Source organism: Lactuca serriola, chromosome 6 (assembly GCF_051521515.1).
Source record: "Lactuca serriola cultivar US96UC23 chromosome 6, Lser_US96UC23_V15, whole genome shotgun sequence".
Classification (NCBI taxonomy): Eukaryota; Viridiplantae; Streptophyta; class Magnoliopsida; order Asterales; family Asteraceae; genus Lactuca; species Lactuca serriola.
In genome coordinates, this window is record NC_136413.1 from 29659668 (window position 1) to 29731756 (window position 72089).

Here is a 72089-nt window from a genome sequence, read left to right on the forward strand (position 1 = left end):
TCATCGACCGGCCCAATACCTGCACCTGAGACTAAATCTGAACCCGAACCTCCTTCCCCCGTGATCATCACCAATCTGAAGAACAACCATATAACTGATCAGAACATATATAAGAATCCTTATCTCATAGGCTTCCTAGATTGTCCCAGACCCTCATCGATTCGAGTATGGATCCTGTGATTTCGATAGTACGGGTCCAATACTACCTCCACACTTATCCATACTTTCCTCGAGAACCATCCTGAATCCTCTAAGTCACCTTCTAAATCGATACTACAATGCTCGCTAAACAGCACAACTAAACCCACCGAAACACTTCCTAGGCTTTCCCAAGTTTCCGTCATCACCTTGCCATTAGCTGCTAAAGAACTCGTCATAATGTCAGTTACCTACCTCATGAATACAATCACATGCAACAAAGCTTAGATAATCCTTCGAGTAAAAGACTCATCCCTACAACGGTTAGACTCAACGAGGAAAACAACGATGGGGAAGACGAAGACAACTAGTATTTCTTGTTTTATGATATAGAGAATGTTATTTTGGATTTTGAAGATAGTTTATGTATGATATATATTAGATGTTCGTTTGAGATTTATTAGATATTTTATAATATATTGTATGTTTGATGTTTTTATATAATGTGGTATGTATTTATTTATGTATATTTATCAAAACTGTATTTTATAATATATATATAAATTAATATTATAAAAAATATGTTTTTTCTAAAAATAAAATTAAAAAAAAAATAAACAAAAAAAAACATTTGCAACAACGCCTTTTGGGACGACTACGATCAATTGCGACTACCCATACCTCCGCGGAGGTTTGCCGGAAAAACTCTGGCCGGTAGCCGGGATATTAACAGAGACGACATTATTTGCGACGACAATCGTGTATTAGGGACCATAGTATTAGAGACGACAACCGGCTATTAGCTACGAAACAATGCGGCGACCCTTAGCGACGACAGGTCGTCGCTAATACCTTTAGCGACGACAAGCGTGATCAATTGCGACGGATTTTGTCGCCGCTAAAGGTTAGTTTTTTTGTTGTGTTTAAAGCATCTTAACTAGTATTGGGTGGTTGTTTATCTCTTAGGTGGTAACGACGAACACCATATTCAAATCACAGTCAAACAATATATATATATATATATATATATATATATATATATATATATATATACTAGTTGTGAGACCCGTATATTATACGGGTTAATTAAAACAAAATACTAATATAAACGATTAAATGAAAATTTTATTTGAATTTGAAATTTAAAATAACTGAAAATTATGAAAAAAAATCATCCAAAAAATAAATAAATAAAATTATGTGTTTAGTTATCAGATTTGTGTACTAAACGGGTAAATTATAAAAAATGTTAAACATAAAGGTTTAAACTGTAATATTATTTGAAATTGAAATTAAAATTTAGAATTTTAAATTTGAAATTAATAGTCATTATGGTAGGTTTAATTTATAAAAACTAAATTAATGATATATTGGAAATGAAAAATAAAGTAACTGACAAGTAGAAAATAAATATATCTCAAAATTATGACAAAATAACATGTAACCAATTGAATGGAGAATGAGAACTGACAAAATCATTCTTATTTATTAGGGTATATATATATATATATATATATATATATATATATATATATATATATATATATATATATATATATATATATATATATATATTGCTCAAACATTTTTATGAAATGGTATCTCATATAAAATCTAATAGTTATTTGGAGACGCAAAAACTTATATTTCCTTACACAAAGATACTCCTGATGATAAATATATGTACATATAAATGATAATCAACTCGATCCATGCATTTATTTTGAAGTGGGAGAATCTGAATTTTCATACATATGAACTAGCTAATCCATCATTTTCTCACAGTATTTATAGGAAATAAATGGAGGGGGCATGGCAAGTGTAATCAAAACACAAGATCAGGTAACTCTGCTTCAGTTGATTTCAAAGAAATGGTAAGATAATTAACATATTCTCACTCAGATTGTCCATGCATGGATGCTTAAAAATGCAATACGATTCTTAAGTACTCCACCTTTTCTCGATCTGCAGGGTTTCTTCATGGTAGTCTTGTTGAGCATGTCTTGTTTATCATTTGGCTCGAAAATCACAAGTGTTGCCACCTACGATGTAACATCTTATGGTGCAAAAGGAGATGGAAATACAGATGACTCCAGTGTAATTAAATTAATAATATCTTCAAATTTTGAATCAAAAGAAATTGATGTATCATGCAAATTAAAGAACGCAAAAATCAGTTAACCTTTTTCTATGTACGTTCATTGTTGCAGGCTTTCCTTCGAGCATGGGACGATTTATGTGGAGATATCTCGCCAGAACCGACATTGATAATTCCATCAGACAAGACATTTTTGATAAACCCGGTGGCATTCAATGGTCCATGCAAATCCCCAACTGTAAATATTAAGGTAAAATGAACAGTTATCTATCTTTTCATTTGAGGCTATGATGTTAATTTATAAGAAAAATATTAATCTAATATTTTTTTAAATGATGGGTAGCTGTTGGGTAACATCACTGCACCGAAGACTCTCGATGGATGGAAAGGTTGCATTAACAATAACTTTTGGATACACTTCACATCCGTGCAAGGACTCAAGATCCAAGGACCTGGTCAAATTGATGGCCAGGGATCCATTTGGTGGAAAAATGAGGTCGAATTAATTTAATATTAAACGAAAAAAAAAGTAAAAATCATCCAATTAATTCATAGTTCCTTTTTATTTGCAGGGGCAAACTAAAACCAATGCATGCAATCGCCCAACTGTAAGCCGTCTTTTTTTTAAAAAAAATGTTAAGGACTTGAATGAATTTAAGTTTCGTGATAACTGACATGTATACATTTGTTTAGGCTTTACACTTTAATTCTTGTAACGGCCTTCAGTTGAGTGGTACAAAACATATCAACAGCCCGAAGATACATATGAGTATCAATGGTTGTGAAGGTGTAGATGTTGGAAATATTCTAATTTTTGCTCCTGGAGTCAGCCCCAATACTGATGGGATAGACATCAATTATTCTTCCCATGTTACTATACATGATTCTAACATTCAAATTGGTATGAGAATAATTACATCCTAATTATTTCTTAATGAGTTATTCTATAATGTATAAAAAACCATTTATAATTCACTTCTTTTTGTGGAAACTAAAACAGGTGATGATTGTGTCGCTATAAATGGTGGCACGTATGATATTAATGTAACAAGAGTGTTCTGTGGACCTGGTCATGGCATAAGGTACTAGAAAATGATATTTATATCTCGATAATCACTTTTACACAAATTTTCCTCCACTAAATGGATGTGATTTTGCAGTATCGGAAGCCTTGGGGAAAACGGTGGTCACGACACAGTTGAACAAGTTCGTGTAGAAAATTGTAACATCTCAGGAACAACAAATGGGTTACGAATCAAAACGGTGCCAGTAAAATTAGATATAATAACTTGATGAACATCCTTGGAGTTTTAACATAATATTCAATGGTTACTTGAAATCAATCAATTTCTTATATCTTATACAGTATGGAACGGGGTATGCTAGGGGGATTGTATTTCAGGACATTCATCTGGTAAACGTTGAAAATCCAATTATAATTGATCAACATTACTGCACTAATTCTGAAAATTCGGATTGCCCCGCACCGGTATGCTTATTATCCATAAAAATACTCTCATCTCACCAAATTAAGATGCAATTCCATATCTAACTTTTACTGATTTTTTTTAATGTATCAGACAGATGCATCGGCTGTAAAAGTGAGCGATGATGTTACGTATACGAATATATATGGGTCATCGGCAACAAAGCAAGCTATTACTTTCAATTGCAGTGGAAAGTACAATTGTACTGAAATTGTAACAAACGAAGTTGGAATAACGAGACTTAACGAAATTTCTTACTGCCAAAACACTCAAGGAAAATTTATTGATACCACCCCTCCTATTAATTGTTATTAGATTGTTACCAGCCCGATGTTGTGTTAAAATCCATGTATTTCAACATATTCTACTGATAACCAAGCTATATATATTACTTTCCATTTAAAACCTTAACTCTCCTCTCTCGGCTCATTAGCTAGTTACAAAATATATACAAACATACATGATAACATGAATTTACTTACGCCTAAATATTTACATGATCGATATCGAGCAATACTGGGAAAATATTCTCATGTCCTTCAAACAAGGAATACAAAAAATATATATACAATTACAACAATACATGGGCCTGGAATATACAATAGGTGGGCTAAGCTAATAATACAATATATTTATCCACTAACATCCACCCACAGTTTGATTGGGATGATTACATCGGACGTTTAAATTGGTTCAAAATTATGAGAAGAGCGAAGTAGGTAGACCCTCGGTGAAGATGTCAACATACTAATCATCTGAGGGAATACGGAGAACTCATATGTGGCTTATGGCAACTCTGTCTCGAACAAAATGAAGATCAATCTCTATGTGTTCGGTGCGTTAATTTTGCATAGGGTTCGAGGACATGTATATGGCGTTGATATTGTCACAATGAACAACGATGGCTTTAATTTTGAAGAGGAAAATGTAGTTCATGAAGAGGGTCACGGAGCCATCAAGTTTTAGCGACTGCATTGGCAGTACCACGATATTTGGCCTCTGCACTAGATCGAAAGATGACACCCTATCATTTTGATTACCATTAAATGAGGTTATCTCCCATGAAGACACAATATCCAGATGTAGATTGTCGTGTGGGCAGATAAGCACCCCAATCAACATCAGAATAAGTGGTGTCAGAAGTTGTTTTGGAGGCATGTATTTGAAGACCAAGGTCAATGGTACAACAAACATCTTTAAGGATCCTTTTGAGAGCATTCAGGTGTTGATCTCGGGTGTCATACATAAAAAGACAAATATGTTGTACTGTGAAGGATATATCTAGTCAGTTGAAGCTTAGGAACTGAAGAACTCCTGCAAGACTGCGATATAGAGTCAGGTCGACAACTGGTGGACCTAAAACATCTATTTCACAAACTAGTTTAGCTGGAGTACGACATGGATTGCAATTAAGCATATTAGCTCGCCGAAGAATGTATGTCGCATATTTTGGTTGAGATAAAAACAAGCCGGATCGAACAACAGAGAATCCCAAAAGATAAATTAGAGCACCTAAATCGGTCATGGAAAACTCATAACTGAGTCGAGATATGATGTGTTGTAGGAAACTAGTATTGGAAGTTGTGAGAATGATGTCGTCAACATATGAGAGAAGATAAGTCTTGATGTTACCTAGTGTGATTCTATTGAAATCCAGTGGTGGTAGCATGTTGAGCAAACCGATGATACCAAGATCATGGGGCTTGTTTGAGGCTAAAAAGGGAACTCTATAGAAAAAAACATGATCTGGGAAGTTATGATAACGAAAACCTGGTGGCCGATGCATCTAAACAGTCTCCTGAAGGTAGCCGTGGAGAAAATCATTCCTCACATCAAGTTGGTGGTTAAGCCACTTTTTGGATATAGCGATGCTAAGAATAGTGCGTATAGTGGTCGGTTTAACAACTAAGCTAAAAGTCTCATCACAATCAATTTCCTGCAGTTGGTTGCGACCATTAGCTAAAAGGCGAGCCTTGTAGCAAGAAAAGGATCATTCATCATGAAATTTGTGGCGAAAAGCCACGTAGATCTAACAATGTTGACCACATGAGGACGTCGTACAAATTTCTAAGTTTCATTTGATATTACAACATTATAATCGTCATGCATAGCCTGACGCCAGTCATGTAATATGATCGGGGGACAGGAGAATCGGATGAGACATGACGGTTGAGACGAGTGACAAGTTTGAAAATGCCACTGCACGCCCAAGTGGTCATGGGGTGTGTGGGTGCAATTAAGGATGGTATGATAGGGATCATGGCAGAATGGGTGGGTTTGTAATAGGGGTCCGAGAGAGAAGGAGATTATGTAGTTGATGATGGGACCGGTCCAGAGAGTGAGGTTAAGGTTGGGTATGAGGATGTCTCGGTAAAGGTGGTATGTTGTTGAGTGGGTGAAATTGTTGCATAAATAAAGCTTCATCCGAATAGGTAGGGGGAATGAGGTTTATAATATCCATGATTCTAACATTCAAACTGGTATGAGAATAATTACATCCTAATTATTTCTTAATGAGTTATTCTATAATGTATAAAAAACCGTTTATAATTCATTTCTTTTTGTGGAAACTAAAAGAGGTGATGATTGTGTTGCTATAAATGGTGGCACGTATGATATTAATGTAACAAGAGTGTTCTGTGGACCTAGTCATGGCATAAGGTACTAGAAAATGATATTTATATCTCGATAATCACTTTTACACAAATTTTCCTCTACTAAATGGATGTGATTTTGCAATATCGGAAGTCTTGGGGAAAACGGTGGTCACGACACAGTTGAACAAGTTCGTGTAGAAAATTGTAACATCTCAGGAACAACAAATGGGTTGCGAATCAAAACGGTGCCGGTAAAATTAGATAAAATAACTTGATGAACATCTTTGGAGTTTTTAACATAATATTCAATTGTTACTTGAAATCAATCAATTTCTTATATCTTATACAGTATGGAACGGGGTATGCTAGGGGGATTGTATTTCAGGACATTCATCTGGTAAACGTTGTAAATCCAATTATAATTGATCAACATTACTGCACTAATTCTGAAAATACGGATTGCCCCGCACCGGTATGCTTATTATCCATAAAAATACTCTCATCTCACCAAATTAAGATGCAATTCCATATCTAACATTTACATATTTTTTTTAATGTATCAACCAGATGCATCAGCTGTAAAAGTGAGCGATGTTACGTATACGAATATATATGGGTCATCGGCAACAAAGCAAGTTATTACTTTCAATTGCAGTGGAAAGTACAACTATACTGAAATTGTAACAAACAAAGTTGGAATAACGGGACTTGATGAAACTTCTTACTGCCAAAACACTCAAGGAAAATTTATTGATACCAACTCTCCTATTAATTGTTATTAGATTAGCCATCCCGATGATGGTGTTAAAATCCATGTATTTCAACATATTCTACTGATAACGAAGCTATATGTATTACTTTCCATTTGAAAGCTTAACTCTCCTCTCTCGGCTCATTAGCGAGTTACAAATTAAATATATACAAACATACATGATAACATGAATTTACTTACGCCTAAATATTTACATAATCGATATTGAGAAATATTTGGAAAATATTCTCATGTCCTTCAAACGAGGTATACAACAAATATATATTCAATTACAACAATACATGGGCTTGGAATATACATTAGGTGGGCTAAGCTAATAATACAATATATTGATACACTAACATCCCCCCATAGTTTGATCGGAATGATTATGTCGGACATTCAAACTAGTTCAAAATTATGAGAGGAGCGAAGTACTAGTAGGTAGACCCTTGGTGAAGAAGTCAACATACTGATCAGTTGAGGGAATATGGAGAACTCGTATGTGGCTCATGGCAACTCTGTCTCGAACAAAATGAAGATCAATCTCTATGTTTTTGGTGCGTTGATGTTGCATCGGGTTCGAGGACATGTATACGGCATAGATATTGTCGCAGTAAACAACAATGACTTTAATTTTGAAGAGGAAAATGTAGTTCATGAAGAGGGTCACGAAGCCAACAAGTTTCAGCGACTGCATTGGCAATACCACGATATTCGACCTTTGCACTGGATCGTGAGATGACACCCTGTCGTTTTTATTACCATAAACTGAGGTTATCTCCCATGAAGACTCAATATCCAAATTTCGATTGTCGTGAGGTCATATAACCACCCCAGTCAGCATCAGAATAATGATGAATAAGTGGTGTCAGAAGTTGTTTTGGAGGCATGTATTTGAAGACCAAGGTCAATGGTACAACAAACATCTTTGAGGATCCTTTTGAGAGCATTCAGGTGTTGATCTCGGGTGTCATACATAAAAAGACAAATATGTTGTACTGTGAAGGATATATCTAGTCGGGTGAAGCTTAGGAACTGAAGAACTCCTGCAAGACTGCGATATAGAATTAGGTCGACAACTGGTGGACCTAAAACATCTATTTCACAAACTAGTTTAGCTGGAGTATGACATGGATTGCAATTAAGCATATTAGCTCGCCGAAAAATGTATGTCGCATATTTTGGTTGAGATAAAAACAAGTCGGATCGAACAACAGAGAATCCCAAAAGATACATTAGAGCACCTAAATCGGTCATGGAAAACTCATAACTGAGTCGATATATGATGTGTTGTAGTAAACTAGTAGTGGAAGTTATGAGAATGATGTCGTCAACATATGAGAGAAGATAAGTCTTGATGTTACCTAGTGTGATTCTATTGAAATCCAGTGGTGGTAGCATGTTGAGCAAACCGATGATACCAAGATCGTGGGGCTTGTTTGAGGCCAAAAATGGAACTCTATAGAAAAAAACATGATCTGGGAAGTTATGATAACGAAAACCTAGTGGCGGATGCATCTAACAGTCTCCTGAAGGTAGCCGTGGAGAAAATCATTCCTCACATCAAGTTGGTGGATAAGCCACTTTCTGGATATAGCGATGCTATGAGTAGTACGTATAGTGGTCGGTTTAACAACTAAGCTAAAAGTCTCATCACAATCAATTTCCTGTAGTTGGTTGCGACCATTAGCTAAAAGGCGAGCCTTGTAGCGAGACAAAGATCAATCATCATGAAATTTGTGGCTAAAAAGCCATGTACATCTAACAATGTTGACCACATGAGGACGTCGTACAAATTTCATAGTGTCATTCTATATTACAATATTATAATCATCATGCGTAGCCTGACGCTAGTCAAGTAATGTGATCCTGGGACTGAAGAATCGGAAGAGACATGCCACTGCTCGCATGAGTGGTCATGGGGTGTATGGGTGCAATTGAGGATGGTATGAAAGGGACCGTGGCAGAACGGGTGGGTATGTAAGAGGGGTCCGAGAGAGAAGGAGATTATGTAGTTGATGAATGGTTCGGTCCAGAGAGTGGGGTTAAGGTTGGGTATGAGGATGTCTCGATAAAGGTGGTATGTTGTTGAGTTGGTGAAATTGTTGCATGTAGGTAGGAGCAAATTATTAGGGAAATTTCCTCTACGTTATCAAGAAATGAATATGAAGGTGGGTCATTGGTTGTAACAGATCGAAAAGGGAATGAGTTTTTGTCAAAAACGACATGACCAGGTGTGATAAAAAAATGCAAGGTGAGGTGTGAGGGGATAATTTATGACGTGCGAAAATATGTGGGAAACACACACACAACCGAATACTTGTAGGTGATTGTAGGTGGGATGAGCTTTATGGAGGCGATAGTGGGGTGTTTCAATTTTATGGATGTAGAGGGAATGAGGTTTAGTAGGTGGATGGTCATGTATAATGCTTCATCCCAATAGGTAGGGGGCATGTGAGCTTGAAGCAAAAGGGTACGAATGATGTTGTTGATGGTACGTATCATTCTTTCAGATTTGCGGTCTTGTTTTTGCGATGTGTGTGGGCATGAGTAATGAAATTAGGTTCCTTGTGTGGCAAAGTGGTCATGAAACTGTTTGTTATTGTATTCTCTCCTATTGTCACATTGTATAATTTTGATGGTTTTACCGAATTGAGTTTGAACAATTTTAGTGAATTCAAGATATTTTGTAACCCTAAAAGCTTTGGATCTATGTTTTCTCTAATTGTACATGCAATATTGTTTCCAAAGCTTTAAGCCTACAACTAACATACAATTGATAAAAACAACATAGAAATGAGTTATAGAGTTACCTCTTGGTTGTAGCTTGTAGAACTTCTTGAGTTTGGCCTTTAAGAACTTAGTGCCCCAAGTGTTGCACCTCAAACAGAATCACACAACACCACCAACAATGGAGGACTTGAGAGAGAATACATACACTCTAAGATCAGCTATAGCTATTCCAAGAACACTAGGGTGCCAATTTTAGGAGCTAATGGGTTTCTTATATAGTGTTGAAAAAGTAGGATTACACCATGTAAACCCTAATGTGCTTGACCCTCCATATTCCTTAGGCTCCGTGGGTTTAAACCTCCATGGATCATCCATAGGTTCTCACATGGGTTTATCCCAACCTAAGGGATCATGGATCATTGGCCTACACCATAAGAATGAATGATTTTACCAAATCAACCCCTTATATTTAATTACTCTCTTTTGATCACAAAATTAATTCTTGATCAATACTAATTAAATAATATGATTTCATATTAATATATTAGAACTTATAATATATATTAATAAATCATGAATATCCTCTTCTCAAAAGTCCATCCTTACAAATTGTTTTGGTGCCATGCAACCCAAATGGACCATGCTACTCTCTTTGGTCAAGTACATACCAATTATAGTTATGGGCTTAGAAACCTAATCCAAAACTACTGACCAGAAGGTCAGATGTGCCCTGAACCTGTGAGGTCTGGGGCAAAGGACTAGTGGAGATTGATGACTGGATCGTATTCTGATGATTAGAGAGCCGCAATTACTTGGGAGCGTTTCCGTGATATGATCCGCGCTCGCTACATTCCACGTGTCGAGTGGGAGCGACTAGCTCAAGAGTTTTTGGATTTGAGACAGGATGGTGAGACGGTGATGGAGATCATCCGCATGTTCACGAAGAGGCCGATGTTCTGCCCGAAGTTTGCTTCTGAGCAGGCTCAGATGATATGTTATTTGAGCATGCTCAAGACTGACATCTGTCAGTTTGTTGCTACTCAGCAATGTGATACTTTGTTGGAGTTACAGGAGGCCGCTAGGCGGCATGAGTTGGAGATTGAGTTGTAGTTGAGGGAGCAGGGACTCGCCTTCCAGCTTACAGCTGAGGAGGCCAGGGCAGCACCAGACATGGTTTTTGGTATGTTTATATCCCTTATCTTACTGATTATATATGTTTTATGCTTATATGGTTGTACCTGTGAATAGGTACATTTTTAGTGAACTCCTTACCTGCTTTGGTATTATTTGACTCGGGGTTGATTTGGTCGTTTGTCTCTCAGTCATTTAGTAGGGAGTTGGTTTGCCAGTAGGAGAGATAGAGTGTCCGTTGCGATTCTCTATCGTCAACGAACATGGGGTTTCTGCTTCTTCAATTTATCGAGGTTGTGTGTTAGATATCTTCGGGGTATCTTTTCTGATCGATTTGATTCCGATTCCCATAGGGGACGTGTGTGTGATCGTAGGTATGGATTGGCTTAGTCTCTTCGGTGTCATGATTGACTGCGAGGGTCAGCGAGTGGTAGTTCGAACCCCAAGTGGGGGAGAACTGATTGTCTATGGCGAGGGGACCAGATTGGGATCAGGGTTTTGTTCGGCTGTCAGGGCTCGTCGGTACATTCAGCACGGGTGTGCGGGTTATCTAGTGTATGTGGTGGATATGTGGGTCAAGGAACAGGGTTTAGTATTAGAGGTTCCAGTGGTAAGAGAGTTTGCTAGCGTGTTTCCGGAGGAGTTACACGGTGTGCCTCCGGAGAGGCAGGTCGATTTTAGAATCAACCTAGTGCCAGGTGCGGCCCCTATCGCCAAGGCGCCATACCGATTAGCACCACCAGAGATGCAGGAATTGTCATAACAGCTGCAGGAGCTGCTGGGAAAGCAGTTCATTCGTCCGAGCAGTTCTCCATGGGGAGCATCGATACTCTTCGTCAGGAAGAAAGATCGTTCGCACCGGATGTGCATTGACTACCGGGAGTTGAACAAGTTAACGGTGAAGAACTGTTATCCACTCCCGAGGATAGATGATCTTTTCGATCAGTTGCAGGGTGCGTCATGGTTTTCCAAGATAGACTTGAGGTCTGGATATCACCAGGTTAGAGTTAGGGAGGAGGATGTGGAGAAGACCGCGTTTCGGACGCGTTACAGACATTACGAGTTCGTGTTGATGTCGTTTGTGTTCACCAACGCGCCAGTAGTGTTTATGGACCTGATGAATCGGGTCTGTAGGCCGATACTCGATCGTTCGATTATTATGTTCATAGACGATATCTTGGTGTATTCCAACACCCGAGAGCATCACGAGGAACATCTATGGGAGTTACTGGGAGTTCTGAGAGGGGAACGGCTGTATGCTAAGTTCTTGAAGTGTGAATTTTGGTTACAAGAGGTCCAGTTCCTCGGACACCTCGTTAACCAGGAAGGGATTTTGGTCGATCCGGCCAAAATCGAGGCAATTATGCAATGGGAGGTTCCGAAATATCCCTCGGACATCAGGAGCTTTTTGGGATTAGCGAGATACTACCGGAGATTCATTCGGGATTTCTCCAAGATTGCGGTACCCCTCACCTGACGTGGAAGGGGGTAGATTTCCGGTGGGGACCTGAGCAGCAGAGGGCGTTTGAGATCCTCCGACAACGATTGTGCGAGTCCCCAGTCTTGACTCTGCCAGAAGGAGTCGAGGATTTTGTGGTGTTCTGTGATACGTCTATCACGAGACTAGGGGCAGTCCTCATGCAGAGGGTACAGGTGATAGCTTATGCATCGCGGCAATTGAAGTCACATGAGACGAGGTATCCTTCTCATGATCTGGAGTTGGGGCGGTGGTTTTCGCCCTCAAGATATGGAGACATTACCTATATGGGGTCCGTTGAACCATATACATGGACCAAAAGAGCTTGAGACATATCATGGATCAGCCGAACCTGAACATGAGGCAGCGCAGGTGGCTGGATGTAGTCAAGGACTACGATTGCGAGATCCTTTACCACCCTGGTAAAGCGAATGTGGTTGCGGATGCTTTGAGCCACAAGTCAGCTGGGTCTTCCACTCCAGCGGTATGTTTGAGGATAGCAGTGGACTCTCCGCTGGTGAGTCTAATCAGAGATGCCCAGGTTGAGGGCATGCGACCGGAGAATTGGAAGCTGCAAAGGATCAAGGATGAGAATACCCAGTTTGAGCAGGATAATCGGGGATTATTGACCCGATGTGGCCGATTTTGGGTTTCAATGTCTGGTGGGGTTAGGCAGATGGTTATGGAGGAGGCTCATAAGTCACACTTCTCTATTCACCCGGGGGCCACCAAGATGTACCAGGATTTGAGTTTGAGCTATTAGTCGCCGTGTATGAAGCGCGAGATCGCTTGGTATGTCGAGAGATGCTTGACCTATAGGATGGTCAAGGCTGAGCATCAGAGGCCGCATGGCAAGCTGCAGCCCTTGGAGATTCCCATGTGGAAATGGGAATAGATCAGGATGGACTTTATCACAAAGCTGCCAAGGACGGCGAAGGGGTTTGATTCCATTTGGCTCATCGTGGATCGATTGACCAAGAGTGCCCATTTCTTGGCCATACGGGAGAGTAAGAAGTTGGCCGACGTGTACGTCCGCGAGATCGTGGCTCGCCATGGGGTTCCGGTCTCCATTGTCTCCGACCGGGATGTTAGATTTACCTCCCGTTTCTGGAAAAAGTTCCATGAGGAGCTGGGCACGCGGTTGCACTTCAGCACAACATTTCATTCGCAGACTGATGGTCAGAGCGAGTGGACCATTCAGACCCTCGAGGATAAGTTGAGGGCATGTGTCATTGATTTTGGTGGGACCTGGGATTCCCACTTACCGCTTGCAGAGTTCGCCTATAACAACAACTATCATTCCAGCATTGGCGCCCCACTTGTCGAGCTGTTGTACGAGCGGAGATATCGCACCTTGGTTTGTTGGGGTGAGGTTGGCCACTGGGTGATGGGTCGGACGGAGGTAGTCTTGCAGACTACCGAGAAGATTCAGGAGATTAGGCAGCGGCTGCAAACCGCTCAGAGTCGGTAGAAAAGTTACGCCGATCGGCGCCGATCCGAGCTAGAGTTTCAGGTCGGTGACATGGTACTCCTGAAGGTCTCGCCCTGGAAGGGCGTGATCCGCTTCAGGAAGAGGGGAAAATTGGATCCCCGATATATTGGGTCGTTCAGGATCATTGCCAGGGTTGGAAAGGTGGCTTACAGGTTAGAGCTGCCGGAAGAGCTTAGTCGAATACACAACACTTTCCACGTTTCGGAGCTGCGAAAGTGCATCATGGATCAGAAGGTGGTGGTGTCGCTAGATGATATTAAGGTCGATGAGTGCTTGTATTACGTGGAGACAAAGGTGAAGATTCTGAGGATCAAGGAGGTACCAATGGTGAAGGTACAGTGGGAGCATCGGAGAGGGTCCGAGTGGACGTGGGAGCCAGAGGCGGAGATGCGGGAACACTACCTGGAGTTATTCGCTACAACAGACTTCGAGGACGAAGTTTAAGTTAAGTGGGGGAGAATTGTAACATCCCAACTGTCAGGTATCTTTATTATTCCTTTTAGATTTCATTTTTTTAACGTCTACTCGACGAGTTGACGCCGTGACTCGTCGACTAGCAGCGGGCCAAGACATGTCATTTAATGAGTGACTCGTCGAGTCGGCATGGGGGACTCAACGAGTAGGAGCTGGAAGTGGAAAACCCTAAATTTCAGGGTTTTTCACCTTATATATTGGACCATTAGCGCCTCCCACTATTCTCTATCACCCCTTGAGAGCCGGAAACCCTAATTTTCGTGAGTGTGAGCTTGCAGAGTGTTTTAAGCTTTGAGAAGTGAATTTTGTGAAGGAAACTTGTATATCAAGAGGCTAGCATCAATGATTTCGTGTGGATCCAGAATCCACTCTAGCTTGGGCACGTTTTGGGAGGTAATAAGCTGTTACCTTAACCTCTTTTCTTCTATAATCATTCATATGTGGAGGCTAGGGCTTTCTTTGTTTATTCATTAAGGGATTTTGTTATGGGAGCTAGATCTTAAGCTGAAACTTCAGATCTTTTGAGTCCTAAGTCCATAAAGTTTCCAGCTCTTGCAAGGATGAGACTCTCCTAAGGTGTAAAGCTACATTAAAAACTTAGATTGGTCATTTAGAGCCCCTAGGGCCTTGCAAGCACGTAAAGTTTGCAACTTTATGTGATATACATGCCCTAGAAACTTGGATCTGCAATATGGAGCCGCTGCATGGCTTAAAAAGCGTCTGTATGGATGATGGAATGAAGGGACTCAGCGAGTCGCAAGGTCGACTCGGCGACCCACATGAAGATGGCCATGTACTCGACGAGTTGGATGAACAACTCGGCGAGTCGGCTAGGGTTCCTCCCAATCCCTGGACACGTATGAATTCAGCGAGTTAAAGGGGAACTCGACGAGCCAATCAAGGATTTCACGACTTCTCGAGTTCAGGGAGGACTCGACTAGTCGGTAAGCTACACTCGACTAGTCGAGTCAACATGTACTGTTGACTTTGACAATGGACTTTAACTTTGACCTAGAGTTGACCAGTTGACTTATGAGGGTATTCTGGTAATTTAGAGATTTATGAAAAAGGGGTTTTATAGTAACTATAGGTGGTGAAGTTCGTGTTTGTGATCCGAGAGTTGAGCTTTCTAGTTCGGACGACAGTTGTGAGGTGAGTTATCCTCACTACACTAAGGGGTCTAAGGCACCAAGGTCGGCCCATTGGATATGTTATCCTATCAGTGTTAGATGTTGAATATGAGTTGTTGTTGCATGCTAGTGGTTATGCCAGTTAGGTAGACCTGTAGGACTACCTGTGATGTTATATGATTATTGCATGTTAAGTAGTTATGTTATATGTTATGTGGGTTGGGTTGAGGTTGTACTGCTCCATGCGGTAGCCAACAAACCCTAGAGTATTCCAGATATGAGCTGAGGACCCGGTAGGCATTCCAGACTCGTACTAAGAACTCGATGGCATTCCAGATACGAGCTAAGGGCCCGGTAAGCATTGCAGACTCGTACTGAGGGCCCAGGGGTAGTCCAGCTTGTAAAGGTGTGTACCATTACATGTTGTTTCAGGTTATTATGATATGTTATTGTTGATATGGTTATGTGGACTATATGTGTATCAGTATTTTGGGGGTAACTCACTAAGCTTTCGAGCTTACAGTTTTAGTTTATTGTTTTAGGTACATCAGGGGATCGCGGCAAGGCGAAGGCGTGATCGTACAGCTCCTCATATTATGGTTATGTTTCAAGGAAAACTCTGATAACTAATATTTTGAAAACAAAGTTGTAATGTTTTGATGAACTTGACATGTTTTTAAAAGTTTAAGTTGGTTTGAAATTTTGGGTGTTACACTACCAAGATGATTCAGCAAATCAGATAGCAGTTGCAAAATACACAGAGTCGCCAGAAGAGTTATGTCGACCGGCGCCGATCTTAGTTGGAATTCCAGGTTAGTGACATGGTACTCCTGAAGGTCTCACCGTGGAAGGGTGTGATTTGCTTCAGGAAAAGGGGGAAGATGGGTCCCTAATACATCAGACCATTTAGGATCATTTCCAGGGTTGGAAAGGTAGCATACATGCTATATCTTCCGAAGGAACTTAGTCAGGTCCACAACACTTTCCATGTGTCATAGTTGCGGAAGTACATTGTAGATGCAGGGGAAGTGGTATCATTTGACGATATTCGGGTCGATGAGCGTTTGAATTATGTGGAGAGGCCAGTGACCATTCTAAAGAGGAAGATAAATGTTCTACAGAACAAGGAGGTACCTTTGGTAAAGGTACAGTGGGAGCACAGCAGGTGATCCGAGTGGACATGGGAGTCGGAGGCAAAGATGTGGGAGCACTACCCACACTTGTTCGCCGCAGCAGACGTCGAGGATGAAGTCTAATTTAAGTGGGGGGAATTGTAACACCTCGACTCCTAGGTACAAGTTTTAAGCATATTATAACATAAATATGGACCTACTCGACGAGTTGCTTGCCCCCCAACTCATCGTGTAGAGGCGGGTTAGCCCGTGTAGATTATTGGATCTACTTGACGAGCCGGACGACCCGGACTCAACGAGTAGGAACTGGGAGATGAAACCCCAATTTTTAGGGTTTGCACCGTATTTAAAAGACCTTAAGTCCCTTCCTCCAATCCTTTACCACCCCCTTGATGGCTGAGAGAAACACTAATTGATATTACCTTGTTCTTGAGTGTTTGTGAGGTTTAAAGAGTGATTTTGGTGCATTTTGTGAAGGATGTGTGAAGTATAAGAAGCTTGGGGCAGAGAAGAGCTTGTGGATCTGACACTACTTCAGCTTGGCATCATTTTGAAGGTATCAAGTCGATACCTTGGCTTATCTTTAGCTAAATCTCTTCATGTTTGGGTTTAGTCTTTAGAACATTTGGGAGTCATTTCGAGTATTGGGGTAAGATTTGAAGTTGTAACTTCAGATCTGAACTCCCCTTGGTCCCTATACCTATAAAGTTATGAGATTTGGAAAACTAAGGCCCTTCCTTTTAGGTTAAACCTTCCCTTTCACTTGGTTTTGACATTTAGGGCCATGCATGTACTTAAAGTTTGTAACTTTACATGGAAAACATGCCCTAGGAGGTTGGATCTGCAATATAGAGCTTTGGGATGGCTTAAAAACATCTGTATAAGTAATGGATTGCATGAACTCAATGAGTCGCTTAGCCGACTCGGCAAGTCGGATGAAGGTTGCCCGTATTTGACTCTACATAAAATCGGCAAGTCAGTAAGAGGACTCGACAAGTCAGTTAGGGTTTTCCCTGACTTCTAGACACGTATAGACTCAACAAGTTGCTTGGAAACTCGGTGAGTCGGTTAGGGTTTTATGACTTTCCGAGTTTTTAAGGAACTCGACGAGTTGCTAGCTACACTCAATGAGTTCGGTCAACGTGGGTTGTTGACTCTGACCGTTGACTTTGACTATGATCATGGCTTGACCAAGTTTGACTTCTGGGGGATATTTTGGTAATTTGGGAATTTATGGAAGAGGATCATCGGTGGATGTAAGTGTTGGACTTGGAGCTACACTTGGTGGAGTTTGACTTTATCGCTTCGAGCAACTTGTGAGGTGAGTTCTCCTCACTATATCAACTAGGTCTAAGGCACCAATGCCCGCCCTTATCAGATTTGTATCCGGGTTCATTGCATGATATGCATATTGATTTACATCTTGGTAGTTAGGATGGTGATATGCTTAGTGACCTGGTTAGGTCAATATCCTGGTATATGAGATGATGCTATGTTAGTGACCGGTTAGGTCTGTATCCTGGTTATAGGATGTTGTTATGAGTGGTGATATGTTAGGTCGGTTTGATTGTTATATATGCTAACGTATGATATTTATGTGCACATGTTTGTTTGATTGGGGGTTGGGTTGAGGCAGTCTTGCTTTGTGCTGAAGCCCAACATACCTAGCGTGGTCCGGATAGATTGAAGGTCTTGCAAGGGGGTTCAGTCAAGACGAAGGCCCGGCGAGCGGTCTGGATAGGTTGTAGGACCTGCGAGGTGGTCTAGACATGCCGAAGGCTCGAAGAGCAGTCCAGATAGGCTGAAGGCTTGCGAGGATGTCCAGTCAGGCTGAAGGCTCATTATGCATGTTGTTTGTTTATATGTTTATATGATATGGTTATATCTGTATGGTGTTGGTATTTTGGGGGTAACTCACTAAGCCTTCGAAATTACATTTATAGATTATTGTTTCAGGTACTTCTGATGATCGCAGGAAGGCAAAGGCGTGATCGTACAGCTCCTCATATTTCATGATTTTATGATTTGATTATGGGATACTCTATTAATATACTATTTTGAAAACAAGTTTTGTAATAATGTTTGGTTTTGAAATGTTTTAAAAAGTTTAAATTTGGCATGATTTTTATGAACGTTACAATGTTGTCAAATACTGCCACCTCATATTTTAACATGAAGGGGGGGGGGGGGGGGGGGGGTCCCATGTTATAACATGATGTTAAGAGGAGACAGAGAAAGAGAGAAAAAGATACGGAAATAATTTTATTGGGTATTGCCTCTCGTGTTCATTAGCACATTTCATAACGTCACATCTCATAACTAGAGGCGGGAGCGGTACGTGTTCCAGCCATTGTAACGACATTAAGGAGCCTCCACGTAGGCAAAAACGTCCCACCACAGACGCATACCGAGTAGTCTTAAAGACATTATAACCCATAATAACATCCAATTATAATATTGAATAGTGGAAATAAAAGGGCATTTTTGTCCATTTATTATGAAACATTGTTATTTTGGTCTTTTTAAGTTTATATAACATTCCTTTGGTTGTGTATTATAAAGTATTGCATCTTTTTTGTTTAACTAAGTACTAGTTTTTTTTATGTCATTACTGTTATATTATTTATTACTTTATAATTTCCTGCACACACAACACATACAAGTACCATTTCTGTAAGTTTTTATGATGGGTACCAAATTTGTTTTATAGAAAAAATAGGACTATAACTCTATAAAGTCGATATTTTTTATTTTCTTGTAGTAAATGACTCTTTTACCCCTAAGCTTACAGCACTATTAAAAACATTTGAACCCATAATAACACTCCGACGTTTTTACTGTAGTTATTAATTTTTGTTGTCTATGTAAAAATTTTAATTGTACTACCCGTGGTTTCTACGAGTTATAATATAGTTTAATACGCATTCTAACTTTTTGTAAGCAATATTACTTCAAAGAAGAAAAAAAAAAAGCATCTTAACTAGTATTGGGTGGTTGTTTATTTCTTAGGTGGTAACGGCGAACACCATATTCAAATCACAGTCAAACAATATATATAGCAATATATATATTGGTCAAACATTTTTATGAAATCGTATCTTATATAAAATCTAAAAGTTATTTGGAGACGCAAAAACGACTTATATTTCCTTACACAAAGATACTCCTGATGATAAATATATGTACATATAAATGATAATCAACTCGATCCATGCATTAATTTTGAAGTGGGAGAATCTAAATTTTCATACATATGATCTAGCTAATCCATCATTTTCTCACAGTATTTATAGGAAATGAATGGAGGGGGCATGGCAAGTGTAATCAAAACACAAGATCAGAGTTACCTGCTTCAATTGATTTCAAAGAAATGGTAAGATAATTGATTGTCCATGAATGGATGCTTAAAAATGCAATACTATTCTTCAGTACTCCACCTTTTCTCGATCTGCAGGGTTTCTTGATGGTAGTCTTGTTGAGCATGTCTTGTTTATCATTTGGCTCGAAAATCACAAGTGTTGCCACCTACGATGTAACATCTTATGGTGCAAAAGGAGATGGAAATACAGATGACTCCAGTGTAATTAAATTAATAATATCTTCAAATTTTGAATCAAAAGAGATTGATGTATCATGCAAATTAAAGAACGCAAAAATCAGTTAACCTTTTTCTATGTACGTTCATTGTTGCAGGCTTTCCTTAGAGCATGGGACGATTTATGTGGAGATATGTCGCCAGAACCGACATTGATAATTCCATCAGACAAGACATTTTTGATAAACCCGGTGGCATTCAATGGTCCATGCAAATCCCCAACAGTAAATATTAAGGTAAAATGAACAGTTATCTATCTTTTCATTTGAGGCTATGATGTTAATTCATAAAAAAAATATTAATCTAATATTTTTTTTAAATGATGGGTAGCTGTTGGGAAACATCACTGCACCGAAGATTCTCGATGGATGGAAAGGTTGCATTAAGAATAACATTTGGATATACTTCACATCCGTGCAAGGACTCAAGATCCAAGGACCTGGTCAAATTGATGGCCAGGGATCCATTTGGTGGAAAAAGGAGGTCGAATTAATTTAATATTAAACGAAAAAAAAAAGTAAAAACCATCCAATTAATTCATAGTTCCTTTTTATTTGCAGGGGCAAACTAAAACCAATGCATGCAATCGCCCAACTGTAAGCCGTCTTTTTTTTTAAAAAAAATGTTAAGGACTTGAATGAATTTAAGTTTCGTGATAACTGACATGTATACATTTGTTTAGGCTTTACACTTTAATTCTTGTAACGGCCTTCAGTTGAGTGGTACAAAACATATCAACAGCCCGAAGATACATATGAGTATCAATGGTTGTGAAGGTGTAGATGTTGGAAATATTCAAATTTTTGCTCCTGGAGTCAGCCCCAATACTGATGGGATAGACATAGTTATTCTTCCCATGTTAATATCCATGATTCTAACATTCAAACTGGTATGAGAATAATTACATCCTAATTATTTCTTAATGAGTTATTCTATAATGTATAAAAAACCGTTTATAATTCACTTCTTTTTGTGGAAACTAAAACAGGTGATGATTGTGTTGCTATAAATGGCGGCACGTATGATATTAATGTAACAAGAGTGTTCTGTGGACCTGGTTATGGCATAAGGTACTAGAAAATGATATTTATATCTCGATAATCACTTTTACACAAATTTTCCTCTACTAAATGGATGTGATTTTGCAGTATCGGAAGCCTTGGGGAAAACGGTGGTCACGACACAGTTGAACAAGTTCGTGTAGAAAATTGTAACATCTCAGGAACAACAAATGGGTTACGAATCAAAACGGTGCTGGTAAAATTAGATATAATAACTTGATGAACATCTTTGGAGTTTTTAACATAATATTCAATGGTTACTTGAAATCAATCAATTTCTTATATCTTATACAGTATGGAACGGGGTATGCTAGGGGGATTGTATTTCAGGACATTCATCTGGTAAACGTTGAAAATCCAATTATAATTGATCAACATTACTGCACTAATTCTGAAAATTCGGATTGCCCCGCACCGGTATGCTTATTATCCATAAAAATACTCTCATCTCACCAAATTAAGATGCAATTCCATATCTAACTTTTACTGATTTTTTTTAATGTATCAGCCAGATGCATCGGCTGTAAAAGTGAGCGATGTTACGTATACGAATATATATGGGTCATCGGCAACAAAGCAAGCTATTACTTTCAATTGCAGTGGAAAGTACAATTGTACTGAAATTGTAACAAACGAAGTTGGAATAACGGGACTTAACGAAATTTCTTACTGCCAAAACACTCAAGGAAAATTTATTGATACCACCCCTCCTATTAATTGTTATTAGATTGTTACCAGCCCGATGCTGTGTTAAAATCCATGTATTTCAACATATTCTACTGATAACCAAGCTATATATATTACTTTCCATTTAAAACCTTAACTCTCCTCTCTCGGCTCATTAGCTAGTTACAAAATATATACAAATATACATGATAACATAAATTTACTTACGCCTAAATATTTACATGATCGATATCGAGCAATACTGGGAAAATATTCTCATGTCCTTCAAACAAGGAATACAAAAAATATATATACAATTACAACAATACATGGGCCTGGAATATACAATAGGTGGGCTAAGCTAATAATACAATATATTTATCCACTAACATCCACCCACAGTTTGATTGGGATGATTATGTTGGACATTTAAATTGGTTCAAAATTATGAGAAGAGCGAAGTAGGTAGACCCTCGGTGAAGATGTCAACATACTGATCAGTTGAGGGAATACGGAGAACTCGTATGTGGCTTATGGCAATTCTGTCTCGAACAAAGTGAAGATCAATCTCTATGTGTTTGGTGCCTTAATTTTGCATAGGGTTCGAGGACATGTATATGGCGTTGATATTGTCACAATGAACAACGATGGCTTTAATTTTGAAGAGGAAAATGTAGTTCATGAAGAGGATCACGGAGCCAGTAAGTTTTAGCGACTGCATTGGCAACACCACGATATTTGGCCTCTGCACTAGATCGAAAGATGACACCCTATCATTTTGATTACCATTAAATGAGGTTATCTCCCATGAAGACACAATATCCAGATGTAGATTGTCGTGTGGGCAGATAAGCACCCCAATCAACATCAGAATAAGTGGTGTCAGAAGTTGTTTTGGAGGCATGTATTTGAAGACCAAGGTCAATGGTACAACAAACATCTTTGAGGATCCTTTTGAGAGCATTCAGGTGTTGATCTCGGGTGTCATACATAAAAAGACAAATATGTTGTACTGTGAAGGATATATCTAGTCGGGTGAAGCTTAGGAACTGAAGAACTCCTGCAACACTGCGATATAGAGTCAGGTCGACAACTGGTGGACCTAAAACATCTATTTCACAAACTAGTTTAGCTAGAGTACGAAATGGATTGCAATTAAGCATATTAGCTCGCCGAAGAATGTATGTCGCATATTTTGGTTGAGATAAAAACAAGCCGTATCGAATAACAGAGAATCCCAAAAGATAAATTAGAGCACCTAAATCGGTCATGGAAAACTCATAACTGAGTCGAGATATGATGTGTTGTAGGAAACTAGTATTGGAAGTTGTGAGAATGATGTCGTCAACATATGAGAGAAGATAAGTCTTGATGTTACCTAGTGTGATTCTATTGAAATCCAGTGGTGGTAGCATGTTGAGCAAACCGATGATACCAAGATCGTGGGGCTTGTTTGAGGCCAAAAAGGGAACTCTAAAGAAAAAAACATGATCTGGGAAGTTATGATAACGAAAACCTAATGGCGGATGCATCTAACAGTCTCCTGAAGGTAGCCATGGAGAAAATCATTCCTCACATCAAGTTGGTGGATAAGCCACTTTCTGGATATAGTGATGCTAAGAATAGTACGTATAGTGGTCGGTTTAACAACTAATCTAAAAGTCTCATCACAATCAATTTCCTGCAGTTGGTTGCGACCATTAGCTAAAAGGCGAGCCTTGTAGCGAGAAAAGGATCATTCATCATGAAATTTGTGGTGAAAAGCCACGTAGATCTAACAACGTTAACCACATGAGGACGTCGTATAAATTTCTAAGTTTCATTCGATATTACAACATTATAATCGTCATGCATAGCCTGACGCCAGTCATGTAATATGATCTTGGGACAGGAGAATCGGAAGAGACATGACGGTTGAGACGAGTGACAAGTTTGAAAATGCCACTGCACGCCCAATTGGTCATGGGGTGTGTGGTTGCAATTAAGGATGGTATGATAGGGACCATGGCAGAATGGGTGGGTATGTAATAGGGGTCCGAGAGAGAAGGAGATTATGTAGTTGATGATGGGACCGGTCCAGAGAGTGAGGTTAAGGTTGGGTATGAGGATGTCTCGGTAAAGGTGGTATGTTGTTGAGTGGGTGAAATTGTTGCATAAATAAAGTTTCATCCGAATAGGTAGGGGGAATGAGGTTTAGTATGTGGATGGCCATGTATAAAGCCTCATCCCAATAGGTAGGGGGCATGTGAGCTTGAAGCAAAAGGGTACGAATGATGTTGATGGTACGTATCATTCTTTTAGATTTACGGTCTTTTTTTTGCATTATGTGTGGGAATGAGAAATGAAATTAGGTACCTTGTGTGGCAAAGTTGTCATGAAACTGTTTGTTATTGTATTCCCTCTTATTGGCACATTATATAATTTTGATGGTTTTATAGAATTGAGTTTAAACAATTTTAGTAAATTTAAGATATTTTGCAAAGACATCAGCTTTTTGTTTTACTAGATAAGGCTAGAGACTGTGTGTGTGTGTTTATGTGTGTTTGTGTATGTGCATGTGATGATCTAGAAAATAATGTAATATCGTAAACCACCAACATTATAAAAGGGAGAGGTCCAAAGATTAGAGTGCATAATATCAATAGCATTTGCCACAATTGAATCAGAATTAGTAAATGGAAATTTAATGCGTTTGCCAAGTTGACAAGCTTGACACTGTTCATGCAATTGATTGTTATTACAAGAAGTTGAATTTATTGAAATTAAGGAATCAAAAACTTTATTTTCGAGGTGACCGAGACGCTGGTGCCAAATAGTTGAAATGGAGGAGACATAGGCGTGAGGTAGGGATGGAAGAACTGAGTAAAGAGGGTTGTCACTATCACATCGTATTAGAGGTTGACAGGTCTTATAATCCTTGACTGTGATCGGTGGCGCCAGTGTCCATTATCCACTACCATGGTTGTGGATCTTGAAGAGACATGCTACAAAAAAATTTCCGAAGAGCAATAAGTTGATACGAATGGAACCAGTTCCAAGGAAGTAAGATAGAGCCACCACTAGGATGTCCAACAGATGAGCCCACATTCATATTTGCCAGAGGTTGTTGATTTCACTGTTGTGGAGCCAGACCAAGGAGGTCATTGGAGTATTGTTATAGGCGAGCTATTAAAGAGGCCCATTGTGGTCGTTATTGATTTGTTCCAGAATTCCAATGGATCTGAGGAGGGGTCGGTGGTGGAGGATTAATGGATAAAACCATACGACTGAGACGGAGGTCGACAAGAGGATGCAGTTGTTATCGACTGTCAGCAGCCCGCTGCCTGTCAAATCGCCAACTACACGCCGATAATTCCTCTGATCATGGCACTGAAAATTTTTGTTATTGGTTCGTTGATTTTCAACAGTCCTTATGTGAAGAATGGCTAGAGACGAAGTATGGCTAGTATGTGCTGAAAAATATTGAGGATGAGTAGTGACTAGGCGTTGTTCTTCTAGTGAGATCATAGAGCAACATTCCAAGAAGTTGTCCAAGGGAGATCTGTGACGTATGAGGGTTGCAAAATGTGCATACTAGGGAGATAACCTATTAATGGTATAAATTACTAGGTGTTTGTCTTGAACCTTGGATTAAGCATCAAGATTTTACAAGAGGTCAACAAGATGTTGAATCTTAGAATAGTAGGTTGTTACGGTGGAGTCCCTTATGGTGAAGTTGTGGAGTTCCGTATCGATTTGCATTGTTATATCTTCTTTTTTTGTCTCGAAATAGTCTTTCCAAGTGAAGCCATACATCCTTTGCGTAGGATTTTTTTAGAACCATTTAAATAAGAGTTTGGGACATTGTGGTGTATATCCACATCAACACAATAGCGTCGACATTCTTCCAAACATCATCCATAGGTTTGGCTATAGGAGCATCATGAGTAGCATCAACATGATCAATAGCATCATGTGCTTGATAGTGTGTGAGGAAGAGAGCCCTCCAAGAATCATAGTTTATGCGCTCTAAATCAAGTATGGGTGGGATATGAGACTTAATGTTTGTGGTTGTAAATACTTTGTGGGGGGGAAGAGGTGGAGTATTAGCAGGCATGTTGCCATGATAATATGAAGGAGATAGGTGGTGGGAGTAGGGTTCTAGTGATGCAAGGGAGGATATGTCCCTGTTCTGAATGGAAAGGATATGGAGTAGGAGAAAAAAGAGGAGAATTTACTTTGATACCATATTGAGCAAGACTAGGAAAATATTCTCGTGTCCTTATAGCGAGGTATACAATAGATACAAATACAATTACAATAATACATGGGCTTGGCGTATACACTAGGGGGCTAAGCTAATAATACAATATATTGATACACTAATAATGGATTAAATCTGAACAGTAGCTATGAGATACGAAATCAATTACGAATGTTAACCAACTGTGTTATCGGACTTAATCTAGAACCATTTAATCAATAAATTAATGATACATGTAGGAATTAGGAAAATGTTGTATTTTTATTAGTTTAGCAGCTGGTGATTCGTTTTATAATCAAGACCCTCTCATCCGTGATTTTTTCCATGATTTGTAAGTCCATGAGTTGTTTGCATATTTCTGTTGTTTATGGACTTCTTTTTTTTTGTTGCTGAACGCTTTATAAATTTATGCATTTGAAAAATGTTCAATTGCTTTTACCTAATTACCATGTGACATACCTTGGGGGTCGTGGTGGGGGTTAATGCTCTAGGGATATCTGCAAGCCCTCCGACCCTAATAAAATGATTACTCGTTGTAATTTTCCGGTATCTATAACATTTTTGTACATACGCATCAATGCCCTGCAACAACTTAGCACTCTGGGGATCCAAGCAAACCGGATCCCAATCAAAATTTCTCTACAAATACAAAAAAATTAGTTAATTAAATACCAATCACAATTAAACTTAAAATATTATCATATAAATAATTTACCTTTCGATGTGTGAATGTGTCTTTCCTTATACAGACATATACACTATACATTATGTAACTTCCCCCTTTGGCATGTACCACAATATTGTCCGCTTTAGGCTCCCATCACGAAAACTTCCTGAGGGGTCACCCATCCCTAAATTGTTTCCACCCGGGCTCGAAATGATCCTCCTTTATACTCATGACCAACCCGATGATATTCTACCTCAAATTGGTGAATGCTACGATCCCATCACAGACTTACAACACTTATATTCTATATGTCAATCTAGTGAATGCAATGGCCATCCAGCAGTCTTAAAACATGTCTAACCAGCCATGGTTACCACCCATGGTCTTACCACACCTATACCTTTGAGTCGAACCCGCATCCGACTGAATTCCAAGCAAGTATGCGGGTCATGCTTCGAACCCCAAAGCCTTCAATAAAAACAAAGAGGAAGTGAGGCTCTAACACAACCCTCAACCTGGATCCACCCACAAGCCTACTATACATCACAAAGAAGATATCGACCAGCTGTTGGAAGTTTCTTGAACTCCCGACTTACACAACTACAATCCAGATGGCCACTTGAGTCATATCTCCTCCTGACTGGGATGTGAAACTTATCCTAGTTCCACACCCGATCCATCTCCCGGAGTTCTGAATGATTCTCCCCCACTTGGATTTGTCAAAGACGATAACCCTTGCTTTGAACTGTCGAATATTCACCCCAACTCCCCATCCTCCCCAACATTTCTAAATTTTAGCCATCACCAACCCTTACGATAGTAAAATTCCCCTGGTACTTCCAATGGCCAAACAAGCTCATGTGGCTGCCACATTTATCTTCTTGTTACTGTTCCTTCCCTAGCAACGGTAGTGATTGGATCCTAAGGTCCTGCCGTAGATGAATGCCAATTCCACTTGAACGATGCTATCACACCCGCACTCTGACTTTGCTGAAAAACTAATCCTTTTGACTCCACTAAAGATCTCTCAATCAAAACCCCTGAACTGATCCCAACAAAGAACCAGAATGATCACCCAAAAAACAAAATCCCACTTAGCAAGATACGACCCACGAATGACTCTTGGCATACAAAATGGCACATAACAATCATTGATGGTACACCCAGACAAAAAACAAAAAACTAACCTAGAGATACTACTTACCCTACCCACAAGATACAAAAGTAATATAACTACTGATTATATTTAAGAGGAATGCAATGGATAACATACCCGTGATAGCATCTACATAAATCTCGACCTCCTCTTCCTGTCAAAATACCTGCGATGGAACCTGAGCTGCTCCAACCACTAAGCGTGGGCAATTCGCCCTTATATGACATGGCTAATGACACAATTCTACCTCCAGGGTGCATTCTTGGTGGTTGTGGCCCATCCATTCGCACCTGCCACACTTAGACTTTTTGTGCACATGCTCATGTTCCCCTTTATCCTTCATGCCACCATGACGACCCATGGGGTCTTTAATACTAGCCAAGGAAACGTCCAACTGCTTAGATTTATGAGTCGTACCTTGAGTCCGCTTCGTCTTCCCCAGTTTCCTATCCGAACCAATCTATTGCTCGTGGGTTACCCCGACTATCCCATCAACCGTCTGAACAGCCAAGGTCCTACCCTCAAACCTGGCGACCAATCTACCAATGACACACCCAATGATGTCGGGTAACTCTTCGTGTAAGGCTTGCGAAACTTATGTTACAATCCAATCATGTGATTGATCCCCCTGAAAATATGGTGCATAACTCACCTCTGATCCCAAATGAAAAGAACTAGCAATAGGATCCTCCTTCCTAAACGATTCTAGGGCTCCACAAGCTTTGGGCTCCAGATGAGCCCCCAACTGCCTCGCTACAATCTAGGTCTAAAAAGCCCTGAGATGACCATTCAAGAGCTTCAAAATCCCCTCCTTGACTAAACCAAAGATCACAAAAATCCATTCCAAAATACAGTGGGTAACCTCTGATAAGATGAACTCCCGCATGCGCTCATCAATCGGCCCAATACCTGCACCTAAGCCTGAATCTGAACCCGAACCTTCTTCCCCCGTGCTCATAACCAATATGAAGAACAACCATATAATTGATCAGAACATATCTAAGAATCCTTATCTCACAGGCTTCCTAGATTCTCCCAGACCCTACTCGATTCGAGTACGGATCATGTGATTCCAATAGTATGGGCCCAATACTACCTTCCACACCTACCCATACTTTCCTCCAAAATCATCCTGAATCCTCTAAGTCACCTTCTAAATCGATACTACAATGCTCTCAAAACAGCGCAACTAAACCCAACGAAACACTACCTAAGCTTTCCTAAGTTTCCGACTACACCCTGCCATCAGCTGCTGAAGAACTCCTCATAATGTCAGTTACCTACCTCATGAATACAATCACATGCAACAAAGCTTAGATAATCCTTCGAGTAAAAGACTCGTCCTTACAACGGTGAGACTCAAACGAGAGCTATGCAATAGGATCAAATCCATCACTCTGAGATTATCCAACTTTTGTCACATGTGACTTAACATATTCACTTAATAGCTAACTCATATCACTTATGAGTTCCACAAAGCACAAAACAAGAATCATTCGTGTAGTAACATTCCAATCCATAGAATAACCAAGAACATCCAATCCCATATACTACAACTCATGCTAGGAACTTCCACTCTCAAGGTCAGTTGCCTTATGCATGCAAATTATACACAATACAGGATCAAATAGATTGTCGAATAAAAGATTCTACCCTAGGAGTAGAACCAAATGAAGAACAGGAAATAAGTCCAAATCAATATTTTTTTGGGCTATACAATCCTAACCATACACTACTAGAAAAACATCCTTTTACGACACGCGAACCATGACACGCGTTGTTTTATGATACGCAATAGTGTGTGCCCTAAAAATAATGTCTACTCTCGGAAAATTAGAAGGATTTAGGGCACGCATTTTCACGCGTGCTAAAATAAGTGCCACATTGAAAAAAAAATAAAAACACAGAGGGCACATAACTTAAAATGCACGTCCTCTATGTATGTCGCTTTATATTTTTTTAATGAAACGTGGGGTCAGTTGTTTTGGGGGAAATAAAATTCCGAAAAGTTTGAAAGGCCCGCCATGAAGGGACGCTTCTACTTCTTTTTTCAAAAACCCTATTCAACATATGCTGACTCTCACACGCACAAACTTATCACTATCTCTATCTCTATCTTTCTCTCAAACACACACACAAAATTGAAGGGACGATTCTAGGGCTTTTTTCAAGAACCATTCAAAACGCAATGGAGTCCTCTCTACAATAGGTTGGCGACGTCGTCTCACCTCACTTCGTCGGCGACTGTGACTCCTCGAAGATTTAGGGTTGTGCTCGGTGTTGTACTCGATGATTCAGCAACTAACTGAGGTCTAAGGTTACATGGTTTTGTTTGGTACTAATGGAAATAGAGAATATATTGTTTTTACAATCAGATAAGCCTTCTTCTAACCGGTATGCCCCCTCTTCTCTCTTTAATTCGATCACAACTTCGTCCTTACCCTTGCTCTTCTTATTATTTTTTGGCTGATGTTTTACCTTGAGGAATATACTATGGAGGCGATGTCGGGGGCAAAGAAGGAATTTCAGCAGTGGAACTTATTCCATCTGATGGAGGAGATGCTTGAGGAGGGGCATTTTCAGGGGCATTTTCAGAAATATGAAGTTTTTCCCATATATCAGAACAGTTAGTCTTCCAAAAATTCATAGAGGTACTTCCATCTGGCATTCTTTTTGATGATCTTTTACCATTTATCAGGGTCCTCATGGATGTATATCGCATGGGCAATCTTGGTGTTGTTTTCGATGTGCCAAGGCAATGGGACTTTTGACACCAAAAAGCATTGGAAGATCTTGTGATGTCCCTCATTTTACCTGTGTATGTGTTGCTGTGCCCCTCATTTGAGCCCGACTACTTTGTAGGTTGGCTATCTGTTGTCTAAGCCTGATCAATTGGCGTGCTAAAATCTTTGTTGTTGCCTGATCAAACCACATGTTACTACTCATTAATAGTTAGACGTAATCAAAAAACTTAGGAATCCTAATTTAAGTAGATCTTTATTGCACACCAATTGTTTGATGATATGCCTTAGTGACAATGTGTATGATTTTTTCTTTTTATATGATAATTAGCAATCTTGCTGCTATAAGAGAGATGATCCGATGGCTAAAGGTAATTAAGAGACATGATTAATCATAGAATGTTGAAATAGGACAAGAAGAAGAAAATGTTCTGCATTCCTAATGCTTTATGTATGTTCTAGTTGATTCTCAATTTGGGATCCCATTAATGGATCTCAACTATAATTAGATAGTGGTCATTGCAAAATGTTTTTAGAATAAGAGGAATCGGAAAGCTTGATAATTATTATTCTCATGTTTGTGTGTATGTATACTTCATGAATCATGATTTATTATTTTTCCTATATTTCTTATGCATTAATTAACAAGTCTGACTTGTCAACATCTGTAGAATGCAAATGATCCTACAATAGGATTCTTGTTTGATAGAATGGACCATCTTTGCTAACTAGTATGAAAATACATTGCAGGTGAAGCTTTAAAGGTTTAACTACCTTTTTGCCCTTGACAATCGTTAGGTAATTATACTAAACAATCGTTGGGGAATTATAATCATCAATCGCCATGTGGTTAAACCAAAATTGATGACATTCATTATCTGAACATGTTTTAATCTAAATCTTTTCATGATATGCATTTGATAGAGGTTTATGTTTGATGCTTGTAGTGATACAACATTGATCATTTCAATGGTAGCTGTTGCTGCTTCTTTAGCACTTGGTATTAAAACAGAGGTTAGTGAATCAACAAGTTGATCAGAAACTAAAAACACAAGCATTGGTTATTGGAGAGGTAATAAAAATAAATGTTTCTTACATTTTTTTTCCAAAAATTTATATATGTAGTTCGTTCACTCATTGAGATGGGAATTCAACATAAATTCCTGAAACATGATTTCCTTCTCGATAAATTATCTCTTCAAACTCCAATTTATATCATAACTGAAGGAAGTGAGCCATAGTATTTCACACGTTTCTTCACATGGTATTCAACCAAATCTTAAGTAAGTTGTTTTATTATATATAGTTTTTAACGAGTTTAATCTGTTAAAGCCATAAATATGTAAATTTTTAACGAATTGTATCTGTTAATATGATTGCAGATGCACTGAAACTCGTTCCAAAGGAAACTGTCTATAATAAAAAAATGGAGGTTGTCCAACCTTGAATAATGTAAGACACAAATTCCGTATTTATTTCTTCAAGACTGTTTGTTAAAAATGATGAATATTAATGGAAGGATAAAATGGTGATTTGGTGTGATTAATAAGAAGATGTTTTATGTTTATAATTTTATGATTAGAAACCAAAAAGGCGAGCAATTGTGTCATCACATGGAGGAATGTCTGTAGCAACAGAAAAACCACAATGTTCTAGAAGCGTGTCATTTAGCACAGATCGATTTCGTGTGAGAGGCAGATCTCCAGCCTTTAATGCTCTTGCTTCCACATTTGAGAATGCAAATGCAAGAAATCTGTCAACTCCTCCACCCCTTGTGAGAAAACCGTATCCAAAATCCGGTGCTACCGATTCCCCTAATGTCGTCGTGCGATCCACCGCTATAACATCACTAACCGCTACTTTTGAACAACCGCCGCCACGAGAACCTCTCATGCCTCGTTCTGTGAAACGTAAGATTTCTTTCATTGTCTTAACTGGAGATGGGAACCTCAAGTAAATTACATTTTTGGTCCCAATAAGTTTTCTCTTTAAATTTTGGTCCTTGTGGTATTTACTAAATGATCATTTTAAACTGATTAAATAAATAAAGTTAGTGAAAGTTGTTATAATGCATGGCCCATGAGCCTATTCTTTTTGAAGATATTTTGTGTCAAATAGTCGACATGATTGGACCAAAGGCAATAAATAAACTACTGTTAATTTTGTTTGCATGAGTATTTTAATACTAATAGCATGGTTTGGTTTTTATTTGGTGTTGTAAGATGAAGGGTATTTTACACTAGGTGACATGAAAGGAAGCAAACTTGCAGGAAGTGTTTTCAATATCAGGGGCAAAATTGCAGGAACTTCATATAGAACTAGGACTAATTTTGGAAAATGAAGGAATTTCTATTGGTATTGTGACTGCTATTACAGCTCCTGCAAGCATTAGAGTTGATTTTTGAGGAAATGGAGGCCATGCGGGAGCTGCTTTAATGCCAAAAAGGTAATAAAATAAACAATTCTTTATAAATTTTTTTTATTATTATTATCTTTTTTGTATGACATATTTGAGTCTTATACATAATTTTGGAATAGAAATGATGCAGGTTTGGCTGCTGCTGAGCGGGCACTAACTGTGGAAAAACATGTTCTTGAATCTGGATCCATAGACACTGTTGGTAATCTTTTTTTTTCAAAATCACTTTCATTATCATTTATCCTTAAAATGTTGTTTTTGTTGAAGGTATATTGGAGTTGCATCCTGGAGCAATCAACAGCATCCCTAGAAAAGCACACATGGAAATATGTGCACTTATTATAATACACCACAAAAATTCAAAAACTAAAGGGTAGTTTTTCTTTTATCTCATTTCTTATGATTTACAAAAAAGTTTTGATTCAGAACAATTTCAAGATCATCATTCAGTTGAGGTAATAATATCATCCGTTTTACAATTTTACTTATTTAGTTTCATGTTTTTTTTTCTCTTTTATCTCATTTCTTATGACTTACAGGTAAGTTGGGTTGGCTGGATCTAACGATGATTGGAACATTAGGATGCTTGAAGAGTTGTCTGATAATCAGAATATATATCTATGCTTTCTGGACAAGTAAGTGATTATTATAAATATGTTGATGTATATGATATAATGATTTTCCCCCTTTCTTTTATGTTTGGTTTATGTGGAGCTGAGTGGGTATGAACACCAAGTGTTCGATGAATCAGGAACTTTGTGTCCATGTAGTCAATTACAGTTTCTTTCAATCGGTAAATGACATGATCCACAACTTATTTTCCTTAATGAGATTCAAAGGCCACGAAATTATGGTTTTCAGATTTACCCTAGTATCATTTCATTTACATGTGTAACTTGTTACAGGGAACGAAGTGCTCAAAGTTTCTCAATTGAATTAGTGACTTAATGAGATGCACTATACATAAAGGAACTCCACTGTAGTGCACAAAATTCAGAACATGTAAAGAAGAGTTAAACTTCTACTTTTATTTTTGTTTTTTTATATAGACCTGGTCATGTTTAGTTACATTTGGTAGAGTGTTAGCCACATAATTAAGAGTCATGTGGGAAGATGCTTTAAAAAATTGTAAACCACACTACACGTTAAGGTCCAATTACATCTCCATCATATGAGGTGTTAGCCACAGGTTGGTTTATGAAATCCTTCATTTATTTTCATGATATTATCCAAATAATTTAATTTCCAATTCCAAAAATTTATTTCTTGCTAACTTATTTACCAATTTTTCTTCCTCATTCTCAAGGAATTGGGCCCACACGAGGTTGGAGCACTTATATAGTAAGGTTAATTCATGTAAATTTTAAGTTTTTGTTTTATGATTTTCAAGGTTCTATTCGTTACATTTTTATTTTTGATTTAAATAGTGTGTCTGATATGGTGTTTGTTTGGTTTTGGGTTTTGGTCAGGGAAGTTTGAGCTCGGTAAGTTTGGGCAGCATCTATGGTGGCCCGGGCAGCATCTATTTCAATATTGATTGTGTGAAAGTCATCTACTAAAGCAAGGTTGGTGTAAGAGTTGATGATGAGAACATTGTTCCAAGACCTTCAGTGAGTTATGATGATGTCCCTTAATAGCAATGTAGTATTAGGTTATATAGTTAGCGATGATTATTTGTATTTGACATTTTAGTGCAACGAATTATCTTTCTTATTTATTGTATTTTATTATGTATTTTGTATGACATTAACTTTTGTGCAATGGATTGTATTTTTTGTATATGGTATTTTATTTTCTATTATGAGACAAGAAATGCAAATTTAATTTGAAAATTAGTAAATCTATAAATATTTTTTTTTTTTAAAAAAAATAAAAATTACGATACGCAAAAATGTGTGTCATCTTCATTTATGACATGGCCTTTCTTGACAGCGGCTTTAATGATACGCATTGCGTGTCATAAATGCGCGTCGTAAAAGCGCGTCGTCTCTCTTTATGACAGGGTCTTCCTTGACGCGCATTTGCGCGTCGTCTGAGCGTTTTATGACACGCAATGAGCGTCGTAAAAGGCCTTTTTTCTAGTAGTGGTATATAACTTTTAAAGCAAACACTTAGCAATCCCTGATACCAATACATATTCCCACTCTAGTATCCCATGCTTCCTAGGCTACAAGGCATCACATATCAAGCCAATCTACCACTGACTGATCAGAACTAGCATACAGTCTACAAGCTCATACAACATGCATACAAGGCATCTCTCCTAGCATTCTATCATCCAAACATTGAGCATATCTTTAGCCATAACTAGCATGCGATTCACAGATTCATTATGCAAAATCATATCAGATAACATTTATGGGTATTTTAGGAAAAACTTACTTGAGCCTGGTCGATTGCATGCACCACACCCTTTCTGGTATTATAAAAACCTTTTCCTTAAAAAACATTTCTTTTTGAAAATTTTTACCAAACCCTCCGTTTGAGTTCAGACACACCCGAGAGTTTGTCTGAATCCCTCAAACCAAGGCTCTGATACCAACGTGTAACATCCCCCTTTGGCACGTATCACAATATTGTACGCTTTGGGATCTTAGCACGAGAACTTCCTAGGGGCACCCATCCCTGAATTGTTCTCGCCCGGGCATGAGCTGATCCTTATTTATACTCACGACCACCCCAACGATAGTCTACCTCAAATTAGTGAATGCTACGATCCCATCGCAAACTTACAACACTTCCATCTTATCTACCAATACAGTGAATGCTACGGCCATCCCACAGTCTTACAACACATCTAACTAGCCATCGTTACCACCCATGGTCTTACCACACCTATACCAGCTCAACCCCAATCATCCCGAGTCGAACCCGCATCCGACTGAATTCTAATCAGGTATTCGGGTCATGCTTTGAACCTCAAAGCCTTCATCAAACAAGAACAGGAAGTTAGGCTCTAGCATAACACTCATCCTAGATCCATCCACAAGTCTGCTATACATCACGAAGAAGACACCGACCAGCTGTTGGAAGTTTTCTGAACTGCCAACTTACACAACTCCAATCCAGAAGGCCACTTGACTCATCTTTCCTCCTGATTGGGATGTGAAACTTATCCTAGTTCCAGACCCGATCCATCTCCCAGAATTCTGAATGATTCTCCCCCACTTGGATTCGTCGAAGCTCTCCCATCCCACAAAAAATTGATGGATTCCCAACCCACCTTACCTTTATATAACCTGAACCGACGATCACCTGTGCTTACCAATATTAGCATTCCATTACTAGCCAATCTTGATGATCGCCCAACTCTTGAAATCCAGATGAATACTCCCCGAACTCTTAGCAAGTCCGATAACCCCATGGACCTCCTATGATATCGCACCAAATCCTTAAGTCCTTTATGCTGGCGACAAAGACCATAACCCTTCCTCTGAACTGTTGAATCTTCACCCCAACTCCCCATCCTCTGCAGAATCTCCATTTCCATCTCCATCTCTCTCAATCTAACTGTATATCCCCATTTTCACAATTTTCTTTTTATTTTGCCTCAGAAACTCACATCCAAAATTATTGCATCCTACACCAACATCACCGAAAATAAACCCACTTTAGTGGTCTTCAAGAGAGAAGAAGCTAATTTTGATGAGACGCTGAAAGAAATAAACCTTTATCACTAATCAACGTCTTTATCTCTATGTCTGTCATATGGATGATGAGTTTGAGGATGTCACCATCTCAATCTTAACACAGCCTTTAACTATTCCCCATATATCGCCCATTCCCTCTCTTTTTACAGTGATAGTTGAATTGATCAACCCAATCAAGTGTATAACTAACTAATAATAAAACACCGATCCAATCACCAACATCCACAAAATCTAGCCATCAGTACCACAAACCTTTCCTGACCACCATGACATTCACTATCACCTTTCAACTCATCTGCCTGCAACTCTCAAGCCTAACAATTAGCAACTCCCATTATCCTCTATGTTTTTTCTATAAGAAGGTAAATTGTTATGATGAATAGTTTTTCATTTGCTTTTATTCCGTTTCTCATGTTGTCGGTAACTTTTACGACTTTCCCTCACCGTGCATCCCTATATCTTTCATGATTTCATGATTTCAGTTCTCTTCTTTCTGCGATCTTGATGATTCTATGATTTTCGTAGGTTTTCAAAATTTTGAATGTATTTTAGTTTGTTTCCTTTCATGAGGAATTCATCTAAGTGCCTAAATCGAAATAGAAAAGGGAGCATCAATCGACAATGGAAGGTATAATGCTGGAAAAACCATAAAAAGCCAAAATTTGTGGTTGACACAACTACCCATTGGCATATACTGATCTTGGTGATGGTTTTGCATCTATTTTAATCAAGAGAAGAAGATTGAGCAGAATTAGGTAGGTTAAAACAAAACCAAGAGAAAAAACCAAAATTAGTGTTTATATTGATCTATGGCTAATGATTTTGGTATCATTATTTAACAATCCTTGTGTTTATATTTGTAATTAATTTACCCTTGTGTTTCTCTTTCATGACTATATTATAGCAAATAAATCTATTCTTTTATCAGACCCACATTTTCTTCTTATGCACACATCATTTTCCTTCAAGTAGTTTTTATACTAAGTTAGCTTCCATATATCCATATTCTTTCACATGATTTGCTAGCAAGGTTTGTTAATGCCAAGGTTGTAGAACTCGTTACTCGGTACCTGTTCGGCCAACTACCGAGTAGCGAGTACTTAGGAGTACTCGAGAGTACTCGGGGAGTACTCGGATTTGGTAATTCATGCATAAATATTTTTAGGGAACTTATATATGTCAAAACCATAAGCTAAAATCTTGAGTTGGTTGAAATATATAACAAAATTAGATGCATGTAAATACATAAAAACTAAAAAACATATAATGGTCTCACTTCGTCAACAATTACTGAAAATTGAAGATATGTATGTAGTAATAATCGCATGTGTGTGTTAAATAATAAATGGTTAAGTATATTATACGTATTAATCACCGAGTTGACAGGTTTTACAACAATACTAACTTCAGTAAGGGGCCGATCAGGGAGTACTCGGGATTCTGTAACTTGCCTCGGTAAGGGGCCGAGTAGCGAGTACCCGGGGAAGTAATCGGCCAACTCAGGGAGTTTTACAACACTGGTTAATGCTTTTAGTTTGTAATGTTTTGGATATATATAATATCTCTCTTATGTTACTTTTTACTTTTTACAGCATTAGGCTGGTATGATTCACAATGGACTAGCTTGGGAAGTATGCAAATCATTTTGTTACCTCACGTCAATAAATCTTACCCAAATTCACTTTTTTCTCTTTTATTTTTAATTAGGGAATGTATGTTGATGCATTCTATTTTCGTTTTCAGGTTGCTGATCACTTAGGAAGTATATAGATCTAACTTTTCCAAAGGGAGATGATTTGTACACAACAAATTTTCTTCATACATAATAACTTGTGTTTTAAAATGTTGTATTGTACAACTCTATAAAGCATGAATTGTTAGAGAAAAATATTGGCAGCTTTTATATTATATTGATGATCATTAAGTTATGTTTTATCCTCCTATTATTAGTAACGTATCTTTTATTGTTAAATTGATGGCCATTAATTTTTGTTTTATCATGCCCATGTTTTACAAATTTATTGTGTTAATTTGTATTGTAGACTGATAATATAAACACATCAAATCCAAATTTCATTGGAACTTCTTTTATGGCCATTAATTTTTGTTTAATATGGAGCAAATGTATCTTCTATTATTCTTGTGATAGATAAATCTGTTAACATGTATTTTGTTTTATTATCATGTATTTGACAAGATTGTATGGACTTGATATGCTAAAAACCGTCATGAAGATAACCAATCTTTTAAAACAACTTAGTATTTAGCAGGTGATTTAGTATAAGTTTGATAATTTTGTTTTTAAATTTTTAGTTATATCATTGTTTATTTTCTATAATTGTTTTCACTTCTTTATAGAAATTTATGTTTGTTTTACGGATCTATTTGCATGAACTACCAGTTGGGATGGTTCTTTTGGCTAGTTCCTGAATGAGGGCAATATTGTTACAGTGCGGTCTGAACATATAAAACAACATTTCCTTACCTTATTATATTATTACATGATTTATTTATCAACTATTAACTGAAAAAGAAATAGCTTTATATTTCAATACGTTTTAAGTTTTGTCTATAGTTTGTCCATTTAGTTAGATAGAAAATAAAATAAATAAGATAAATAGATTTAAGTCATTGGACACCACATGTTTTTTTTAAGGAATGGATACATTGGAACTTTGGAAGAAATACATTGGAACAGTTTTATAATACAGGTTACCAAATAGCAATGAGTCGAATGCGATTTAAGGTAGTTAGGTTCCTCTATTTTTTTTCTTACTGGTCTCTGACAGACCTGTTACTATCTTTTCATAGTATAATTAATTAAGTTGCTACAAAAATGATTTTTTTAAAGTTTGATTGTATAAAATATAATTTTCATAAAAATCACAGTTGCTTTATACGTCTATTCTTTATACATCTATACACGTTACTGACTTTATAGAAGAAAATTTGACTGAAGTTCTGAGAGATATATTTTATTATTTGGCATATTTAAAATCTTAGTTAAAATGGTTTCTTATGGTAACCATTCACTTTATAAAGGAATTTGCACTATCCTATTAAATTAAATTATTTAATTTATAATGTATGTAGATGGAGGTTTAGGGCATTCAAGTATAGATATGGTTGTTGTTGCTAGTTTATACTGTTATTTACCTTATGTGAACCAGAAAAGAAAAAAATTATAAAATCTAAAAATATCATACATTTAGTATCTTAAGAAAACAAATTTCAAGAGTATGAATGTATAAAAGTAAAATAGTATGCCTCTATGTTTTTCGTGTTTTGTGAAAAATATATTAACGGTTAAAAGAATCAAAAAAATATTTATAGGAACAAAAGCATACTACTTTTATAAAACATATTTTGGTGTTTTATGAAACATATATTAGAATTTAAAGAAACTAATTTTAATAGTTGAAAATCATCTTAAACACACATCGGTTGGAATTAGTGGTAGGAGATGTTAGTTGCATGACTTTATGAAAAAATAAACTATTTGTCTTTTTCGTACGAAAATGACAAAATTATAATTTTTGTTGTCTAATATTTTTATTCATATATAGATTCATATTTTAACACAAAAACTATGTAAATATAAAATTTAATAAAGTATATTCATAGTTTAGTATACAATATTCACAATTCAAATACAATCATAATATCACTAATTCACCAATTTAAAAGAGTCAAACTCAAACTCTACCACTACCATCAACTACTACATGTCAGTACCAACCATCCATCTCAACGCCGCAACCATGGTTCATTTCAAACCAAATTTGTATACAAAATCATGCATTATTAGTTAAATATTATATTTACAGTTTAATAAACTTATTAATATATTAATTTAGAGTTTAATGCAACAGTTATAAAAACTAATACATTCTTACATATTTACTGCATAAAAAATACTCACAAGAAAATTAATATAAATATTCATATTTTAACATAAAATTCATTTAAAAAATCACAATTTAATACAATTAATTTACAGTTTAATACAGTCAATTTACAATTTAATACACAAAATTAACAGCTTAGTATATTAAATTCACAGTTTAATACACAAAAAACTATACATTCACGTCAATATTTTATACTTAAAACTTATATTTATACATTCAGATATGTAGGCTAGTGTTTCTTTCAAATTTTAATTTACATAATATTCACAATTTAACTTTAACATATTTTATTAAAAATTAGAGAAAAAAATCTATATATAATGCTTCTTTGATCTTATATTTTAGAAGCAAACATAAAATTCATAAAAAAATAAAAATAAAAAATTAACAGCTTAATATACTCAATTTACAACTTAGTACATTTAATTCAAAATTTAATACACAAATTCACAGTTTAATAAAATATATTTACAGGTTAAAAATTACATCTGATTATGTTTGGAGCCTTGGAAGTTGTATTAGATAGCAGTTCACACACTCATTACAATTCACAACTTAAAAAACCTAAATTCATATTATTTAAGAAAACACTAATATAATAAAAAAACATTTAAATTCAAATTAAAACTTATGAATATATATATATATATATATATATATATATATATATATATATATATATATATATATATATATTGCTTAAAATTTATAAAAATTCATTTATTCACAACTAAAACTGATGAAAAAAAATTCATGTATTCACAACTTAATACTTACAAAAAATGGTGCAATCATAACTTAATACTTATAAAAAATCATGCATTTATAGCTTAAAATTTTTTTTAATTGAAATAGTCATATATGTATAAAATCCATGCACTAATAACTTAGTAATGATTAAAAAAAAAAACAAAAAACAAAAAAAAAAACCACTTATTCACAACTTAAGAAACTAGTCTACACTTTCATTTACGACATGACAAACTAGTTTAGAAACTTATTCATATTATTCAAAGGACAAAACTGCAAATTCGGTCCTTGTGGTTTGCAAAAACCTTTGGATAGGATCCAAAAAGTTTTCAGCTTGCACTGAAGGTCCAAAATCAAGGTTTTTCATTGTTTTTGGTCCAAAAAAACTTGAAAAGTCGATTTTACCCTTTTACATTTCTTTTTTCTATTTTCTTTATTTATTTTGGTATTTAAATAATTAAAAAAAATAAAAAATAAAATCTCTCTCTCTCTCTCTCTCTCTACACCCAAAACACAGTCAATAACATATACATACATACTCCATTTTTTTTCTTGATGATGGTTCCTAAAATCGATTTGTGTGTGGGTTTTGTTTCTGCAAACCGATTTATGGGTGTATATTCATAATCACCCACCATCTTCTTAACAAAATAATCACCATTATCTTTCCCCTTTCATCATCTCATTCCAACAAAATTATCACCACACTTCGTCTTTACTTGATTTCGATACTCGTGTATCTTGGGTACTAGATTGTAATACACTTATGATCGATCTTCATCATCCAGGCACCCATCATACCTGATTCTTAATGAGTTGTGTTTATGTGCTCCCTGTTGATGCTGAAAAACGATCCAAACCTTCTTCTCCATCAATCCTCTCTTTCCTCCAAACCGACGTTGCCGCCTTTACTGTCCGGTGAAACTAGCATCGCCATAGTCGGCGCTGCTCTAAAGATCAGATCGTCGGCCCTCTGCCACGTTCCATCCACATTCGATTGGGTCGATTTTTTTGTTCAAATGTTTAAGAAATAGATCTATGACAATGTCTCCTGTATTAAATATCATTAACCTTAATATGTGTGTACTTCTCCTTTATTCTCCTCATCAGATCTGCATCTTCACACACATACACACACAAAGAGAGCAAGAGAGAGAGAGAGAGGGGGAGAGGAGAGAGAGAGAGAGAGTGGTTCGATTAAATCACAACCCCTAGTCAAACTTCTTATTTCTTAATATATATTTCTTCGAGTTGCAATTTGATCATAAGATTAATCGAAGAACAGCGAAGATGGGGATGCTGGGTCTCGATGGTGTTTATTTTCATGGATGAACCATTTTGGGGCTAAAGTTGTTTCTTTGGGTATGTTTTCTTGTGGATCGAGTTCTAGTAAGTAAACAGCATAGATAAAGTAGGTGATGACTGTTCTCTATGAAGCACATCGTCGAAAAATGAGTTTTAACCCATCCTTGAACAAAATCCAAGCAGGCAATCCATACCCTTATTTGAGGAAGAAGATGGATCGGGTGCTTTTTGACTTTTAGGAGAGAGAGAGAGAGAGAGAGAGAGAGAGAAGGAGAGGGAGAGGGAGAGGGAGAGGGAGAGAGAGAGTAATTATTTTCTTTTCTTTTTATTTTGAAAAATTAAAAAAATATATGAAAATGAAAGTAAAAGGGTATAACCGTCATTTCAAGTTTTTTTGGACCAAAATCACAGAAAAACTTTGATTTTGGACCTTCTATGCAAACGAAAAACTTTTTGGATCCTATCCAAAGTTTTTGGAATACCACAGGGACTAATTTTGTAGTTTTGTCTATTCAAAGTTTAAAAACTTAGCTTGTTTTGAGTGAAACATTTCATCAAACACATTTAATGCATGTACATTTGATATAATAGAAGATGAAAATGGATTCTTGTGTTATACTTTAATAAAAATGATTTTTAAATGGTTCTTAACCTTGAGTGGTTCTTATTTGATCTTTTCTCTCTTTCTCTCTCTCTCTCTCTCTCTCTCTATACATATATACATACATATATATATATATATATATATATATATATATATACTAGCCGTTTACCCACGCCAAGCGACGGGTGTGACAATAGTAGTTGAATGCTGAAAGATGAATTAAACCCTAGATATGGAAACGTCAGCGATATATATCTAAGATTTGTAAACAGAAATTACGAGATTTGAGGAAATACGGAGATAAAGAATAAACCGGGTCAAAATAGTCTAAGAATAGGGAATAAGAGATTTGACATTTTCAGTTGTTGACAATATGTACTCTACTCTTTTTGTAATGCACAAACTGATTGTACAAATGCATTGTATGTTTGTACGACTTAAAATTCAGCATTTGACCAAAAATGTTATATATATATATATATATATATATATATATATATATATATATATATATATATATATATATATATATATATATAAAGTTTGTTGAAAAATATAAATGAATTTGTATGTGTGAACATGAAGAATTAGGTTGGATTCTATACGTATATAAAATAAATGCCTTTGTTTAAAAGTAAATGAAATAAATGATGAAGGTACTATAAATGTTAACGTTATAAATATTTTTATACATACATATAAAATACATTTATTTATAAATGTATAAATATATTTAATTTGAAAAGAATAAAAAGTTGAGTTGCATTGAGAACCAAAAAAAATTTACAACATGAGTTTTTTTTATTAATATTTTCAAAAAATAAAATATAGAAAAACCTTAATAAATTTTGTAGAATGATCAGAATTAAACAAATTCTTTTTTTGTACATGAATATTGTTATTCTATATCTGATTTGTATCTAGTATTTTTACACGTAAAATTATTTCACTTGAAAGTGATTATTGTATGCATACTTTTTAATAATTCTTTATCATTCATATGTAAATTTGATAAAATTCACTTGTAATTTTAGTAAAATTTGTTTATGTATGATTAAAATGTTAAAACATTAAAAGAAAAAAAAATCAAATGAATTTACTCTGATTACTATTAGAAATCAGTCACATTCATATGTGAATTTGGCCGGATTGAAATGTATATGTGAATATATATCCAAATTCATGTCTAAATTCAGTATGTATAGATTTATCATTCAGATAATCACATATATTCTTAAAATTCATATTGGTCATTGAATGACAATTATCCAAACTAAGAAATAGATAGATATTGTATGATTTTTTATTCGGTACTGTTCAGATTGAATCTGAACCGAAATTTTTTAAGAGACCATATTGTTCTTTATATTTTCACGATAATGACAAAAGTTTGCAAGTTTTTTTTTGTTTTACCCTTTTGTGGATTTTAGGTTCATTAAAATTTAATATATGCAATTTTTTTCGATTTTACCCTCTACATTTTAACGTCCTCATGTTTGGCAAAAATATTCGTTTATACCATTTTGTCTAGTTCATAACATCCTTTAAGTTTAGTTTCTGGTTCATTAAAATTCTTAAATTTGTTAAAAAAAAAATGTTTTGTCGGATAAATTTGCAAAAATGATAAAATTGAAAAAAAAAAAATACAAATTTGAAAATATTAATGGACCTAACATTTGACTTTTTGTAAAACCGATAGAAACTTGCAAAAATAACGGTTTTTATGGGATTTTCTATGATATATATACATAAAAAATTATGAATTTCCTTATATTCCAGATTTTTGGATAAAATTAAACCTAAAAATAATAATAAAAAAAGTTTTTTTTTTATTTTTTTGTTTTGGTACACACCCATCCATAAGTAAAATAAATATATGGATGAAATTGGTTTTTTGGGTTCAATTTTTTTTTTTATTTTTTTTTTATTTATTTATTTTTTTTTTTTTGCTCTATTAAACTTTTGTCTATATAAATGTAGGAGACTGTGACTTGTAGGTTAAATCAAATTACAAGAGTCGAGAGGTGCAATCACTTTGAGTGCGATGGTAAGATTATATAACAAGATCTACATCTGAAGTGTCCATGGAGACAAGTTTATCAGTGGGTCAAATTTTGTTTGCTATGATATTAGATATGTTTTATATTTAAATGATCGAGTGAATAAAGTTTGATTTATTCAACCAACGAATTTCTACTGAGAAATTTTTTATTCTACATAAAACTATCATATGTATGATTTACCGTATATCGTCTCTCAGCCCTCCCGTAATTTGACGGCAATTTTTTTTAATAAATTAACTATATTATTACCTGACTACAAGTTTTTTTTTTTATACGGCATCCTTTCAACAAGAACAACTTTTACAAAAAATGATTAAGTTGAGACATTTATAAAATAATGTCAAATGTTGTAAAACCTGTCCATTATATTAAGATGTGGCAACAATATCTTTTCTATAAAAGTTTATTAACCTTTTATGGTATGAACCTTTGTACAAAATACAAATTTACTTCATGATCGACCACCAGTGCTTTACTAAACCCAAGTGTTTTACTCCAATTAATATGTAAATGTGCTTTGTTTTATGTAATGCATAGAAATTTCTAAAGATAAACGATGGAAAAACATCTTAAACAGCGAGTAGTTTTATAACCAAATTAATTTTAGAATGTGACTATTTCTTGACAACAAACCTTTTAAAGTATAAATTGTTCATTAATTACATATGTTCTTAAGTCCAAAGAGTAAAAAAAGTTAATGGATCCAAAAGGGTCTTGAAAAATCTTCTTCGATTAATCAGGTCATTGTCATATCATCAGATTATCAATGAATTCAGACCAAATCCCGACCCATTGACTATCTATACTTATATGAATATTTCAAACTTAATTAACAGATTCACTACACTTGGATTACTCAACCTTGCAGGATCTCTTGATGTTTGTCATGGTGAGCTTGTGTTGCTTCTCACTTTGCACAACAATGGCGAATGCCAGGATCTTTGATGTAACATCTTATGGTGCAATAGGAGATGGGGATACAGATGATTCTCAAGTAAGCCATGCATGATTACAACTTTTATTCTGAAAAAAAAAATATATGGTTCCATGCAAAGTTTTCTAATTATCTTCACCATTGCAGGCGTTTCTTCGAACCTGGGAAGATTTATGTGGAGATGATTCGCCAGATCCAACCATGATCATACCAAAGAAGACCTTTTTGATAGGACCCGTGTCATTCAGTGGTCCATGCAATTACCATGTGGTACATGTTCAGGTAAAATTAATCAGACTCAAACTAAATTTCATTAATCTTTCCAAAATTTTATAATTAATGTTGTTATAATTTGTATTTTGATGGGTAGCTTTTGGGCAACATCACTGCACCGAAGACATTCGATGGATGGAAAGGTTGTGTAGAAAAAAGAAATTGGATAGATTTCGCATCAGTGCACCGACTCAGCATTCATGGACCTGGTCAAATTGATGGTCAAGGCTCGCTCTGGTGGGGAAATGAGGTTAAGCTTCTTCATTAATCTTGAAATTAATTAATACCAAAAATGAAAAAACTTGGGACTCATATATCCTTTTCGCAGGTGGCAGCCAAAATTTGTTATGTCCCATCGGTAAGATATATATATATATATATATATATATATATATATAAAATATAAGAATTCATGTCAATTTTGTAAGTATTAAAAAAAAAGTAACATGTAAATATATTCATTTAGGCGTTACATTTTCATAAGTGTGATGGCCTTCGGCTGAGTGGCACAACGCATATTAATAGCCCAAACCATCATATTGGCATTAATGGTTGCAATAATGTAAATGTTGGAAATCTTCAAATTTATGCACCTGAACGCAGCCCAAATACTGATGGAATCGACATCAGTTCATCATCCCATGTTAACATCCATGATTCGACTATTCAAACTGGTATGAGATATTGATTGTATTTCTGATTTCATAGTAGTTTCTTTTATGATATGTAATTGTCAACCCTTTTGATATACTTATGTAGGTGATGATTGTGTGGCTATTAACGGTGGCACCATTAATATCAATATAACAAGAGTGATATGTGGACCTGGTCATGGCATAAGGTAAGACATATATATGATGATCATGATAATCTTCTAATGGCTTTTACTCAAAATTTCCATCACTCTTTGGGTTTGTTTTGAAGCATCGGAAGCCTTGGGAAAAATGGTGATTATCACACAGTGGAAGATGTACGTGTGGAAAATTGTAATCTCACAGGAACAACAAATGGATTACGAATCAAAACAGTACCGGTAGTCTTACATATAACTAAGTTGATAAGAATTTTTTTTAATGGTTTTAAAAGGTGTTTTGATTAATCGATTTCTTATAATGTAGAATGGGAGGGGGTATGCGAAGGGGATCTTATTTCAAGACATTCATCTCGTAGATGTTAAAAATCCAATTATAATCGATCAACATTACTGCAGCCAATCTCTAGATGCCTTTTGCCCAGCACCGGTGAGTTGTGTTCTTGATAACAACAATCTCATTCTTCATCTATAACCGAAGATCGATATATGTTCGAGTATTTAACATGTACTCTTTTCTTTTCTTTTGTTGGTTTAGCCATCAATGCAAGCAGTAAAAGTGAGTGACGTAACGTATATTAATGTACATGGGACTTCAACAAATAAGCAAGCAATTACTTTCAATTGCAGCGGGAGGTTTAAGTGCACTAAAATCACAACCAACGAAGTTAGAATCTCTGGAGAAAATGTTTTTGCTTACTGCAATAACGCTAAGGGTAAATTTTTGGCTACAGACCCAATGGTCAATTGCGAATAGATTGTAGCTTCCCAAATAAGGGATAATATCCATGGGTTGTTGCACTATTTCATTTCTTAATTAAAAAAAGATAATTACTATAATCAACTTAATTCTATCCCTTTCTTTTCATCCCTCCCAATTCATTAACAAGTTATAAAACTCACACTCACACACTAACACATATACATGTAAACATACATACATACATACATGTTGGCTAAAATATATGTGAATGTTAGCCTGATGCTATACAAGATTCTGGTCAATGACAATCACCACCCCAATTACCCAAAATCCATGGTCCCTAAATTTAAAGAAGAGTTAACCGAATAACCAAAAATCACACGACCCATGATTGTGAATCCACAAATTAAGAACCAACACCCTTGCCATCTGAAAATAAATAATTGTCCTGCAATATTTTTTACCAAATCTTGGCGATATCAATGTGAGATGATCAAACTATAACCAAGTGAAACACCACTCACTCAGGTCAATTTTAAACAACCTTATAAAATCATTGATTTTTAAATCCTAAAAGTTTTAAAGTTTAGGTTGAGAAATTACGGTCTCATAATTCAAAAGAAGTTTAAAATTTCAAATAGTGATAGTGTAACAATAAAAATATCATAACATAGTTTAATAAACCACACATGTTATGACCATCTCAAAAGTCTTTTCTAATTCTAATTTCGCCTCTATAGTCTTCCATCTGAGAATACGTCAAAATAAGTTAGGAAATGAAATGGCTAGTGAAAATATCCGAGACTGATTCAATTTATGTAAATAGATGGCAATCGACTTAGTCAAATCAAACATCCAAAAATCGTCAAAACATCATAAATCAAATTAGTGTTAATTTGACCCAAAACAACCAAAATGGGTATAGAGTTCTAAGACTCAAATAACCAAAGGTGAAAAGTATATGAACCTATATTCAAATCCAAGGTTGTAAAATTGCAAACCAAAATCAAGAGGAATAACTTAATAAGTGGGATTTAATGACCCAAAAAATAAAGGGGTTCTAATGACTCATAACTCCAAAAATAATAAAAGGCTAAGCATTGGGTAACAAATATCAACAAATCATCTCAAACATCAAAAAGGTAAATAAGGGATAAAGTATCAACTGATATACAATTAATGTATCTATTTCTAACCCTTTTCCATCTCATAAAGTCCAACTCAGCAAAGTACATGGGTAACATCGAGCTTATTAGATAATTTACTCTTTTTTTTTCTCTCGAGCTCATGAGATCATTTTCTACCTTTTGCTCAAGTATAGACTAGATATTAGTGAACCATCACACTAGGACAAGGGGTAGCTAACACTACATGTGCAGCGTAAGCATTATCTAGAAATCTCCTCGCACATCGACTTAACAACACCTAAATTATCAAACCCCTTCGGGTATCATAAGTGACACCTACAGTCTTCCATATTACATGTACATTTATAAGGATGCTCAAAAATAGTTTTCCAATCAATAATATCTCAAATGATCAATGTACTTTCCAAAAAAAATCATGATATGCACAATAATACATATAGTAACACGTTACACATAGTGAAAACATCATATAATTTCAACAGCTCAAAGCATATCTAGCATACAGTAGTATACAAAGCATATAAAATAAGAAATCATTATTGGGACTTGTACTCTTTGTAACTAACCTTGAATTCATTTAGTAATTTCTAGTACTTCTATTCTATTTCAAGACTGCTTCAAAGTTTAAACATCAGCTAAAAATATCATTAGATGTGCCTTGATCCCATTAAATCACATATTAAGATCTTAATCCTAAATCTGAAATTTTTCTAATTAAACGTCTTCCTTATGTTAAGAAACGAATGTAGGAAAAAAAAACATATACTAATTAGGAGGTCGAATGCAAAAGTTACAGTTGTTAAAAGTTCTGGTCCCAAAACACACATCCCATGCGGTTCGCATGGGCGTAAGATCTTGACCACATGAAACCATCAGAACCCTGATTAAGAACTGAGTCGGATGGTTCATATATCATGCAGACCGCATGAGATGTGATGATTGCTTCATTTTTTCCTTTTTAGACTATGTATTTCGGTTATTATTACACCCAAACCATCCAAACCTATATCTAACCTTTTTCAATGATTGACACTTGATTTAATACTCTCATGGATTCCCTAGCATTGATGGATTATGGACTAAACTAAGCTCTTTGATTTTAGCAGAATAATTCCATTAAAAGGGGTTTATGGACAATTTTTTGCACAATTACCTATGTTTGACTAATGTCTTAATGGTGAAGTCATTTAGACATCATAAGAGCTAAAGGAAAGCTTATCTAGACATCCAACATCTTATTACTATATAAGCTTTATACGACTTCCATTATTATCCACGAACCTTGGAATGTCGAATTCAGTTGGAATCATGGGTCGTAATGGGTGATTCTAGAGTGGATACAACTCAAAACTTGATTTACAACATCAGCTTCCAATTAATCCTCCAGTTACTTTCCATCAACCCATTCTTCTAATTTAACCGTTTACATGACCTAGTTCATCAAAGGTAGATAATTCCAACAAACTTTGAAAAAATCATTAAAATTATACCCTCAAGTTCATGAGTAACCACCGAAACTCGATTAAGCTCATACTCAACATATAAATCCTAGTGATGAATCTCATGGTGTTAAATGATTCTTTAGATTAAGAATTGATTATAAACTGTTGGAGTAGCAAATTTATTAATCCAAATCACTCAACTTTATTTTTAAGAGAATCCATCATAATAGAAGCTTTAAGGTCCAAGCCCTCATGTACCAAACTCAATGTTAATCATTTAGGGTTTGAGATCATAAAGTTTAACATAAAATTCAACCATAAATAAACACAATAACATATAATTTTTCGTATTTGGGTCTAGACCCAAAATCTAGATCGAATTTAGCAATGAAAAGGGGAGGATTTTTACCTTCCAAGCTCTAGTCTTAGATGATTAATAGCGTTCATATCAGTGCTTGTAATTTAATTGATTCATTCAAAAGATAATGAATTACTTAACAATCTTCAATGGCTTCCCTTCTTGTCCTATAGATCATGATTCTCTCCCAAATAGAGAGACCTCTTTAGTTTAAATAATAATTTTTTTTGCATAATCTTCCGATTCTTATCAGTTTGATCTTTGACTAAGTTAAATTAGTCTTTCAAGTTTTGTCTAATTGACAGTTTTTGTAACGCCCGCAGATTCGGGCTAGTCAATTTAGAGACAATAAGCATTAAAAATGATTTTTTTGACAAAATATTATTTACAATAAATGGTCTTAACCAAAGTTATAGCATAAGTCACAAGGATTCCGTACATATAGAGAACGCTGAAATCTAACTTATAACGAATAAGTTATGACACGTCGAAGTTTTGCGACTAAACCGGCACAACGTTACGTATCATAAAAATTGAATTTTTGATAAACTACTTTTTAGCCTTAGTGATCTAAATGAAAGTCATAGTATATGTTAAACGAGAGTGTGCATATAGAGAACGTCCAAATCTGACTTCATTTGAGGAATTTATGATTTTTCTAATATTTAGCATAACAGTATGCAGTCCGGAAATTGAATTTTAGATCAATCAATTTTTATCCGACACAAACTAAATGAGAATTGAAGATCTCATTAATAGGAGCTCAGCGATATAAAGACAGTCGAAAACAGACGTCGGATGACAAAGTTATGAATTTTTAACGGACTTTAACTGTCTAAGCCTGTTAAAATATAACTTTAAAAATAATTCAAAATTAGCCGACGGAGTCTAAATGAAAGTTGTAGATCACGTATCTACCTACGCGTGGATTTAAAGAACATCAAAAATGGAGCTCGTGTGCGGAAGTTACTTAGAAGATAATTAATGTTTGGGATTAACCAGCAAGTGACACATGGCAAGATCTAGGCAACACCATCTTCCCCACGACTTGGTATCTGATCGTGACATGTGGCATGAGTACGCCCAGCATATCTCAGAGTAAGCCCAGTGTACTGAGTACGCCCAGTGTACCCTTGTGTACGCCCAACGTACGCGAGTGCTGCCGTCCTATAAATAGAGCTCGTTTTCCTCATTTATCCACACCAATCTCATCCATTTCTCTCCCAAACACCCCAAACCCTCAAGGCTTTTCCCTAGCACCCCCTAGGTTTTATTAGCGAGTCCTGGAGTGCCAAAAGGCTCCGAGAAGAAAAGCTTTCGGCTCAGAAGTTCTGCTTGCGCAGAGCTCGGTTCCTCGCTAAACCCCCCTTGTAAGTGAGTTATGCTTACCCTACTTTAAGTATAACTTATGTTTAAGTTCATTATCATTATTATGAACCTATAAACAAGATTTATTAGTGATTCCAAGTCATTATACTGATTGATCTACTTACGGGGATGATGTCTAGGCTGTGATTTAGTGAGGTGTTTAATGTGGAATTTCCAAACAGTATACTTTGTATACCAAACGAATCCTACCTTCGATATGATCCTACCTGGTTGTTTCTTACTTGATAGATCATGAAAGTAGACTTTGAGTTAATGATAAATCTAGACTAATAACTAGTCACAATAAATATTAGACAAAAATTTAGTAATAATAATGCTAGGTTTCATCGAAGGAAAAGATGGTTATTAGAAGCGAAGCGTTGCCCGAATTCCGAGTCATCACTTTAACAAGTGAGTGCATAGTTACTTTCATCTTACACATAGATATGAAGTATTTAATATTAATACATGATATTTGTGCTTATTATCTTTGTTCCAGATATCTATGCTAGATGAACGATTTATACAAGTTTTACGTGATTTAAACTGTATATGTATTTTTATACCTATAAATATATTGGGTAAAGATGGGTAGATGAATGATGAGAGATAAAAGATGATATAGATGATGAGAGGTGAAAGATGATGAGAAGCCTTGACTTTAACAATGATTCAGTCATCTAGCAGAGTATAGAAGACGACCACAGACTATTCTAGAGAGTCTAGTGGAACGCTAGCAGGCTCGTAACCTGTAGGTTTTTGTGAATAACATATTCACAAAATGTGCTCTAAAAACCCTGGCAGCTATGGACTTAGTGCCTTATAAGTGAACGTTGGCAGTTATGGATTTTGTGTCCTATAAATGAACATTAGCAGCTATGGACTTAATGCCTAATAGATAACATTGGCAACTATGGACTTAATTCCTAATAGATAACATCGGCATCTATGGACTTAGTGTCTATTAGATAAACATTGGTAGCGATGGACTTCGTGCATGTTCCATAGAACAATATTTAGGAATGAATGAATGAAGAATAGATGATTCTTAGTATAGATCCTTAAGAATAAAGAAGATAATAGGGATGGGAAGTTGGGTTAATTGTTTGAAGATTAAACATAATAATTATATTATTGTGGGTTGAAAACCCTATGTACTCACCAGGTTGGCCCAGTCAATTTATTTGTATCACATGTATCGATACGAAGATACATTACAATAAGAGATTAAAGGAGATGTAAATCATTAGTATAAATGAATGTAAGGTCTCTTTATGCTTATGTTTCTGTATTGACAATGACATCCCAATGTTTTAATATAAACAAAATACATTTCTTCGGAAACCGATACAAAAGTACTCTCACTTCTTCTTAGATTGGAGAAACTTTTATCTTTCTGCCTAATTGATTTTTCTTATTCGTTCTGCCATTCATTGAAACATTTTCAATGATTCAGAATTCTACTTAATCTTGTAAGCATAACCACATTTACTAGACTTTTAGTAAATTATGACGAATAGTTTTATTGTTATTTGTCGTAGACTTGACTAGTGCACAACATTGTGTTCTATTCCTTCAGTCCTTTACTTGACTCACATACTTGTGTGATCAAGGAATTAGTCTTAATTTCCTAAGTACCAAGATTTCCATACATCACATTATTCAAATCATATGATTCCAAGTTTCTATCCAATTGAAACTTGGGTGATGGGAATCTTTCCTTACTTAGAAAATTTTGACACTACCATAAATAACATAACTAAGAATCACATTCATTTATAGAAATACACAAATATCAATTTTTCACAACGATTTCATTGCAATGATATACATAAATAAGATAAATCAAAATTTATTTTATTCATAAAAGCAGCGGAAAACATGTCCTTACAATGCAAAATAAATTGAAAAACTATGTGATCAAATATTCCTAACAACTCTATCATAACTTTCTAAGCTCAAAATCTGATCTTCGAATCCATGCGATCGTGATCCATTTCTTCGTGATCAAACTCATCTTTCTCTTCCATCAAGCTTCCTCTCTTTTCACTGATCCTGTAATATTGTCACATTATGTATTAAGAATCAATGAATAGGAACTTAATGGAGTTAGATAGTGGAGTTTACCTGAAGTAGAGTCATACGTCTTGACTCTCCCATCTCTTAGATCTCTCAGGTATACTAGGCAGCTTTGTCTCCAATGCCCCTTCTCTTGGCAATAAAAGCAAATTGACTCTTTTGGAACAGCACACAGAACTACTTCAGACTTTGCCTTTCTCTTATGATCAAACTTTTCTACCATAGCATGCCTTTCGTTGCCATTGCCTATATCCATAGAGGTCTGGAAGGCCGGTCCACCAATCAACTTTGCTTTTCCAGTGCGCCAAATCATTGTTGATTCAGCAGCAATAAGCATATAGGTGAGATCGATGAGGGTCACGTCGTGGTTTATCATATAGTACTCTCTTACGAACTCACTATATGAGTCAGGAAGCAACTGAAGAACCTAGTCAATAGCCAACTCCTCACAGACAACGGATCCCAACGTTCATAACCTATCAATGTGTGACTTCATCTCTAGGACATGTGCACACACTGACTTTCCTTCTTCATGTTTACTTGCCAAAAGGTCTTGAGTGAGTTTGAAATTTTCAAGCCTTTGAACTTGTGGGTTAGGGAGAACAATAGAAGGAGGTGGAGGAAGTGAAGCATGATCGCGTGTTCCTCGATCGAATCGTGGAATATCATCTTCATGTGGAAAGTTTGTTCCACAGGATTTGGGAAGACCATATTTGTCATACTTTGACATCTACAAAACGGGAGAAAATTCAAGTTAGTTGATTGATTGAGTCCTTAATAAATCACCCAAATGAGATATTAAGGCTAGGACCCAACACAATATTCCAGAACTTGGGAGAGGGATGTCGTAACCCAAATAACAGAATATTTGAAGGTAAGTGAATGACGATTCACTAATTTTCCACCATGAAAAAAGAAAAGAAATTAGGTTTTAAATGTATTGAAAAACTCCTAGATCCTTTGAGATTCATTGAACTTTTCAATGGCATGTTTAAATCTCGATATGCCCCTCGATTTGTGACTGTGATGCCGAGGATCACAAAACAAGGTGTGAATAACCATGCAAACTTACATGGTGCCCCCAATGTTACAGTCACTTATTCGATGTACCGGTTATCCACACACACTCTACCAAACTATGACAAACATCGAGTCACCCTTTGCAACCTTTTCTTAGAACCATTTAGTGTACCGGTTAACCACACATGCTCCACTAACGTCTTCGCAAGGGCACAAAGTGTAATTTCATGGAATTACATCAATTCACTTTTGCCTAAAGTAACTAAGATTGGGAATTTTGTAAAAACATTTAGTTACTTTATACTTCATTATAGTTTTAATGGAAAGGGTTTGCCCTATCCTACCCGTTCGGCTAGCGTCCCTCCACCAATCAAGGAAGCAGTGGGTGAGAGTGGACACCCATTAAACGGCCATTTTATAGGCCAAAACCTTATACCCCCCCCCCCCCTTATAGATCGGCTTCGTGAATGAGGCCTACTAACGGTAAGACTAGCAGTTTAAGTTACACATATATAATATTAGACTTTTAATCTTATATATAGTATAAGGGTGTATTTTACACTTTTAAAATACTAGGTGGTCTAATTTAATAAATTACACTTTTGATTTAATTAAATGTAAACCATATCACTATGGATTTATTAACTTTCTTTTAATTATACACTTAATTAATTTAATAAAACCATAGGGTGCAATTTGAACTTTTTCAAAACTTAGGGTTTTAGAATTCAACATTTTAAAACTAAACTTTTAATTAAAATTTAAATTCCAAAACTTTAGGGCAAGTTTTGAAACATTTCAAATAATTAGGGTTTAGAATTTAAATATTTCAAAATTAAACTTTTTAATCAAAAATTTAAATTCCAAAACTTGAGGGCAAGTTTTGAAACCTTTCAAAACTATTAGATCAAAATACAAATAAGGCAATTAAACAATTAATTGGTGATTATCTAATTATGACCTAATTCAGTTTCATGCAAGATAATGATCAAATAATTCAAATAATTTAACATTTATCAAATAAGGTAACAATTATCTAATTAGATGACCAAAATCTTTTATTTTGACAAAGATAATCATAATGAATCAATAAAATTCGTATTTTATTAATTTTAAACAATTATGGCAATTCTCCTAAGTCAAAATAGGCAAAAATTCCGAAAATCCGTCTGTCTGACAGCCAGACTCGCCGAGTCCCCATATGGACTCGTCGAGTTCATCCTACTCGACGAGTCCACAATGGGACTCGACGAGTTTGTCAGGCAGATGGCCAAAAAACCGATTTTACAGCAAGAATGAATATACGAGGCATCAATACAATAGAAACGGATCAAGGCTCTGATACCACTGATGGGTTTTTGGCCCTAAGAACATCCTATGTGCTCATGCAAACCCTAATGTTTGGATCTAGGTTTCTCTATTGTACATGCAATACATCCAATACTTTAAACCCTAGATCTAGCATGTGATAATCAATATAAACATATGAATGGGGTTTAGATCTTACCTTGATTGTTATGTAGCAATAACAATCTCAAATCCTCCTTGTAATGGCTTTAGAAAGCTTAGAGTCACAAGTGTCACTCCTCTAATGGCTCACAAACACCAAGAGCAAGAGGATGAAGAATGAGAAGAGAGGGGACATCCAAAACGTGTAGAAACCCTAAGGAATCAGTTGGCCACGTTTTTGGTGCCCTAGGGGTCCTTAAATATGTGAGGCTATTAGGGTTATCTAACAAGGAAACCCTAATTTGACTGCTTAGGCCCTAAGCAGCCCATGGACTCCCTCCTTAGAGGCCTTGGACGATTTCTAATGGGTTTCCCCATAGAATTCGTCCACTCCATCCTCTATGGAGTCCATTAGCCCAATATTCAACTATCACACAATTACAGTTCTAGTCCCCTTTATTTAATTAATGACTTTTAGCCAAAAAATTAATTCTTAATTAATTATTGACTAATATCAATTACACAATATGATTTTTCCTTTAATATATTATTCTCATAATATATTAATAAATCATAATTAATCCTCTTTCTCCATAATTCATCCTATCAAGTTGCTTTGGTGAAGGCAACCCAAAAGGACCATGCATCATCGGGTCAAGTACATACCAAAATAGTTATGGACTTAGACACTAATCCAACAGTAACAAATTCCGAAATATTATTCTTTAAAATGGATACTCTGATTTTTAAATAAGCATAAATAAAATTTTTAACATGAACGTAAATATGGGGATGTCACATTTTTGGTCCCTCAACTTCAGAAGCTTACACCTTCACCACCATTTTGATTGGAAAGTTAATCAGTACCTTGATATATCCCTAGATATCTACTTCACATAAAATTTATGACTTTTAAGTCATATTTTGTCAACAAGATTCAATTCTCAGCTTTCAGGATTTGGCAACATTGGTCCTTAAATCATAATTTTCCCACTTTGACCTTAGACAAAACTTCATAAATGGTCTTTGTGGTTTCACAAAATCTGAAGTTTTGTTCGTAACTTTAAAAAACATTATGGATGGTCCCTGTGGTTTGAAAACTTTTAATATGTTGTCCTTATGGCTCACTCCATCAAAATTTGTCCATTATGAGAAGGGTATTTTCTTCATTTCATTACCCAGGGACCATTTATGGGGTTCTCTCTTATTTTTTTTAAAATGAAAAAAGAAATTAAATGTGCAAGGTGTCCTACCCCATCTCACTTACTCAATCTCTCTCTCTCTATCTATCTATCTCTATTTCTTCATCAAAAAACGCATATTTTTTTTCACCATCTCCACTGAGTTCTGCTTCTCCAACTCCACTGAGTTTTTCTTCTCCAACAATTACGAGTGTTTCCTATCTAGATTCAAGACCCAAAAAATGCCAATACCCACTATGGATTTCTCCAGCTCCGGCGAATTTTAGTCGCCGACACCCGACAAATTCAACAAACTAAAATTCACATCATCTTCTAGAAACACATGATCATACTCCTCTGATTTCTCCATGTAACGCCTGTGTTTCCGGGCTTGCCATTTTTAGCAATGTAATAGTCTAGGTTAACCTTTGTAACCCGTTTTGAAATAATAAGATTGTGTTATTTGAGTATTATGTGTTTTGTGCTTAATTGCTTAATTATGTGGTTTGATTAATTAAGAATAAAAATAAGCGTCAAAATTTAAGTGTAAAATAAACTAGATATCTTTGGTTAATGTTGTAGTAGTTGAAACGAGGTTTCCAAATATATATAGAACGCCCAAATCTGACTTCGTATGAGGAAGTTATGATTTATTGAAGTTTCAACTTAGCGGTGTGCAGCCCGAAATACTCGATTTGAGATCGAGCGGTTTTTAGTCGAAACAATCTAAACGAGGATCGAAGGTCTCGTTGTTGGTATCGAGGCGATAAAAAGTTAGGCGAGAACGGACGTCAAACGAAGAAGTTATGAATTTATAACGAAGTTTTTCTGTCCCGGCCTATTAAAAATAATTAATAAAAATAAATTTAAAATTAGCCGACGGAGTCTAAACGAAAGTTGTAGAGCGTAGTCTCACCTTCGCGTGGATATAAAGAACGTCGAAAACGGAGTTCGTATCAAGAAGATATGAATTTCCGAAGTTTATTAAATATTTTGTATTTAAATTTAATTGAAAAATCCGGTATTATCCGAGGACGAGTCATCGGACTCATCCGAAGTACGCCCCGCGTACACCGAAGATGTCGACACTCGCAGCAAGTGACTTCGGATACGTAAGCAATGACGTTTTGGGCAGTACGCCCCGCGTAACGCAGTACGCCCCGCGTACTCCGAGGCTCCAGCCTCCTATAAATAGGATCCGAAGGCAGCCGATTCTTTTGTTCATTTTCTCTCTTCTCTCTCCCGTTTTGCATCGTTTTGCGTGCCAGAAATACCCCGAAGCCCCGGTATCATACTCGATCCCCGAGGCAAGTCCCGAGATCCCGAAGATCCCGAGAAGTGCGGTTCTCGAGCCGAAGCTCTGCCCGCGAGAAGTTCGATTTTTGTGAAGATCTTCCAGATCTGCTGAGGATTACTACTTCTGCAAGTCGTAGTGTTGTCCGATCATCTTCTGATCAAGTGAGTGTATACTACCTTTCATAAACACGATAATAATACAAGTATGGTTTGAGTGTATTAAGTATATTGGTGTTTATATGTGTGAATGTGTATTCACTTTCTTCTATCTTATAGATCTGATTATTTCTCTATGAAATATGTGTTATGTGTGTGTGTGCCTCATCTGTTATGTGGAATATGTATTGATTAAAGCATGCTATACAGGTTTTTAAACTATGTATAGAAATGTATATTTTTATCTACTAATATGTTGGGTAGAACATGGGTAGATAGTTGGTGTCTAATAAACAGATGAGAGGCCTCGTTGTTGTTTGATTTAGTCATCTAGCAGAGTTTACATGACGACCACAGACTTTTCTAGACAGTCTTGTGGAAACATTAGCAGGTTCGCCACTTGTAGGTGTTAATGAACTTGGGTGTTCATTCGCTGTACTCCATCCCCCTCATGGTTGCCTTATTTGACTTATATTGCTAAGGAATCCCCCGAAGCATGTGTTGTCGCCCTGATGAAATATTCTTAGACTAGGTCCCTTATGTTAGTTGTTTTAGGGACATAAAGTGAGAATAACGGGAATGGGTAATTGGGTTATTGTTGGTTGGTGAAAAATTAAATATGATTATTTATTGTGGGTTGAAAACCCTATATGCTCACCAGGCTCCCAAGCCTGACCCACTCAGTTTTATTTGTATTACAGGAAGTGGCGCGAGGGCATAAGATGGATGAACAATCAGTTGTTTTGTTTACAAGTCTGTATATGTATATATTTGTTGAATGACTTGTAATGTTATCGTTTATGCTTATTGGTCTGTATCGGAACATGACACCCCGAGTTTTGATTATATAATGAAAAATATATTTCTTTTATGAAATGCTTTGGTAAACATTGTTTTATCATGTTTTGTTTTTGGGAACAAAGTCCGCAACTCTTTCAAATCAAAAGGATTTACTCTGAAATTATTTTAAAAGCATAAATGAAATCGGTCTTTTCTGGCCGAGATTTTGGGGATGTCACACTCCATCTTCGCTGAGGAGTTCTCTATTGAGTCCTGCTCCTCCTTATCGTCCACCATCGTCATTTCCAAACGGTCCTATTTATTGAAACACAAATCTGATTCAGAAAGAAAATGATGTTGGCAATTTGTTCTGGGCGTTTTTGTTCATCTAGGACTAATTTGCAGGAAGAAGAAGATGGGTTTGTAAGAGATCACCTTCTAGCATGATAACAACATGTATCACATGAGATTTTGGAGCTAACCATGGTTATCTTCCTTCTTGCATGTTAGTGGTGTTTCTATTTCAGAGATCTCAAGACACCAATTCCTGGTTTAAAACAAAGATGCCACAAACACTTGTTTGAAGTATCTTGAGGGCTAGATTCTCTTGTTCTAGGAGAAGGTCAAATTCTTTCTAAGGTATAACATGTTGTAAAGGTAGGACAAGGTGTCCCTGGGTTTGATAATAAAATCAGTGGGATGTTCAAGCATGCAATCACATTAGGAAAATGGGTCAGAATCGAGACCAAAATATCGTATGGATTAGTATCTATTAGTTCAGTTGCGGTAGAACTTTCTCTAATGAAGATCCCATAATCTTGTTAGATTCTATGAAAGTATTGGTAGTTTGAGATGGTAAAATGGAATGAGTGGGCTGATTTATGTTATAAGTAAGCTTTGTTTGTGTGTGTATACTAAGAGAAAAATTACATTTTAGAAAAAGGACTTTGCTTTTGTCACATTCAACCCATCTCCAAACACCCTCTATTCTTACATAATTGACGATGGTGGGTTGATAATGTTTGCAGGTGATAGAGGAGTGAAGATGATTTTTTTGTGATGATCAAGGTAGTGAAAGTTGTTGTGCTGGTATCCAGGCTAAAGAAAGAAGAAGATATGGGTGTACTTATGTTTTGTTGGAGGTTTGATATATATATATATATATATATATATATATATATATATATATATATATATATATACAGAGAGAGAGAGAGAGAAAGAAAGATGGGGTGGGACCCTTGCATATTAAATTATATATATATATATATATATATATATATATATATATATATATATATATATATATATATATAATTAATAAGAGAAAACCTTATAAATGGTCACTAGGTAGTGAAATGATGAAATATAAATGGTCACTAGGTAGTGAAATGATGAAAATGCCCTTCACTTAATGGACATATACTTACGAAGTGAGCCATGAGGATTAAACATTAAAAGTTTTGAAACCATAGGGACGATCTGCGAGGTTTTTTAATGTTAAGGACGAAACTTTAGATTTTGTGGACAAAATTGCAAAAATGGTCCCTGTGGTATGCATTTTTATGGGGTTTTAGTCCAAACCCCAATTTTTTGAGCTTCGTGGTCCTTTTGAGCTAGTTTCATTGCGTTTTTGGTCCCTCTAACTAGTGAAATGACTATAATATCCTTAGGTTATTTATTTTTCATTTCTTTCATTTTTTTAAATCTAAATACTTATTTATTTATTTATTTAACAAATTAAAAAATAAGAGTATATATATATATATATATATATATATATATATATATATATATATATATATCTGTTTAATTTGTTTTTTCATTCTGGGTCAGAACCCTAAAGCAATTTATTTTAATCAATCGCCTTCAATGAGTCATCTGTCGAGAAAGGAAATAAGAGAACTAGGGCAGCTTATGTTGTTGGCGACGGGAAAAGGGACATCCGGTCTTTGGTTTTCATCTAATCAAGAAGGATAATCATGAACGATGCAGTAACAGGGAAGGCTCGGTGGTGGAAGACCTGTTAAGAAGAAGAGCACCACTGGTGCCTTATTGGTTTGTAGCTAGGGAATAACGAAAGCAGCAAGGGCTCCTTAAGCAGCTCCCGTGCTTCTTCTGTCTCGGAAGGAAGGTGCGAAGGTGGGGAATCAAAAGGGGGTTGCTTCCTCCAATGTTTTCTTCGGGGAAACACCCACTTCGGTGGTGGGTTCAGGCTAGGGAACGAAGAAGAAATGGAGGATGAAAGGGGGAAAGGCAACAACGATCACAATAATCTTCGCCGGGGGGGGGGGGGGGGGGGGGGGAGTTCATGATATTCAATTTTGCTCCACAGAAAAGATCTTCGAAGAAAGAGCAAAAAATTCACTGGAAGTAGTTGTAGGTTTTAGAGTGGAAGCCTCAATCTGGGGTTTGAACACGCCATTTAGTTGAAGCCATGTTCTTATCAGATCGCCATTGAAGAATTGCTTGGACTTGACTTTGCTTCGGCTACACATTGAATCCTGATCTGAACTCCATTAGTCCAGCGATGGAAAATTTTAGGGTTTTTCAGTGACTACTCCGGCATGTGATTTGAGAGGAAAAACAAAGGCGTGCACTTGCACCGGGTCTAAGTATATTCATAAGCAAAAGGACGTTGATGTTTCGTTTGCGGTTTCATCTGATACAGAGCCACCGTTCTCCTTGTACGTTTCCCTAAGGTTGTTTTAGTGAACAAGCACAGAACAACAGTGGGTTTGGGTAGCTCAACTCTAGGATGCGATGGAACTGGAGGTTCTCCAGGGCTGTGTGAATGGGATCTTGATGCCAAATCCATAGTTGGGAAGATTAAAATTTGAGAGAGAGAGAGAGAGAGAGAGAGAGAGAGAAAGGTCCTCTATTATTTTTAACTAGTTTATAACCCGTGATAACCACGGTTATAAAATTAATTAAACTTTCATATTAAAAAATCAAAATTATTAATCAATTATTTTAAATAAATTATTACTTAATAGATATTCTTTTAGTTATATAAAATTATAATCGTTGATTTAAATAAATACGTGAAGTTATATCATCTTATAATTTATATTAATTTTATTTTATTGTTTAATCTAATGTTATTAATTTAATATAACTAAAGGGAGAAATTTTAAAATTTGAAATTTAAAATGAAGAATCAATTATTAATTTAATAAAATTATAGTGGAAAATTTAAAATTTGAAATTTGAAATTGATAATTAATAGGTTGACAAGTGGAATGATATGTGATATATAACATTAATGATGGGTTCTAATTGTATGACATTTGTCAATATGAGATTAAACTTATTCTTTTATTATAATAGGGATGTTAAAATAAATAACTAAATATTAAATTTTAAGAAAATGAAAGAAAAATGAAAAATAAATACCCCAAGGGTATTATAGTCATTCGATTTTCGAATGGACTATTTTCACATACAAACTAGTCTAAAAGGAAGACGATGCCAAAAAAGTCATGGTTTGAACTAAACCCCAAAAAAATACATACCACAGAGACCAGTTTTACAATTTTGTCAATTTTGTGAAACCTCAAGGACCATTTATGAAGTTTTCTTTTAATTTTATTAAACTTCTAGTTTATATCTACCATCACATTTATCATATATTTTATTTATAAATTTTAATTAATTATTTTTACATTGTTTTTATTTTATTTTTCACTTAAAATGACAATTTCTATTTTCTACCACCAAAACCGGATGCTACACCGAGCCACATGAAAACGTATAAAAGGGCCCCTACGGCAAAATATAAATGTTTTATAGTCCATTGATTTTTGCCTTTATTGTGGGTTTTAAAAACGTAAAATTTAAAGAGATGCGTTATGAACTCTTAGTATGTTACATATAAGACATTTATACACATCATAAATTGACATATTGGGTGACAAATTTGTTCAAGACCAATTAAGTGACTTACACCAAATCGGGTATGAAGATTTTTTTTTATCCCCATCGTTATTCCCTTTGTATAGACTTATTATTGGTCATAAGTCAGATTTAGAAATGAGATTGAAAAAGGTCACTGATTGCCATTTTCATGTTATAAACTCAATCTAAACACTCATCTTTAAATATGTATGTCATATTTTCATATTTCTAAGCTTCTATTCAAGACATCCATGAGTCTAAGCATCTTTTGGAGTGTCATAATCATATTAAAGTTTTTTTGGTTAAGTATTAGAGCATGTGGTTACATCTGCAGTTAAAACTACATATTCAACATTTGTTAGTGTTCTTTAATCTAAAGTCATTTTAGCACAGAGACTTAGAATCTCCTACTATACTAATAATCAAACGCTAAAAGATAACATATTCTCACAATATGGTAGAATAGAAGACCGGAGGAATTACAAAAGTAATCATACTTCAACACCAGAATCACCGGCTTCAATTCCATTCATCAACAAATGGTAAGATAATTCTCCATGGATGCTCTCAACATGTCGCTATGCCAAGATTTACTTGTAATATAATTCTTCTCTTTGCAGGGTTTTCTAATGATATTCTTTTTGAGCTTTTGTTACATTTCCTTCGACCTGAAAAGCGCTAGTGCAAACACTTTTGATGTAACATCGTATGGTGCAAAAGGAGATGGGAATACAGACGACTCGGAAGTAAACCATATCTACAAGTTTGAATCAAAAGAGAATGTGATTACATGTTAAAGAATCACAACCAATTAACTACTGTTTTTTTTATGTTCATTGTTGTAGGCGTTTATTCAAGCATGGGCTGATTTATGTGGAGATAGTTCATCAGACCCAACTTTGATCATACCATCAGGCATGACGTTTTTGATAAGCCAAGTGACATTCATGGGCCCATGCCAATTTCCTACAGTAAATATTAAGGTCAAATTAAAACTCGAAACTTACCATTGAAATTTATGATAATAATTAGACCATTTTGCAAAAAAAAAAAAAAAAAAAAAAAAAATCAATAAAAACTGTTATATTTTGCGTAATTTTGGGACGTAACTACCTTATACTTTAACTTTGTCAATCAAACAATAAAAGTTTCATATATTTTTCCAACTTAATATTTTGACATAAAATATTAGGTTTCACCCATAATTTTGTTATATCAATTATTGCTTGTAACCTTTTTGTACAAGTTAACCATGTTAATATTGGTTACACCGTAAAAAAAAGTTCGCAACTTTTACGGTTTGATCGAGAAAGATAAATATAAGTAATTAAACAGTAAAAATGCCCAAAATAGAATCTTTTTCCTGTAATTTGTGGTTATAGTTATTGTTAATATCACGTTATTTTTGTTGGCTGGGTAGCTTTTGGGCAACATCACTGCACCGATGACACTCGATGGTTGGAAAGATTGTAAAGAGAATAATTATTGGATACAGTTTGAATCAGTGTCAGGACTCACCATCGAAGGACCTGGCCAGATTGACGGTCAGGGCTCGATCTGGTGGAGACATCTGGTACCAAATAACCCTAATATCAAACACAATAGATAAATTAAATTATCTCCTACCTTTTATGTTTAGAAATATTTCTACCCACTTACATTATGATACGCGTTATCATTCCACCATTAAATTTAATTTTATTTGATATATTCTTAATATATTCTTATTAATGAGATAGTTAAAAAAAATATGGAATGGTAACATTTGTCATATATTTAGTGGGTAGGAATATTTATAGATAAAAGATAGGAAGAAATTTAATTTCTCAACACAATAAGACGATTCGGATTTATCATTTGATTTTGCAGGTGACACCTGAAACTTGTGATAGCCCTTCGGTAAGTTAGTTTGTTTCTTCATATTAGATGTTCATATATACATGTCGAGTTTTTTAGAATATATTATATGAACATGTATTTAATATATGAATCACTCAGGCTTTACATTTTATTAAATGTGACGGACTTCGGCTGAGTGGTACAACACATATTAATAGCCCAATGCTTCATATTAGCATTGTTGGTTGCAACGATGTAGATGTTGGAAATCTTCAAATATTAGCACCTGAATACAGCCCAAATACGGACGGAATCGACATTGGTGCTTCATCCCATGTTAATATTCATGACTCTATTATTCAAACTGGTATCAATTATCAAACCCATACTTAGTAATAACTTCTTCTATGATCGATGTAATCTTTAATCATTTTCATAAGCTTAAATAGGTGATGATTGCGTGGCCATTAATGGTGGCATTGTTGATCTCAATGTAACGGGGGTGTATTGTGGACCTGGCCATGGCATAAGGTAGCTCATTAGATTATAAATTTCATTGATTGGGGTCTTACATTAATTTAAGATCATGATACACAGTATCGGAAGCCTTGGGGAAAACGGTGGTTATGACACAGTTGAACAAGTTCGTGTAGAACATTGTAACATCTCAGGAACAACAAATGGGTTACGTATCAAGACAACACCAGTGAGTTCAAGGTTTGAAATTTTTTCTTTGATTTGTAAAAGATGAGACTGATATTAATCATTTAATCCATTTTGTTATGTCATAGAATGGAAATGGGTACGCTAGAGGGATTCTATTTCAAGACATTTATCTAGAGAACGTTAGAAATCCAATCATAATCGATCAACATTACTGCAGTAGTAGTTCTGAAAATGTTGATTGCTCAGCTCCAGTAAGTCTTGTAGCTCATAAAACCAATATCATTGTTATTGTGTAAAGATGGATCTTTGTATTTAATATCATGTACTTCTTTATCTGGATTTATTAGCCATCGACACCAGCTGTACAAGTGAGTGATGTGACTTACATGAACATATATGGATCTTCAGCAACACAACAAGCTATTACTTTCGATTGTAGTGGGTGTACTGGAATCGTAACAAATCAAGTTGAAATCACTGGAGATGTCGCCTTTGCTTATTGTAGAAACGCTGAAGGAAATTTTGTTGACACCACCCCGAATATTATTTGCAATTAGATTGTAACAGAAAGAAATGAAAGTTTGATAGATCTGAAACTAGAATAATAAATTGGTTGATATTAGGCCCTTTCATATGTGTTTATGTGTTCGTATTTTGGGATCAGAGAGAGAGAGAGACGATAGACTTTCCTAAAGAGAAAAATAATGCTTACTTTTATTGAGTAGATAGGTGACTATTTATAGTAAACCAGTTCCCTCTTTTCTTGCTTCAACCCAACTTTGTAATACTCTCAAATACCTGGTCCTATAATCACCCATTCAACCTACTACCATTTATTTAATTCATTAAATAAAGTAATTACTAAATTACTATTAAAACAACCTATCAAGATTAAAATAACCCAACATCCATCCTTTTAATTTGAACCCATTTTTTCCCAAGAAATGTGGGTTCTTCCTCTTCGTTCAAGTTTACATCTTTTTTGTTGCCTTTGTCGTTCCGTTTTGTGCACTCATAGCCAAATGCCCAAAATTTTCACAATCATATTAGAATCCACTTTTTGTCACCTCAACCTTTTCCTCTTCCGCATCCTCTCTATCTCTTTCATAGTTCCTTCCACATCCTCTTCCGTGTCCACTACTTTCATCATGCTTTTGTTCGAGTTGATCTTGCTCTTCGTCTTTTTTCTTTTAAGACTTTGAAGCCTTTCTTCATAAGCTTTAACCATTCCAACCGGTTCTTCAAATGACATAGTTTCAAGTTCGGAATACTGTTTAATGGGAACTACATTTGGCAAATACTTCTTTGGAACTGAGTTGAGAAAATTTTCTTTTAATCACCTTCTCTTCAAAAGTTGAACCAAGACTTGAATTTTGCAACAATACCAATTACCTTAGCTAAAAAATTTATTGATTGTTTCATTGTCTTTCATCTTAAGCATCTCCAATTCATTTGTTAACGTTTGCATCCTTGCCTTTTGCACTCATTCGTCTCCTATGTACTGAACCTTGATTGATTCACAAACATCTTTTTCATTATTGTATTTATCAACCTACAAAAGAACATTCTCTTGGAGGGTTTGAAAAATTATACCATTAGTTGTATAATTTTTCTTCTCATCAACTACATCTTTAGTTATAGCATCTCAGCGTCCATATGCCCTCAACATGGTTTCAATCATAATACACCAAGTGGTATAATTAGTCTTCGTTAATCTAGGACATTGAAATAGTACAGTAGTACCTTGCTTACGAGCCACAACTTCTTTTGATCCCCATGTCATTTTCCTTCCTCTATGTAAAGAGCTTTTGATACTTGGTCACTCTTTCTTAGGGAAACCCCCGGTCTCGATAACCTCCTTTGGTCCTCGGTCTAACTATACATGTAACAACCCAAAAACTCAGAACCAAATTTTTTTGTTTTTATATTAAATAAACCATCAACCAAACATGTTTATCAAACCATAAGGTAATCAGAGTATATCAATAATCATCCAAAAGTACGTCAGAGTTGATAAAGCGGAAAATCATGGTTTGTGTAATGCGATCATCCCGAGCTCTTCCCTTTCGAACCGGAAGTACCTGAAACATAAACTAAAAATTGTAAGCACAAAGCTTAGTGAGTTCCCCAAAATACCGCATACCATACATAAATTTCAGCGTAAGGCTATACCGGTCTATTTCACCCCCGAGTCTATTTCAACTCATATGTTAGCACTAGGCTGTACCGGGTCTATTTCACCCCCAGGACTATTTCACCCCCAAGTCTATTTCAACTCATGTGTCATCACAAGGTTATACGAGTGTGTGTGTGTGATGCGCTGCTACGCCGCCAGTTCTTTCCCCTTGGATGAAGAGGTACCTGAAACCAAAACTTAAACTATAAGCACAAAGCTTAGTGAGTTCCCCCATCATACCACATAATATACAATCATACATGTTGTCAGGCAATTCTGGGGTGCCCGACCTACCCATGTCAAGCCATTCTAGGATGCTGACTACCCGTGTCAAGCCATTATGGGGTGTTGACTACCCGTGTCAGGCCATTCTAGGGTGCCTTCCTACCTTCCGGTCTAACTCACCCGGTCACAGGGACTATTTCACCTCTACTACTATCACATAATAACATATCATAAACATGTTGTCAGACATATATGTGGTGTCCGACCTACCCTTCGGTCCTAACAACCGGTCGAGGGACTAATCCCCTCCTACTACCACTATCACATAGAACATAACATACTGGCACATAGAGCATATCAAGTAATAGCCAACCAAACAATTATCATAGAGACAATCATCTCAACTGTAATCAACTACTAGTGGGTCGGCCTTGGTGCCTTAGACCCACTTCTACTGGAAGGTAACTCACCTCGTAAATTGCGTGTCGAACCTCGCGGAGGAAATCTCTAACAGCTGCTCCGATGACTCCCGGTTATCAGAGACACATAACACTCAATTAGAGTCTATAACACTACTCAGGGTAAAATGATTGTTTTACCCTTCGGTCCAATTGGGACATACTTAAGTCCCGATTCTCACTTATCAAGCCCAGCTCTCTTATGGCCCATTAAGGATTCCCTAATGGCCCACTCATTGTTCAATTTCTGAATTAGACCTTATTTTCCCCAAATGGGCCCAAAAATTCCCAAGTCCAATATAATAATCCTCAAGGGCCCAATACTCAGGTTCCTTATTCCTAAATCCAAACTAATACTTCATAGTGGGCCATGGGGCCCAAAAGTCCAGGCCCATCCTCTTAGGGCCTAAAAGCCTAATTTTCCCAATTTGCATGCGTACGCGCGGCGTACCAAGGAGTATGCCCATCATACTTGCCAACTTCTTTGGGACTTCATTCATGACTAAATCTGTTAAGTTTTTACATTCAAAATGCAAATCCAGGTCCTTTTAGACCTCCTACCATAAAGTCATGAACTTTATGTGCTTGCATGCAAGGTTAGAGTCAAAACATGATTTTGGTCCTTTTAACAAATTTTAAGACCCACAAACACTTGCATGGTTGTGGCTTAACCACCAAGGTTCGATTTTTATGACTCTTAGTGCCTCTAAGAGCCCAAAAGGATAGCTATTATGGTCTGAAATCATTAAGATGCAAGAAGCCTCAACAATGGAGTCCAAAAGTAACTTTAAACACCCCCCATAAACATATCTAAGAATATAATGGCCGAGGTTGGAACTTGATACCTCAAATAAGTCAGAAATGGTGCTAATCTTCTGGATCTACAAGCTCATGGTGGATCCTTGCTCCTTCTTCAAGTTCCTTCCTCTTCCAAATCACCAAAACTACACCAAAAACTCTCAAATAGCTCCCAAATCACAAGAACACACAAAATTAGGCTAGGGTTTTCGTGGAGGCTGTATGAGGGTGAAGGGAGGTTGAACCACAGGGGTAATGTTCTTTATATAGGGAGTAAACCCTAAATTTTAGGGTTTAAAGAGTTGTGCGTAATCCTGGTACGACGGGCGTACGTGCTTGGCCTCCGTGCTTCTGTTCCACGAGTACGTTGGGTGTACACGGCAATGTACGCCCCGCGTACGCAGCTTCCTCAGTCCACTAGCTATGCCCAAAGATCAAACCCCAAACCAAACCACACCACACTTTAATTAGGATGAATAATAATAATACCTGGAAAATCCCAGATGCTACACTTTTGCATATGCTTTCATACCAGTTTGGTATCGACATGATCGACCTTATTCAAAACCATACTTCTCTTATGATGATATGAATTATTTATATTATGAGATGAAAATACAATAACAATTAATCAAGGGATAATTTATCAAACATTTAAAACTAAGCATTATAAATCTCATTAAAACCCAAATATATCTATAGTAAAAAAAAGTTATTTTCTAGATATTTAGAATATGTAGCTTCGTTAAAAACGTAATTTTATGTAAATTCATCTAATTAAAATTTACATTAATAAGAATGGGATATATTGTAATTTCCATATTCCTAAAAACATCCATGGTCAGGAATTGGGAACTAACAAAATGAAAGGAATCATATTCTTTCTAGAACAGTCCACATTCCCTTTAATCAGGTAAAACAAACATGTTTTTTTCATTCTAATGGAATCAACATCCATTCCTTCTACCATTCTCTCATACCAAACAATAACACTCTCTAAAGGAAAGATTTACTTATTTACCCATTAGCCATGACTATGTAAAATAAAGATTTTCACAAACCTATTTAGCATTGATAGAACATTTTTGAAATACCAATGTTTCGGATAGACTAGTAATTTCACTAAACCAAACAGGTTGTATTTTGGGGTGGTTTTGTAGTTGCAAATATGAAAAATGTGACTGATGATGTAATAAAGATAGTTAAGAGGATAAGAGCGACAACAAACAAAACTAATATACACAGAACTTATATTTTACGCAAAAAAAATTATTTTATGTTCTTTCTTTTAGCTTCTTCTTTCTTCCATGTTACATATTTGTTTTTGATCTCTTTAGCATTTTCTAATAATGCAATAGTGTGTTCTTTCATTTTCCTTTTTCGTATTTAAATTAGGGTATTGTTAAAGTGATTGCAATAGTTATTTGACAAACTTGGATTTCAGTTTTGACCATTCTGGCATTCATTCAAAAGCATGCAATAAGATTTAAGGTACTTGAAAGAAATGTCACAATAGTAAAGAAATACCATCACAACATTGTTCTTATGAATTTTGTA

The 72089-nt window shown here is 35.9% G+C and overlaps 2 protein-coding genes, 2 long non-coding RNA genes and 2 pseudogenes across 9 annotated transcripts; all 6 read left to right on the plus strand.

Annotated features, from left to right (window-relative positions):
- The first annotated feature begins 1950 nt into the window (after positions 1-1950).
- On the plus strand, positions 1951-4038 carry LOC145059621 (putative polygalacturonase At3g15720). Its single transcript, XM_079007442.1, has 10 exons — positions 1951-1980; positions 2041-2235; positions 2349-2486; positions 2580-2732; positions 2809-2844; positions 2930-3137; positions 3237-3318; positions 3397-3505; positions 3603-3725; positions 3817-4038. Exons 1-10 carry the CDS (start codon positions 1951-1953, stop codon positions 4036-4038), a joined length of 1296 nt encoding a protein of 431 aa, XP_078863568.1.
- Positions 4039-8525: 4487 nt separating this feature from the next.
- Positions 8526-22027, plus strand: LOC145059623 (putative polygalacturonase At3g15720; annotated as a pseudogene).
- An 8107-nt stretch (positions 22028-30134) lies between these two features.
- On the plus strand, positions 30135-33213 carry LOC145058263 (uncharacterized). Of its 2 annotated transcripts, XR_013686299.1 has the most exons (7): positions 30135-30683; positions 31524-31571; positions 31721-31787; positions 31899-32056; positions 32156-32225; positions 32356-32683; positions 32996-33213. It is a non-coding gene; the product is annotated as an uncharacterized LOC145058263 (long non-coding RNA). The 2 variants fall into 2 exon arrangements; XR_013686298.1 differs by having other exon boundaries at positions 31721-32056.
- Positions 33214-33309: 96 nt separating this feature from the next.
- On the plus strand, positions 33310-34907 carry LOC145058261 (uncharacterized). Of its 5 annotated transcripts, none has more exons than XR_013686296.1 (5): positions 33310-33390; positions 33460-33647; positions 33732-34381; positions 34499-34538; positions 34662-34907. It is a non-coding gene; the product is annotated as an uncharacterized LOC145058261 (long non-coding RNA). The 5 variants fall into 5 exon arrangements; XR_013686295.1 differs by having other exon boundaries at positions 33732-33985; positions 34098-34538; XR_013686294.1 differs by having other exon boundaries at positions 33310-33394; positions 33732-34538.
- An 11490-nt stretch (positions 34908-46397) lies between these two features.
- LOC145059624 (putative polygalacturonase At3g15720) lies at positions 46398-48250 on the plus strand (annotated as a pseudogene).
- A 16728-nt stretch (positions 48251-64978) lies between these two features.
- LOC145059625 (putative polygalacturonase At3g15720) lies at positions 64979-67432 on the plus strand (the record flags this gene model as incomplete). The annotated part of the gene is made up of 9 exons (XM_079007443.1): positions 64979-65116; positions 65216-65353; positions 65791-65943; positions 66240-66269; positions 66369-66576; positions 66659-66740; positions 66807-66915; positions 67001-67126; positions 67223-67432. Coding segments are annotated over 9 exons (1194 nt in total), but the record flags the coding sequence as incomplete, so codon positions are not given.
- Positions 67433-72089: the final 4657 nt, after the last annotated feature.

What these genes read in the sequence shown, in the direction of transcription:
- LOC145059621 (XM_079007442.1), top strand. Translation starts at nt 1,951, where the DNA reads ATGGCAAGTGTAATCAAAACACAAGATCAG. An exon ending in TGATTCTAACATTCAAATTG is followed by an intron (nt 3,138 to 3,236) that starts GTATGAGAATAA and finishes AAACTAAAACAG; the next exon opens with GTGATGATTGTGTCGCTATA. An exon ending in GGACCTGGTCATGGCATAAG is followed by an intron (nt 3,319 to 3,396) that starts GTACTAGAAAAT and finishes GTGATTTTGCAG; the next exon opens with TATCGGAAGCCTTGGGGAAA.